The sequence below is a fragment of the Symsagittifera roscoffensis genome, chromosome 9 (assembly GCF_963678635.1).
Source record: "Symsagittifera roscoffensis chromosome 9, txSymRosc1.1, whole genome shotgun sequence".
Classification (NCBI taxonomy): Eukaryota; Metazoa; Xenacoelomorpha; order Acoela; family Convolutidae; genus Symsagittifera; species Symsagittifera roscoffensis.
The window spans coordinates 39,601,629-39,673,717 of NC_087070.1; the positions used below are offsets into that span (position 1 = coordinate 39,601,629).

General features: G+C 37.2%; 2 protein-coding genes across 2 annotated transcripts; both read left to right on the forward strand.

Moving 5' to 3' along the window:
* The first annotated feature begins 29,049 nt into the window (after nt 1-29,049).
* On the forward strand, nt 29,050-30,976 carry LOC134854061 (ESF1 homolog). Its single transcript, XM_063870133.1, has one exon. The coding sequence runs from the start codon at nt 29,054-29,056 to the stop codon at nt 30,776-30,778; it is 1,725 nt and encodes a 574-aa protein (XP_063726203.1). The 5' UTR covers nt 29,050-29,053; the 3' UTR covers nt 30,779-30,976.
* Nucleotides 30,977-51,300: 20,324 nt separating this feature from the next.
* LOC134854467 (motile sperm domain-containing protein 2-like) lies at nt 51,301-57,089 on the forward strand. The gene is made up of 4 exons (XM_063870725.1): nt 51,301-51,745; nt 55,181-55,312; nt 56,276-56,419; nt 56,836-57,089. The coding sequence occupies exons 1-4, from the start codon at nt 51,449-51,451 to the stop codon at nt 57,025-57,027; spliced, it is 765 nt and encodes a 254-aa protein (XP_063726795.1). The 5' UTR covers nt 51,301-51,448; the 3' UTR covers nt 57,028-57,089.
* Nucleotides 57,090-72,089: the final 15,000 nt, after the last annotated feature.

A 72,089-nucleotide genomic window follows, 5' to 3' on the forward strand; every position in this document is an offset into this window, starting at 1 on the left:
CTTGACATTCGCAACCGAGATACTCGATTTCAAAAATTGTTCCAGGATTTCTGGAGCACTGTTTTCTAATGGATCACGCTTCCGTGCGTTTTCAGGGTTGATAGGCCTTGCTTCCATAAAAATTTGCGGCGGCTCAGTGTTTTGGAATTTGATCTGTTTGTTTCTGATTTAGTTTTGGAGAGCAGCAGATGTGGCAGAAGCATTGCTGCTTTCCTTGCGACTTTATATTTAGGTGTTTCTTCTATTAATGACAACAGCTGCCGGTTCAGTAATTCTATGAATTGGAAATCGGGATTGTTCTTGCTTAGAACTATTAAGCGCGGTTTCCATTTGCAGACACCTTTATATATGTTGTTTCTTTTAATTTCTACTTCCTGGTCAATAAGTTTCCAGGGGTCAAAAAGGGCTGTAGTGACTGCTGGGGGCGATGGATAAGATTGTGTTGCGTTGGGCAATATGTTTGTTTCAAGTGTTGCCGATGATGTTTCTTTTTGAATTGTGATGGAGGCTGTGCTTGTTGGTCTGTTGGTGGAGTTGGGCCCTTTTGCAAAGTTCTCGGGGTTGCATTGTATGCAGGTGGACCCATCGTAATAAAATTTGCTGCTCTGTAGCCCGCTACATGAGACATGGATGTAACTTTTGCAAATGACACACTATATGCCTCCTTTCCGGAGGTGGCGCTTGCAAATATGGCAGTGCGTTTGATCGGCCATAATTTGTCAGCGAGGAGGATAAACTTATGGTTAATTTATAAAAGTTAGGTGAGCGTGCAAAAAATTGATAATTTCTTTACCATAAAAACAAAAATGAATACCATCTTTACAAAACATATCAGCATTAAAATTAACGTTTAGATTGGCGAAACAATTCGGATTCTAGCGTGGTAAAATATATTAAAAAGGCAAAACAACGAGTTATTTAGAGCACCAGGTTTTCTGTTTATGAAGTAATTATTTGCAGAGAGGATGATTTTGGGGATAATTAGCACATTTGGGTTAAAATTTTGAATTATCATATTTATTAAAAGTCTCCAATCATTAGCAAAGTCTGAAACCGTATATGAGTTATCATCAATTCCGGCTACTATAGTAACACAGTTCATTTTCTGCGTGGGGTAGCGCGAAACAGTAGCGGCAAGGTCGGCTAGCTTTGCACCTCTGTACGGAACCGTGGCTCCGACATCTTTGGGGCTGCAGTACTTGGTCTTTGAGGTTACTATCACCAGTTTCCTGCTCCATTTGGGTGGCCAATTCGGCCTGTTCTTCAGCACGGACATTCACTTAACAGCGTACAAAAGAGGCAAAACAAAAGAAAGATTACATTGTAAAAACGATTGTAGAGAAATGGTTTTTAAAAACAAATAACAAAAAAGAAACGAAAGCGATTACAACCTGGTTTTCATGGGTGGAGGTTCCAGCAGGGATGTCCGGGTAGACGGGGAGTATCGCGGCTTGACGAGCTTGTCTCTAAAATCCCGTACTGTGCCTTCTTCTTACAAGCGTACTTTATGAGCGTATCATATCAGATGAAATTTATAATAAGAATTTTAACACAGGAATAATGCGAAATTCGACTTCTGATCAGCTTTCGTTTAAATGCAACAATAACCTCACAGCTGGGCTCGGGTCTACTGACTATGTGATTACTACTAAAATCACAATTAGATATGTCTTTACTGACAGTTGGGTTCCAGAATCAGTTCCGGAGTCAAAAAATTCTGGCTAAAACGAAATTTTTTGAAATAACTTATATGTTAGCATGAAGTTAGTGACAAAACGAAATTGTAAAAACAAAAAAGGAAAACCCTCGAAAATTTGTTACAATTTGTTACTAAATCTTTAAAACTGTTACATATTAGTTGTTACATAATTTGAGTATTATTTGTAAAAATGTGATTGGTTGATTTTTTTAAATTTTGAAATAATCATGTGTATGAAACTTTTCTCTGATCATTTTGTACAGATAGTTTAGAATTTTAAAATCTAGAATTTTAGAATCTACAAGGAGACGTAATTTGATTTTTATTCCCTTTTTTTGAGCGGAAAAAACACTTCAGAGGAAAATTTTCTTTATATTTTACCAGGTTAGAATTAAAATGGTCCATATTGTAGCGGTTAGCTCCCCCTACCACCGCCTGGAACAGATTAGCAACCCGGAAAAAGAACAATTTCTGCCCAAAATTTTGGCTTATCCGGGACTTCCTTAAACCCGAATATCACGAACCCACAGAGGAATCTCGCAAGCCTACTCTGCAGGGCATCTCTAGCAGAAAAACGTCAAAGGCTGGTGTGGCACGACATCATCATTAATTCTATCAAGAGCCACCGCATAAACAATTACAGAGCTTGCGCTGCAGAAGAATTGACAAAAATCCTGAAGACCTTGACAAATATCAGCGCAATTGTATACTGTCAGAGAAACGGTACACCAGATATCAGGAACCAGCTGATCAGCTCGGGCATTCTTTTCGTTCCTATTACGAGGTGTCTCATTTCAAAGAAGAAGAGAAGAAAGAAGCGTGTCAACGAAAATCAGGCACGGCACCAGGACGTCCAGCTGGAACTAAAGTCTTAGCGGATTGTGTTCGAACACCAAGACAACCTGCCAGCTGTTTTGTCCAAGCTTCGTTCAAATACGAAAAAGAAATATCAAACGAGAAGGAGGGCGAAGAAAAGAAGACTAGTGAACAGACGCGAGGAAGAGGCTTCAACGGAGAGGGTGAGTTAGAGTTGTGTTATTTGTGTTGCTTTGTGTCACGTGAGGTTTATTCCTCGTGGCGTGCAAACCAATGAGTACAGTTGTACTTGACTTGGACTTTAATAACAAACTCATTTTGAAATTAGTCCGTGATTATGCGTCCTTTTATGCTAAATTTATCAATTATCGCCAACGTGTTCAATTTTTGAGAGTTTGTCTACAAAACGACATTATACCTGATTTTTTGAGGTTCAGGGTACCGGAAAATGGGGTGTTTTTGAACCAAGCGGTACACAGTTGTCAGAAAAAACTTCTAAGAACGGAAATTAACAAGGCAAGGACAGATGAGAAATCAAACTAGTTGAAGTCAAACTAGAAAGGGCGAGAGGCGCAGTACAGAGGGGTTTAGATGAGAATTTTGGCCTTCGGTAATGAAACACTTAAGTCTCAGGGGACAAAGACAAACAACAACAACAGTCAAAGAGACTCATCAGAAGAAGCTAATGAAAGTATCAGAAAGGCAAGACCGACCTCTAGGGAAGCAAGGTGAGGGTTCGGTAAAAGCTCTTGATGATGTTGAATTACCAAATTGGGTACAACAAGTGTTGGCATTAGTGCGGAAACGTCCCGTCAGGGATAAATTAAATGAGACACAATTTCTCGCCGATATTGACATCTTTCTATCGGATCTCAAAAATCGTAAAGTTCCTGCGGAGGCCCTTCGTGAGATAATCGAAGCTGTGGCAAAAGACTATGCTAAAAGGGTGAAACAAATACCATCTGACAAGGGCGTTGAGAAGTCCCGAAATTATCTGAAGAGTAATGGATTAGTTGCGGTACCATATGACAAGGGCGTGGGTTTTTGTGTAATGAGGAAGGACACCTAAGAGAACAGGTTGTCTGATACATTAGATTCAAATCAATTAAGCGAAAGTAAAGGAACAAGTGATGCGATTATTTGAAGATAGAAAGAGACATCAATAAGTAGTTGTTGGATATGAAGAGAAAATACGAAATAGGTGAGAATCGCTACACAAGGATGAGGTCTACGCGCAGGTGCATAAAGAAAATACCCCATTCAGACCGGTCCTTCTGTTGCCTGGTAGCTCTTATTATAACTTGAACAAGGTTCTTGCAAAATTGTTCGAGAAAATTGAGGGCGCAAACATCGAATCCTACTCACTAGATGCGAGAGAAACCTTAGAAAGCATTATTCTTGAGCCCAATGGACATTTGATATCTCTACATGTGAAGAGTTTGTATACAAATGTTCCACTCAAAGAAGCAATAGACATAGCTGTGAGAAAACTGTAAGAGCAAGATGAACCACCATCAATTGCTATGTAAACCATGAAGAGACTGTTGAACATGGCAGTTAGTCAAGTCCATTTCAAGTGCAATGAAATGTAGTACGTTCAGAAAAAGGGTTTGGCATTCGGGACATCTCTTGTCGTTATTTTAGCAAATCTTTGGCTAAAGCAGTACAAAACTGAACTATCGAGGGATATTCCTGGTAAGTTTTTGCCCCAAAAAGATCTCAATGGAATATGTCCCGAGTGCAATAAGAAGGTCACGTACAGGTCAAAAGGTGTAGAATGTGAAAGCTGTTTGAACTGGTATCAAGTAAAATGCCGTGATATATCAGTTGATGAGTATCGAAATAGAAGTGAAATTGTCCGGTACCGTAGAAAATGCATCGCGATAAGAGAGAAAAATAAGTCAGTGCAGCAAGATAAGTTTTTTTCTCCATTACGTTGACGATAGAGTGAGAACAGTGAAGGGTGGTCCTGAAAATGTTATTCGGGCTGCAAACTTAGTACCTCCAAATTTACAGCTCACAATAGAGAGACCAAACACAAACGAGAAATTGGCATTTTTGGAATTACAAATTAGTACTGACAAAAGCCGGAAAAATAACTTTGAGTGGTATCAAAAACCAACAGATACAAGTACCATAATAAAAAATAGAAGCTGCGCCCCTTTCAGTACAAGAGAAGTGTGATTGATGGAACTGCTCACCGGGTTTTCCGCGGTTAGTTACATGAGAAGAATATGATAAAGCAATGAAAATCAACCGTGAACAGTGGTTGGATAACCAATATCTGGAAAGTTAGTCGTCGCGGGTTGCTTGGCATGCCCTTGAAAAGATCATCACGGAGGGCAAAAACAAAAAGAAAATGGCTGAGAAAAAGAAGCCCAGTGATCTTGATGGTCCAATATAGGAAAATCAAAGTCAGACCTTAGCAAATAAGTGCGCGATATCACCGATGCGCAGATAATATTCACGACGACGAAAATGAAAACTTGCATGTCCTCTCTAAAATCCTCCTTTTCCAGTGTACTGAAAACAAAAGTGGTGTGCAGACTTAAATGTTGTGGGTGCAAATCCATCTATGTTGGCCAGACTGAGCGGCATCTCACCACAAGGATTGAGAACTACCGAAAAGAGGATACCCCAGTTGGACAGCATATAAGGCAGTGTGGTAGTGAGAGTGGTAGGTCGAAGTTTAGAGGGAAAACAATCGACCAGGCGTCCAGCAGCATCAAGTTACTTTTATTAGAGGCGCTGCACATTAGCAAAGAGAGACCAGCAATTAACACGTGCGACGAGTTTAGAAGTAGCGAGCTGAAGCTAAGGCTATAGTTCCAGAATCAAAAAGTTCTGGCTAAAACAAAAAATTAAGAAATAACTTAAATGTTAGCATGAAATTTGCGACAAAACGAAATTGTAAAAACAAAAAAGTGAAAACGCTCAGAAATTTGTGACTAAATATTTAAAACTATACAAAATAGTTGTTACATAATTTCAGTGATATTTGTTAAGTTGTGATTGGTTGAATTTTTTAAATTTTGAAACAATGATATGTATGACACTTTTTTTGATCTTTGATCGTTTTGCACAGATAGTTTAGAATTTTAAAACCTGAACATGCACCAAAATGTGTGAAAACGTTTGTTTGAATTTACAAGTTTAACGCATTCTCAAGACAGTTATATACTAAATCCGTTAGAGGTGAATTGACTGCTTCCTGGACTTGTGCTCTTGCGCATGCTCTTGAATACTAGATTAATATCTGATTAAATTCAATGCGTTCAGGGCATTACAGTAGTTAAAACGTGATTAAACATTTTCTAACAGTCTCTCGGCACCGGGTCTCCAATTTCACCCTCTCCTGAAAGTAGCCTAATTGTTGTGATAAACTTATTAAATAGTTTCCGGTATAATGGTTGCTGGTGGACGAAACAGGAATGGATCAACATCAAACAACGGGACTGGATCGACCTCTAACAAGACTGATCAAACCTCAAACGCCAATGCAAAGTGGAAATGTGGGTGCTGCAACGGTACTGTGCAGTCAGGTGTACAGTGTGATGAGTGCAGCTGCTGGTTTCATGGGACATGCGTAAATATCTCTGACCCGCAACTACAACTACTGCAGACACTTACTACAACTTGCTGGTATTGCACAAATTGTTACACACGGAGACAAGATCGGTCAGTTATTTTGTGTTTATCTGATTCTGTGGGAAGGTTAACCAAAAAACTCGATATCCTTGAAACAGCATAAAACACAGTTACTCTCGAAGCGACACGAACTATTGCAGTGCGGTATTGAAAAACAAAGAATAAAAATTCGGAACTTGAAACTTTATGTCGATAGCAAGGAGAGAAAGTCGGAAGCCGACGAATGACTACAACAAACGCTAAATTTATACATACAAAACGCGAGGAGTCTTTTATCGCTGAGCAAACGATTGAAGTTTATTAAAGTAGTGCATTTGATCAACCCCGATGTTGTCTGCATCACAGAAACTTTGTTAGATTGCAGCCCCTCTGATGGTTTTTTTTGTGGACACAAACTACCATATTGCAGCATTCTCGGTTCGTGATGTCGGAGAACATGGTGGCACGATGATTCTCTGCAAAAATTCAATTGCGTTTCTGAATATTCAAACAAACTGCGATTATGTATCCTGCATTTTACTTCCCGACATATCAACCCTGATTATCTGCGTCTACAACCCCCCTTCAGGCAGTCGCTTCCGTGTTTCTTCCCAAGAACTGGTGAACACTTTGAAACCCATACTATCGAACCATTCAAACTCTTCAAAAATTATTGGCGGCGACTTAAATATGCCGGATATCGACTGGGACTGTGCTCTAGCTTCCAGCGATGATTCTGCGGATACGCTCGATTGTTTATTAAATGCTGGCTACGAACAAGTTATCGAATTCGCCACGCATTCCTCAGGCAACACTCTCGATCTTTGTTTTACTGACATGTCATTGAAATCTATTCCTTGTAAAAGAGTTGTGGACTTCTCTGATCACATAGGTGTTATCGCGAACTTGAAAATAGAAAATCTCGTGACTGCCGTTAATGAAAACACCACAAACATTAGTTTGAAAGTGAAAAATTTCCATGCCTATATTACTCAAGGTACAGCTTGCGGAGCTCCGAAAAACCAGTTTTCAACGTAAATAAAACATATCGGGCATCTTACGACCAATGGTTTTTCAATAGAGTGGTCAGAAGTGCAAATAAACTCCATGAGAAGACCGACATCAGTTTATTTGATTCGCAAATTTCATTCAAGCGCCGTCTCAAACATTTCTTTCTGAACATTGACTGGTTTTAAGTTTTGTTTTTTTATTCTATCATATTGTTTTTATACAATTAAAGTCTTTTACTACTACTACTACTACTACTACTACTACTAACGTCGTTGCCTGCCAATTTCCGTTGCACGGGACGGTTCGGTGCAATCTCGAATGTCCCACTGGACATCCCGTTCCCACAATCTTCTTCTGGTAGGCACCTTATCGTGTCCTGATGTAACGTTAAGAGGCCTCGTTTATGTTTTTCTCTGTCGTTTTCCGACTATTTTCTGTCTTGTTACCGGTTGTTCTGTTTTGTATAATCGTTTGGTTTTGTATCACATTTGGTGAGAAACTCGCTTCGCCTTTGCTTGTAAAGTTATTTTTATGGGTGGTCTTGAATGTTTTCTTTTTAGGCTATTAGTAAAGACATTTTTCTTTTTAGACAAATAATGGAATCAGATAAGTTTCAAGCTTTAAAACGGGATCCTAGGTTTCGTTCAAAGACGCAAAAGAACCCAGAAGAGAAAATTGAAATCGATGAAAGGTTTTCGAAAATAGTTGATCACGAGTTATCGATTCTCATTGCACTGAAAGCAGAATTAAACGAGCGAAGTATCCTTACTTCTATTCTTCACATACAATACATTCCCTTAATAAACTTCATACTGCAGAACGTCGATTGAGAAAGTAATTCAGCAAATATGAAGACGGTAATGTTACCAGACTCCGCAAAGCAGCCTCTGAGTCTATCGAGTTAGACACAGTTATTTTCACACAAACTCTCACTGCTAGAAACGCGAAGACCTCTGACTGCTATGCACTTATCAAAGCAATTAATCAAACTAGTCATATTCCAAAGTCCGTGGTGCTGGAAGACTCCACATTTCGCTGTAACTACAGTATTGCAACAGCTTTCAATAACCATTTTAGTAACGTATTCAACAGGTCTGTTGGCATATTCACAGACTTCAGTCCCGGCGACTTCAATGATGTCGTGTTTGGTTTTGAAGAAGTTAACGCTGCTCTAAAACTTGCTTCGCTTGGTACTGGGTTAGACTCCATTCCCGGGCTGTTTCTGCGTGAGAATGCAGATAATCTCACATTCCATGTGTACAAACTCTTTGCTGGTATCGTGGACAGCTGCGAGTACCCTTCTCAGTGGAAAGACTCATATGTGACGCCTATCTTCAAATCTGGCAGTAAGATGGATATTAGCTGTTATCGCCCGATCAGTATTTTATCTAAACTTTCTCTTATTTTTGAACGCGTTCTATATAATAAACTCTATTCCTTTGTTGCTGACAGACTGACACATAGACAATTTGGCTTTACGCGTAAACGCTCTTGTCAATCACAACTTTTAATCTATCTCCATGACATCCATAAATCATTGGATGAAAACTCCGAATCGTTTGCCGTGTATTTAGACTTTTGCAAGGCATTTGATAAAGTTCCTCATCATGTACTATTACAAAAACTTCGAAACTTTGGCGTGGGAGGGAATCTCTTGCGTCTGTTGTCTTCCTATTTGAAGCACCGTCGACAATGTGTCAAAATTAATGGTGTCCTCTCTGGCTTTTTACATGTACTGAGTGGTGTGCCACAGGGGTCGATTATTGGCCCTCTATTATTCGTAATTTTTATTAATGATATGCCGTAGCAGTATTTTAATTCTATCATGTTTTTATTCGCTGATGATAGTAAGTCAAGAACTCATTCTATGAGATTACTACAAGCTGATGTTGACCGGTGTGTTGAATGGGCAGCCAAAAATGGGATGACTTTCAATACGAAGAAAACCGTATTTGCTCATTTTGCTAACAAGCACACTTTACCAACTCCCCACTTTCTGAAACTTGGAGATCATATTGTTCCGGACAGCACCACAGTCAAAGACCTGGGACTCATAGTCGACAACACATTGAATTGGAAGTCACATATCACTGCCAAAATAAAAAGCTGCTACAATATTTTCTATTCTCTTAGACGTGTTATACCTTTCAGTACGCCATTAGCCACAAAGGTTCAAGTTATTAAGGCTTATATTTTATCTTCTCTCTGCTACCTCTCCCCGATATGGTGTCCTAGTCGAACCGAGCTGAAAAGCATGGACACCTTGTTATCAAGAGTTACAAAGTGGATTACAGTCGGTTCCTACAGCGAAAGACTGCAAAAATGTTTCTTGATGCCAATAAGTCTTTATTAAGAGTACCTTAACCTTACATTTTTCAACGCTTTGTTATCAGGAAAGCAAGATATTCAAGTGTGAAATTTTGTGTCACTAAGATATTACTCAAGGTACAGCTTGCGGAGCTCCGAAAAACCAGTTTTCAACGTAAATAAAACATATCGGGCATCTTACGACCAATGGTTTTTCAATAGAGTGGTCAGAAGTGCAAATAAACTCCATGAGAAGACCGACATCAGTTTATTTGATTCGCAAATTTCATTCAAGCGCCGTCTCAAACATTTCTTTCTGAACAATGACTGGTTTTAAGTTTTGTTTTTTTATTCTATCATATTGTTTTTATACAATTAAAGTCTTTTACTACTACTACTACTACTACTACTACTACTAACGTCGTTGCCTGCCAATTTCCGTTGCACGGGATGGTTCGGTGCAATCTCGAATGTCCCACTGGACATCCTGTTCCCACAATCTTCTTCTGGTAGGCACCTTATCGTGTCCTGATGTAACGTTAAGAGGCCTCGTTTATGTTTTTCTCTGTCGTTTTCCGACTATTTTCTGTCTTGTTACCGGTTGTTCTGTTTTGTATAATCGTTTGGTTTTGTATCACATTTGGTGAGAAACTCGCTTCGCCTTTGCTTGTAAAGTTATTTTTATGGGTGGTCTGAATGTTTTCTTTTTAGGCTATAAGTAAAGACATTTTTCTTTTTAGACAAATAATGGAATCAGATAAGTTTCAAGCTTTAAAACGGGATCCTAGGTTTCGTTCAAAGACGCAAAAGAACCCAGAAGAGAAAATTGAAATCGATGAAAGGTTTTCGAAAATAGTTGATCACGAGTTATCGATTCTCATTGCACTGAAAGCAGAATTAAACGAGCGAAGTATCCTTACTTCTATTCTTCACATACAATACATTCCCTTAATAAACTTCATACTGCAGAACGTCGATTGAGAAAGTAATTCAGCAAATATGAAGACGGTAATGTTACCAGACTCCGCAAAGCAGCCTCTGAGTCTATCGAGTTAGACACAGTTATTTTCACACAAACTCTCACTGCTAGAAACGCGAAGACCTCTGACTGCTATGCACTTATCAAAGCAATTAATCAAACTAGTCATATTCCAAAGTCCATGGTGCTGGAAGACTCCACATTTCGCTGTAACTACAGTATTGCAACAGCTTTCAATAACCATTTTAGTAACGTATTCAACAGGTCTGTTGGCATATTCACAGACTTCAGTCCCGGCGACTTCAATGATGTCGTGTTTGGTTTTGAAGAAGTTAACGCTGCTCTAAAACTTGCTTCGCTTGGTACTGGGTTAGACTCCATTCCCGGGCTGTTTCTGCGTGAGAATGCAGATAATCTCACATTCCATGTGTACAAACTCTTTGCTGGTATCGTGGACAGCTGCGAGTACCCTTCTCAGTGGAAAGACTCATATGTGACGTCTATCTTCAAATCTGGCAGTAAGATGGATATTAGCTGTTATCGCCCGATCAGTATTTTATCTAAACTTTCTCTTATTTTTGAACGCGTTCTATATAATAAACTCTATTCCTTTGTTGCTGACAGACTGACACATAGACAATTTGGCTTTACGCGTAAACGCTCTTGTCAATCACAACTTTTAATCTATCTCCATGACATCCATAAATCATTGGATGAAAACTCCGAATCGTTTGCCGTGTATTTAGACTTTTGCAAGGCATTTGATAAAGTTCCTCATCATGTACTATTACAAAAACTTCGAAACTTTGGCGTGGGAGGGAATCTCTTGCGTCTGTTGTCTTCCTATTTGAAGCACCGTCGACAATGTGTCAAAATTAATGGTGTCCTCTCTGGCTTTTTACATGTACTGAGTGGTGTGCCACAGGGGTCGATTATTGGCCCTCTATTATTCGTAATTTTTATTAATGATATGCCGTAGCAGTATTTTAATTCTATCATGTTTTTGTTCGCTGATGATAGTAAGTCAAGAACTCATTCTCTGAGATTACTACAAGCTGATGTTGACCGGTGTGTTGAATGGGCAGCCAAAAATGGGATGACTTTCAATACGAAGAAAACCGTATTTGCTCATTTTGCTAACAAGCACACTTTACCAACTCCCCACTTTCTGAAACTTGGAGATCATATTGTTCCGGACAGCACCACAGTCAAAGACCTGGGACTCATAGTCGACAACACATTGAATTGGAAGTCACATATCACTGCCAAAATAAAAAGCTGCTACAATATTTTCTATTCTCTTAGACGTGTTATACCTTTCAGTACGCCATTAGCCACAAAGGTTCAAGTTATTAAGGCTTATATTTTATCTTCTCTCTGCTACCTCTCCCCGATATGGTGTCCTAGTCGAACCGAGCTGAAAAGCATGGACACCTTGTTATCAAGAATTACAAAGTGGATTACAGTCGGTTCCTACAGCGAAAGACTGCAAAAATATTTCTTGATGCCAATAATTGTCGCTCTAGAATTGTCTCTGGATACTCTGCCCACTCTTTTCCACCCCGTCGTGATCGCATTTCGATGGGTTAGCAGAGGTCTCTTGAAGGCATCTGGTCATATCTCGGCTTGGAATTGTCGATATTCCTTTTGATGTTTCCTCATGTGGTCCTTTGTCACCAGATATAACCAGGATGTTAACGTCGCACGAAACCAAGGAAAGAATCTCAGGCGGCTCTATATATGTCTGATCTCCACTGGTATGGCGAATATCTTGCATGCGGTCTCGAACAACTCAAGTCTCCTGCTGTAATCTATCGCATGAATCGACTCAGCTGTTGGCGCTCTCGATTCTCTATACTTCGCTATGTTTTCTTCCATCCATCGTAGAGCCAGCATCGTGCTCACCACCAAGATGGTCACCTTTTGTCGATGCTCCGGTAGTCCCAACAACTTAATTTCTTCTATGTCCCAGATCAGACAGAGATTGGCGCGGTCTGGGTACCACACTGTCTGCGCCAGACAGTGGCATGGACAATCCCCATGTGTGAGGTCGATGCTTCTAAGATTGCGTTCTCCCGAGGCTTCTAGGAGAGGCTCAAGTTCCATCATTTTCTCGTGTATCACGTCGACTTCTTCCGAGCTTGGAGCACCTACTGCGGGTTTCCCCACTACGTTTTGCCTTCCGTGATCACTTGTGTTTTCGCTCTCCATGCCTTGAAGTTCTTCACCCCAGATTTCACTCAAGTCGTCTCTTTGTTCCTTCGGTACTGCTCCTCGGATCTTCCTCAACAGCTTGTGTGAATGATGCGACATCCGAGCTAGTCTCACGCACTTGGGCACTGAGAAGGCTTTGTCTATCAATACCCTCTGGCTGGACACCTCCACCATCGCCATGTGTAGTGGATAGTGGCTTCCACATAGGTTAGCCAACACTGACCCCACTAAGGATTTCGCATTTAGAGGCAATCCATAGGCTTCGCTCATGGGAAATCCCATCTCCGCCTCGAGTCCAATCTTCAAACTCTTGATGTGCTTCTGGTTCACTTGCAACACTCCGGGCCATGATTCCACGCTCAACGCGGTCACCAGGTGGTGTTCTGACTCTAGCCTCTTTAGTGACTGGAGACTACATATTCTTGAGAAAAATCCCAAGGCTGTCGCTAGGTTCACGGTGGTACTCGCGTAACATTCAGCCACTATCTGTATCTCGCTCTTCTCCCTTTCGGTGATATCTTCAAACCAGGTGATGAGGTCCTCTTTCTGGAAAGACTGTATCCTGACGCATGATCGTCCATCACAAGTATGCTCGCCGTTGCCACATGTCGAATCAAGACAACTGCCCGGCTCCATCCTCTTCGCTCTCGAGAAATGTGTTTCATGAGCCTTCAACCAGTCCACGCACTGGTGTCTCCCCAAGTCTTCGTGTGATACCTGCTCAAGACCCAAAGTTCTCGCTAGCTCCAGCCTACATTCCAGATCCTCCAGATCCAGTTCCTTGACCTTCTCCTCATATTTCGACCTGCTGGTCTCCAGTGGCTTTTCTGCCCTCTTCTTCTCGGCAACCACCACTGAGGACATTATCGACCTCTGAGGAGTTGCTGATGTCGCTTCATCAGCTTCCATGGGCGCGGTGCTTGGTAACTTGGTCCGGCTGTTCCTTGAACTGTCTCTAGAATCGGCTCTCTCGCCTAAGCGACTGGACAAAGACCTCGGGTTGTAGAAGGGTGGGTTTGGAGGTGGTCCGAACGTGACCTGCGCCGTCTCCAGCAACTCTGCCTCCAGCGCACATATGTGTCTTTGGAAGACGTTGTTCAACCACTCCACCCCTCTGGGCCTATCAAAGTGAATGCCATCCGCAGATGCGTCGTCAGGGAAAGAGGATAGCTCCATTTGCTCAGCCACGTCCAGTAGCCGAAGGGGAAGGACACTCCTTTGATGTATCTTCCTGATTGTTTCGTTCAGGCTTCGCACTTTGTTGTTCATCTCCACTGCATGTTGATCCGCTCCCATGTTGTAGGGAACGGTACATACCGTGAGAATGGCCGGATCCATTTGGATCCGTATTTCCTCGAGAATGCAGCTCATCTTGTCGTGCAGCCTTGTCACCTTCCTTGCTTCCCCCCTGGACACGTCGTTCGTCCCGACCATCAGGGTGACCGTGTATGCACTTACCATCCCTAACACCTCAAGTGTCGCTAACATCTGCGGCGTTGCGGCTCCGGCGAAGCTCAAGATTCCCGTTTGCCAATGGGACTGGATCCGGGTCAGCACCCGCAGCAAGCTGTCCCCAATGATCAAGTGAACCACGCCTTCAGGCACTCGCGGATGCGTGAAGTACTCCACCCAAGTCGCGTCGTGGAAGCAATCTCTCCTCTCCCTCTGCGCCGCGTTCCAGTCTATCCGATTGTGCTTGCGATATCTCCCTTCCGTATTCTTCTTGCAGCTCGAGATCACCACACTCCTGACAGGTTGCTCCCCCCACGTCGAGGGTAAGTCCGCTTTTGCCGGACTCTCGCGACTCCTCAGCTCTAGCCGCTCCTGCAACTCTTTCAATCGTGACGAGGTCGAACTCGGTGTTTATCCAGGCAACGCGACGTCCATCAATGGTCGTATTACTTGAGTCTCCAAACCACGCAGGGAGGACGCTGATTCGGGCGGTATCCATACCTCCAGCCCCTCGTTCATATGTTCTTGAGCCGCACGGTCGAGGTTGAATCGTCCCTTCTTGAGGAGCTTCATCTACTTCCATGCGTGACTCTGGCCTTGAGCCAGTCACTACCCGTTCTTTGGGCCTAGCTCCTTTCTGCATATCGAGCTCGCGTTGTTGTCGCTGGATCCTCTCAAGTTTTGCCTGATCTCTCTCGAGAGCCTGCTTCAGCTGCTCACAATTCGCGGCATTCTCCCGCACCCTTTCTGCCTGTAGCTGTTCAGCTCTCATCATGTCCAGTTCTCTCCGCGCTTGATCCCTCTCAAGCACCGCTTGATCCCAGTCGAGGTTCGCCTAGTTCCTTTCCCGCTGGGTCCTCTCGAGTTCTCTCTTCATGGCACTGACGTCCGGATAAACTTCCCCCGTCTGCTGTGCCCGTGTCATCGATAGTACTTTACTCGTACTCTGGCTCGTGGACCTGACTGATGGTCTGACCGGCAGTGGGAATTCCCCCGCGCCATACTCCGTATTGTTGTTCAGGCCAGGGTTCCTCGCCAAATCGAACCCCCTTATCGCCCCATCCACGTTCCAGGACAGCCATCTGGTTTGTTCTTGATTGGACACTCCATCATTGGTGTAGCCTACCATCAAAACCGCTTCCGTCGCAGACTCCCGACACTCGCCCTGTTCCTCCAATTGGAGGATGGCATTCAGCATCACTGCCATTCTCTCGTCCACTTGAGTATAATCCAGGTCCCTCAGCCGCCTGTACAATCCGTCAAGTGTGGGCTTTTTCATGGACTTCCAGAATCGATCTGCCATTTCTGTGATTTCAATTGAGTCCTTGAGTATTAGCAACTTGAGTTTTACCTGAGCAACTTGAGTTTTACCTGAGCAACTTGAGTTTTACCTGAGCAACTTGAGTTATCTTTTTGAGATATCGTTTTCTTCCTTCAATTGAATATGGATGAGTAGTCAATGTGAGTTCAACAAATCAATCTGAAAATAACACCCGATTTTTTAGACCGACAAGCTGTGTCCCTAACCAGAAAACCCCATTACTTTTTTGATTAAAAACCCTCTCCTTTTCGCCCTACTAACATAGTTCAATGGAAATTTTCTAAAAACATGTAGATACATTTTATGTTTTAGCACCATCAATCATTTAAAATAATAATTGTCATGCCAATCACCCCTAAGATCCCTTACCTGTTTTGTACCCCAGTACCTAGCTCAAGACTCCTCCCTCACACCCGACTCGATAACACCGTGTACCCGACTCAGGCGATGCTCAAGTAGTACTTCTTATGAAGATACACCACTATCTCAGTTTCTGCAAAGACTACATGTAGGATAGCGTACAATTCCCTTGGGCTCAGTTTGCCCCTGTTTGGGTTATACACCGGCATTGAGACCTCTGTTCTCCCTCTTTCAATCATGAAGTCTCGTAGTCTTGTTAGTGCCAACATTACGTGATCGGGATCAATTGTGTTCCTGTCATTGACCCTCGTCACTAGGAAGCACAGGTATTTCCCCGGGACTTGTGCTACTGATGGTGGGAGCGCTGCCATCCCTCCCAGTCCTGGTCTCTGTCTGAACAGAAACTCTACGTTCTGGTATTCTCTCTTGAAGTCAGCTTCCAGTCTTGATTTGAAACTCATGTCTGCCGTGATGCAGATCGCGGTCGTTCTGTTTGACAGGATGAAGTCACTATCTGTTATCATGATGTTTTCCGAGTACTGATTGGGTATTTCAAATTTCGTTTTGAAATTCCGGCCTATGTTAGGCTCTGGCTCTTCTCTTCCAGCTCCAATTCGCTTGTTTCTCTCACTTCCTTGAGCTTCTTTATCATCAAATTTTCGGTGTGGGTAAGTCCTACCCCCACTCCCCGGACAAAAATATTTATCGACGTCCCCGTCGTTGTTGTCGGGTCTGAATTGTCCGGTGGAATGTCCAGCGGTCTGTCTGTCGCCGTCCAGCCGAATAGAGGGTCTTCTGACTTCTTGTGGTTTTCCGCTGACACGTCGACTTGCTGGATACTCTGTCCTCCATGGCCTTCGTCTTTGACGTCGCGTATCCACTCTAGTATCCTCAAGTTCGTGTTCTCCCTCCTCTCTATCTCGCTCTGTTCGAGGTCCGTCTCCATTTCTGGTGTCGAGTAATCTTCCTGCGGATAGTGTCCACCATCATCAATGACCTGCCATTCCTCTTCGGCTTCCAGTTCGCCTGCACTCAGTAATTCCTCGCCCAATTTGTCTGGCTGTATCTTGTCAATCAAGAAGTCATCCCCGTATCTGTTGTATCTCATACCCGTCCGTTTACGATTGCTAGTTCTGGTTCCCGGTGATATTGGTCGATCTGGCTCCATCCACTTCGGCACCTCATCTTGCTCCGGGTCGTTCCAGTCTTCTTCTGCAAACGATCCTGCTTCAGACTCCACCTCTATCTTTTCATTGTCGTCCAAGCTCAAGTTTTCATTGCCATCATTTTTCTCTCTGGTGCCCTTTTCATTCACTTCACACGCTGGCTCTACCACCAGGTACTCGAGACCCTCCATGTATTTCGGTAGGCACCAGTCTTCCGGGGACGGGACGTGAGGCTTCAGATTTTCGTAATGTGCTGCTCGCCCAGTACTCAAGCGGTAGAACCGTCCTTGTTGATGTACTTCCGTTATCATGAATGGTCCCCTCCACTTCTTGAGTAGTTTCTTTGTTCCCTTGGGCGGTATGACATTTTGGAAGACCCACACGTACTGGCCCACTTCATATGGTTTTGCTTGTAATATTTTTCGTCATATTTCTTGCGTTGTCTCATTTGCGCTTGCGCCGTGTTCCTCCTGCACAGCTCGTTTAGCTCTTGTTGTCTTTTGATTGCTTCCTTCATATATGCCTGAGGCGACGTCCTCCTCCCCTCGTATTCCGGGTAGAAGAATGTTAGAGGCAATGCCCTCTCCCTGCCCGTCAACATCATGAAAGGACTGATGCCCGTCGTTGAGTGCTGTGTACTGTTGTAGGCTCCTACTACCTGTGGCAGGTATTTGTCCCAGTCCGTCATGTATCTTGAGCAGTACACCCTTAAAACGTTGACCAGTTTCCTGTTCTGTCTCTCTACCAACACATTGGTCTGTGGATGATAGGTCGTCGAGTGTGCTTGAGCAATGTGCGATCTCTTCATCAATTCTTTTGTCAAGTCCCCTACAAAAGCTTTGCCGTTGTCCGACTGGAAAGTCATTGGACAACCATACCGCGATATCCAATGCGTTATCAAATGATCACATGTCTCCTCAGCCGAGGCTGTTTGGCACGGGACCGCTTCCGCCAACTTTGTGAAGTGATCTATTATAACCAGTATCTGGTTATATCCCGACTCCGTCATGCAGATTTTTTGATGGTCTATCTGCACCACTTCATTGAACTCTGAGCTCTCAACGGACTTGAGAGGAAACTTCATCTTCCTTGGGTCTTTTACCTGGAGACATGCCAGGCAGGCATTCACCCATCTCTCGCAAGCTTTTCTCATTCCTGGCCAATCAAACCTGTGAAGTATCCTTTGTTGTACTTTGTCTATCCCCTAGTGGCCCATCTGGTCGTGTGATCTGAAAAGCACCTCCTTTTGGTACAATTGTGGTAGTATGATGAGGTTGTGTTTGTGTAATATCTTTTCCTCATCTCTCCTCTTGCACGCTACCACCCCATCAGCTGTGTGATAAAATAAGTCTTTCTTCTCTTTATAGAACTGGCTCAAGATCTTGTAGCTGTCTTCCTCAAGTTCCCCCTTCTCCTTGACCCCCAACTGGATCCATTTGGAGAGGATACTTGTCATTTTGTCATTCTTCTGGGCTCTCCTTTAGCGCCATGATCTGGGCATTCATCTCACCAGGGCTGTGGATGTCGTCACTCAGTTTCACGCATATCATCCTTTTCACGATTTTCATGTCGTCTTCTGGTACCAGATTTGTTCTGACGTTTGAGTTGCACAATAGTTCCCTGAATGGCTTTCTTGAAACCGCTATTCTCTCAAGTTCTTCACCACCTCTTATCTCTTGTATGTCCAGATTGTACGTTCCTGAAGATGGGTCAGTTTGTAACTTCCTGTCGTGGTGCCTTGTCTTCTCTTCCGCTAATATCATGCACAGACTGTCTTGGCCTTCGCTGCTCTCATCCGAGTCTTCATCCCATTCTTCACGCTCCCCGGACAATTTTCCTTTTCCGGGTTCCTCTTCTTCTGTGAACCTGGACCACTCCCCGGACTCTTGATCTAGTCCCAGGTGTTCAGTTCCTTCTTTGAATGTCACTTTCATTTTCCTGACTTTTGTCTGCTCCAGAATATTTTCGGGGATTTTGTCAAATAGTAATCGCACGAAATCTTTGCTATCAGTGACGCTTCCTTTTGAGGAGTCAGTTTTGTTCGCTGTTTCTTTTCTCCGAAGTATAGTTAGTTCCGGTCCCTCCTGACCCTTCTCTTGGATCACGGGCTTATCATCTGATAGTTTCTCGAGCAACCTCATTAAGTCATCATCTATCTGTGCAGCTCCCGCTTCTACCTGGTTAAGATCATAGCCTTTTGCCTTAAGTGTTTCCCTCACGATCTTCGACTTGAGTATTACCTCTATCGGGATCCTTCTGTTCTTCTTCAAGATGGTTTTTTCAAGAGGCTCTTTTGGTAATTCGGGATGATCTTCAATCGGTTTGCCTGATTTGTCCAGCCATCTTGTGAGAGGAAGACTGTCGTACGTTTCCTTGTCCATGAAGGAGAAGCCCTCTTTGATTTCAGGTCTGTCTGCCTCTCTTTGTTCTTGTCTCTCGTAGAACTCCGTCTTCTTACTCAAGCTGTCAGCAATTTGATGTTTATCCCGTATTCTGTGCTCAATTATCATGTTGTATCCGTCCAAGCGAACTATCCACCTCCCAATGTAACTTTGGTCTATTGAGTACGTTTTCAGCCAGCTTAGTGCTCGATTGTCGACCCGCAGCTTGAAGGGCTCACTGCCTAGGTATGCCCTGTATTTCTCGACAAAGGTGACCACTGCGAACATCTCTGCTTTCGGTGCTCCGTACTTCATTTCTGTGTCACTTAGGACTTTGCTCCCGTACGCTATTGGTCTCAAGACTGTCTTCCCATTCCATTCTTGTTCCTGATGGAGAATTCCTGAAATCGCAACTACCGATGCATCCGTGTCCAGCACGTACATCCCCTTCTCAGTCGGCATCCCTAGTACTGGTGCCTCGCATAGCTCTTTCTTTATCCTCTTGAATGACTCTTCTGCTGCGTTGTTCCATGTGAACTTCTTGCCCTTGTGCCTCATCAATTGTTGCATCGGGTATACCTTGTCCGCGTAGCCTTTGATGAACTCTCTGTAGTAGTTAGCGAAGCCCAGGAAGCTCATCAATTGGTGTTCCGTCTTCGGTGACTTCCAGGTTAGGACTGCTTCCACGGCGTCTGGATCAGGTCTGATGCCGTGCTTGTCTACCATCCTGCCCAAGTATTTTATTGAGTCCTTGAGTATCTCGCACTTTGATGGTTTACACTTTAGCCCCGATCTTTTCATGCACGCGAACACCTCGTCAAGTCTCTCAATGTGGTCTTCTAGTGTTGGCGTCACTATTACCACGTCATCCACGTAGCACATTACCAGATTGCCATACTTCTTTGTCACGCCTATCAGCGCGTGTGCCATCAATCGCTGAAACGTGGCTGTGGCATTGCAAAGTCCAAACGGCATCCGTTTCCACTGAAACAGACCCAACTCGCAGGCGAACCCTGTCTTGTCCCTGTCCTGCTTCCGTAGTGGTACCTGCCAAAAGGCCGAGCCTAAATCAAGAGTCGTAAAAAAATTTTGCATCACCTAACTTCGAGAGGCTCTCATCAATCCTAGGTATGGGATAGGCATCCTTCACCGTGACGGAGTTCAGGTATCGAAAGTCACTACAAAACCTCAACTGGTCGCCTTTCTTTTTGGCCATCACTACTCCACACGCCCACGGTGACTTGGATGGTTCTATCATATCATACTCTAGTAACGTTTCGATCTCTTTTCTACACGCCTCCGATTTGTGCGGGGTCATGCGCCTCGCCCCCTCCCTGTGCGGTACCGCGTTCTCCTCAAGTTCTATTTCATGCTCAACGAAATTGCAACACCCGATATCCGCTTTGTGCTTCAAAATCCTCGTTCCGCTCTAGTACGTCCTTGATGGCTTCGAGCTGTTCATCTTTCAGTTTGCCCCTCAAATGTTCAATCTCCGGCAGAACCGGTTTATCAGTTTGCATTTCATCTAGTGTGGGTCGCTCTGGAAAGTTCGAACAGCTCGACAGCCCATCGTCCGTTTCTGACTTAAGTGATTTAATAAGACCTGAAGAATCTTTTATTTTCTGCAATCGTCTCAAGATACAAATTTTGTCCCTGTGATTGGGACAGTCAACAACTTCATTCTGTTTTGAGTTCTCAATTGTTTCATATCGAGTTTTAACCGGTAAAGCATATCCCAGTTTCCTCCCTCTCTGTATCGTGATCGGTATATCAAGGGTATTCAACAAGACACTGACGCAGAGGCCGCTCTTCGTTATCGAGAATGATCTTCCTAAAACAGCAGCACTTTGACTATTAGAATTCGGAACTATACACACTTGCTTATTGTCACTTAATTCATTGTAATTTTTCATCCGCAAGCCTACAATTGCCGCTTCATTCGCCTTTAGCCTCACCCTCAAGAACACCGGTGCTTTGCTTTCATTTGCTATTATTAAATTTACCGGTTTGATTGCGTACCTCCTATCCGGGTTCCGTATCCTGAACATTGCGTTGTTTAGATCAATCGCTACATCAAAGTTCCTGATGAAGTCTCTGCCTAAAATAAATTGGTCAGACTCATCTAGGTTTTCTACTACAAGAAAACTCATCCACAGGTTACGTTCCCCCAGATTGAGCGCTATTATCGGCGTTCTGCCCAACACGCGCAGGGCCCCTTTGTTCGCAGCCGACAACCATATTCTCGAATCTATCAAGTCATCTTTGTTGAAGCCCATTCGTTCCCAAGTTTCGATTGGTATGACACTCAAGACCGCTCCCGTATCAAGTAACCCACTTAACTGAGTCTTCTTGCCACTTATGTCTATAGCACGTGCCCTGTCACATCTGCCTCTGTCCCGATGTGCATCGCATCTTCTTCAATTATGGCACAGTGTCCAATCGATCTCACCTTTAATTCTTCCTTCCCTACGTAGATTTGCCCAATTAGGTCTTCATCACATGTTATCATTGTTTTGGTATAGGTGTTGATTTCATCTATATTTAACATCACCTCATGTGGACCATAAGCTTCTGTGTATCTGTTATCAACACGTACCGACTTGCTACCCCCTCGCGTGAGTAGTGCTCTCAATGCTCTAGATTGTGGGCTTATTAAACTCAAGTAATCTGCGTACACATCAATGTGCATTATTGTCTGGTCGCTCGGTTCGCTCAAGTTTCTGGTTACCTCGTGGCCGCCCACTGTGATTATCGACATTATTTAGCCCGATTTTTGATATGCCGAATGGTTTTCCTGTCACCATCTTTACAGTGTTACAATTTCCAGTCTTTGTCGAGCCCGATACAGCCTCTGGTGCTGGCTTCGATCCAGTTAATGCTTCGTTGAAATTCTGCTTCTCGATCTCCTGCTTTAGTCGTTGTTCTATTTCTTTCGCTGCCAGATCCTGCTTCACCTTGTTGATGGCCTCCGCTGCCGCCTTCTCGTAATCTATTTCTGGGGCTTTCTTCGCCGTGGCCTCTGCTGCACTACCACATTGTGTTACAGTTTTCATTGATTTCGTTGGTCCCTCAAGTTTCTTCGTCTCAAACTCACCTTGTCTGTTTCTCTGGTTCTGCACCGCTGCTAGCGCAAACTTGTGTTTCGGATGACTCTGATTCTTGACCGCTTCCCAAAACAACGGACAGTCCATCCTGAAGTGCCCTTCTTGGTTGCAGAAGAAGCATCTTGCTCCTATTTTGGTGATCAAGCCGCTATAGAACTCGTGTTCTTCCATCTGACTCATATCTTCCTCATCAGGTGCATATCCCAAACTCTTCATGCCCTGTTTGTATGTCGTGCAATCCGCCACATGATGATCAACTGACCCGCAGTTAGCACACGACCTGCGTTTGTCCATGTCATCTCTGGGCTTGTACCATGGCGACCTCTGTGGCTGACTTCGATGGATGCATTGATACTCTGTGGCTGGGTGTTCCTGTTGTCTGAGTACGAGTATTTCTTAGGTTTCATCAGCATGTATTCTCTTGACTTCTGCCTCATCTCTTCTGGAGTTGGCGCATTATCTTTCGACAATGTGTAATACGTTGCTAGCATCGTTCTCAAGTCATCACTCTTTACCCCATCAATGAACTTTGAGGCTATGCTGAAGTTTCTTTTATTGGTAGATTCTTCTGGGTCACTCCTTCTTCTCAAGCTCTCGAGATCATCTAGGAACCTGTCTATCGATTCGTCATCTCTCTGTCTCCTCTTTTCAAATCGCATCATTGCTTGATGACCCTTCATGCCTGAGCCGAATCTATTCAACAGTATTTCAAAGATTTTGTCCGCGGTATCGCGTTCTTCTTCTTTCTTCGCAACCACGCATTTTAATGCCGTGCCTTCTAAATTGCTGAGTATGGCAGTGCATGCTTGTCTTTCATCGTTCAAGTTGTCCTGCTCTAGGTGTAATCTCATCACTTCCACCCAAGTATCAATGCATCCATCAGAGTCATCTTTGAATTCTTTTGGCTTTTTGAATGTTTTTCTGGATTTTCCCTCTCTTCTATCATTCGAGTCAGTGTTCCTCGTGGCGAAGGCCTCTAGAGTTCTATTCATCATCTCCCAAATGCTTGCCCATGTCATAGCATCCGGACCTGCGTTGCTGTTGGCTGTTGAGTGCCCCGGACCAGTCGTTGTACTTGACGTTCCATTCTTCATGATTGTTTTAGCAGCTGTTGGTGCTATGCTCACCGTATCCCGGGTTAACTCTGGTGCCTTGCGTGCGATCCGCTGCCGGTCTTTCTTGTGAGGTAGAATTTCTCAAGATTGCATCCAATTTCGCCTGTATTGCACACGAACTTTCGGCCTGATTTTTGCTCATTGTGTCCATTCTCTTTTCCAGGCTACCTAATTGGCTGTTGATATCATCATATCGGTTTTTCAACTGTTGCATATCTTTTTTGATGTCCCTATCTCGTTCTTCATTGGTGGCTTCTACCTTATCTGACATCTCCTTGAGTCTCTCATCTGTTGCCTTAGCCAGGTTAAAATAACTATCCAGATACTCGTGTTTGTTGTATCTTAATTCTTTTCTTATCACCTCTCTGTCCTCTTCGCTGTGCTTCAGTTTTTTGTCGATCTGATTAAGTTTTGCCATCAAGTCACCTAGCTCAAGAGTAGCCTCTTCATGGTCAGCCGTCGGTCTGTCTTTGGCCGTAGCTTCTGCTTTAGTTTGTTCCTCTCTTGGATTGGCTTCTGTCGTCTTCGTGCTCACTGTCCCAAATGTTCGTGCTCTTTCAGCTTTTGGTTCTTCAGTCATGTTTTCTTTCGTTTTTATTCCGACCATCATCGCCAACTTTTCTGTAAAAGATGTCTTTTTTACTTGAGAGTCTTCTTTCACCGTTTCTTCATTGTCTATTGGTGAGAACTCTATGGGTTTCGGGTTTGGTTCTTCTGCATTGGGCATTGGAGTTGACTCCGTCGCCATTTTCCTTGTTTCATCCACACTTTGATCAGGTGTCTCTAGATCAATCTCGATGATGGGTTCTACTCGTTCCCCTTCCGTGCCCTCTTTTGCTCTGTTCTCCGTTGTACTCCTTGTGCTGACCATATTAACTGAAAAGCTCTTCTTTGTTATCTTCGGACCCATTGATGTTGTTTTGCGTAGCGACGAATTATACTTTGTCTTTGCTTCGGTAGATCTTTTTTCAGCTACCGGTACCCTGCTCCGCCTCATTATTTACAAGTATTATTATTTACAGTATTATTATCTACAAAATTTCTACTCTAAGGTTAAAACTCTAAGTAAAAAGAAATTGACAATTCGCTAAAAACAATTTTTCTTAAACTCTTGAAAAATTTTATGTGTTAGGTTAGGATAGGGAATGTGTTGTTATAATTGGTTACTTCAACCTAACTTAGTACTTTTGTAGTACCCCCTTCCTAATACTGTTCCAAGACTTTCTCTCTACCGTCCCAAGACTATTCAGTGTTGTCCCAGTACTTCTTGTTGGTTTCCTCAGACCAATGTCCCAAGACCAACGTCCCTAGACCAACGTCCCAAGACTAACGTCCCAAGACCAACGTCCCAAGACTAATGTCCCAAGACTAACGTCCCAAGACCAACGTCCCAAGACCAACGTCCCAAGACTAATGTCATGTCCCAAGACCAATGTCCCAAGACTAACGTCCCAAGACTAATGTCATGTCCCAAGACCAATGTCCCAAGACTAACGTCCCAAGACTAATGTCCCAGGACCAACGTCCCAAGACTAATGTCCCAGGACCAACGTCCCAAGACTAACGTCCCAAGACCAACGTCCCAAGACTAACGTCCCAAGACTAATGTCCCAAGACCAACGTCCCAAGACTAATGTCCCAAGACCAATGGCCCAAGACCAACGTCCCAAGACTAATGTCCCAAGACCAATGGCCCAAGACCAACGTCCCAAGACTAATGTCCCAAGACTAATGGCCCAAGACCAACGTCCCAAGACTAATGTCCCAAGACCAATGGCCCAAGACCAACGTCCCAAGACTAATGTCCCAAGACTAATGGCCCAAGACCAACGTCCCAAGACTAATGTCCCAAGACCAATGGCCCAAGACTGTTTCATACCAAGACTGCTCTGGTCCAAGACTGCCCCAAGGCTGCACTGTCCCAAGACTGTGTTGCCCCAAGACTGTCCCCAGACTGCAATGTCCCAAGACTTCTTCGGTACTGTCCCAAGACTCGTCACTGAGTGTCTGGATATCGGATCTCTTTCTTCTTCGTTGTAGGGACTTCTTGATTCACTGTACCTTGTACCACCACTCAAGCTCTTGTGAAAATTTTCCCAAAAACCCTCTCTTGATGGCCAAATGCTGACCCCTTTTTTGAATTACCTCTTTTTCTATGTTCCAAGCAACTTGAAACCAAAACCTGTGCGCAGGTATCTTGTGATCACCTGTTCGTATAAAAACCAATCGCAAATCCTCACCAAAATGCAACAATAAATAAAAAAAAAATTTTAAACAAGAAAAAAAAATTAAACAGAGAAATCAACCCACCTAAAACTCAAAGGAGACAAATGTCGACCTTCTGTCGAAAAAAAATGTCTGGTACCTAACTGCCACGCGTTTTCCTCCCCCCACTAGCGATCTAATGGGGTATCACAAAAACTGTCTATATCCGTTCCCCCCTACCAATCCAACCAGCGTACCAATCTTAACTCGAGTTAAATTTTGAATATCCACCTATTATTACCAACGCGTGTTGATGGCTAATGTAACTAAATCAACGATGTCGATTAATTAGTTACTCTAATTTCCCCCCTTTTTACAATTTACAACCGCCAACCTCTAACCTAACCAGCCCCCCTTCTAACCTCCCCCCTCTTTAGCCCCCCTCTTAAGCCGAAAAATCCCTTAAGCGCCGGGTGCTAAACCTCTCGAGAGAAAACCGTAGACCTGTTTCCAGGCCTGCTTGAGTAAAAACTGCCTCAAAACAATGGGACTCCGCTTATCCAATTTTACACTTATTTCCTATAATGTAATGTGGATTCTAACGATACCCGTTGTTCGACTTGAGAAAACCCCTGTGCGTCCTCTTGTAGTGGTCCTGTGCTGGTTGTCTCTGTTCTGCACTTGACAGCAGAACCACTTTCCCGCTCGACTGGTCACCTCTTCCAATCAAGTCTCCTAGTGGTCCGTTTCGATCCTTGTGAACCACTTTCCCACTCGACTGGTCACCCTTTCCAGTCAAGTCTCCTAGTGGTCCGGTTCGATCCTTGTGAACCACTTTCCCACTCGACTGGTCACCCTTTCCAGTCAAGTCTCCTAGTGGTCCGGTTGGGTCGCAATCTATCTGAAAACCCTTAACAACGCCCCCCACTCGGGCACCTTACTGAATTCACTGGTTTAAATTGCTAGATTGATCGAAACGATCGGTCTTATAAAACAGTATGTGTATACTATTTAATTAATACAAAGGTTTGATCCAACTAACTTGGTATCAAAGTCACTGTCTTTTTTCGTTTTATGAATTTGTTCCTTTTTGTATTCTTTTTTGCTCGTGTTTTTGTCCCCCTAGTTGCCCACTTGAGTTTGAGGAGTAATTAAAAGATAAGTAGCTCGAGGATTAAATAATATAACTAAATAAGTTTGATGCTAATTAGTTTTAACAACAGAAGTAAGTTTTGTCTCAAGAATCGAAGTTTCTGTATGAACCATCGGGACACTCGAGTTGTCCTCTCTTCCATTGAATGTTCACTCTGTTCCGTTCGAATAATCGTCCTTTCTCAAGTCTGTGTTATATTCTCCTGTTTTCGGGATAAGACAGCTCTACTCTCTTATTATTTCGTATCGAGAAATTGCGAATAGCAATTTCCTGCCTTTTTCTTGAGTAGTTTCCCGCAATTGTTAACTGTCGTTCTGATTTTTCACTTTTTGTTTTCAGTTGGTTCGAGAAAACTGAGCATGACAGGCTCCATTTGAAATTTTTAAAATTAAAACTTCACTCCAAAATTACGTGTTTCTCAAGGTCAAACCTCCAGACATGACCGACTGGCACAGATGGATATTAGCTGTTATCGCCCGATCAGTATTTTATCTTAACTTTCTCTTATTTTTGAACGCGTTCTATATAATAAACTCTATTCCTTTGTTGCTGACAGACTGACACATAGACAAATTGGCTTTACGCGTAAACGCTCTTGTCAATCACAACTTTTACTCTATCTCCATGACATCCATAAATCATTGGATGAAAACTCCGAATCGTTTGCCGTGTATTTAGACTTTTGCAAGGCATTTGATAAAGTTCCTCATCATGTACTATTACAAAAACTTCGAAACTTTGGCGTGGGAGGGAACCTCTTGCGTCTGTTGTCTTCATATTTGAAGCACCGTCGACAATGTGTCAAAATTAATGGTGTCCTCTCTGGCTTTTTACATGTACTGAGTGGTGTGCCACAGGGGTCGATTATTGGCCCTCTATTATTCGTAATTTTTATTAATGATATGCCGTAGCAGTGTTTTAATTCTATCATGTTTTTATTCGCTGATGATAGTAAGTCAAGAGCTCATTCCCTGAGATTACTACAAGCTGATGTTGACCGGTGTGTTGAATGGGCAGCCAAAAATGGGATGACTTTCAATACGAAGAAAACCGTATTTGCTCATTTTGCTAACAAGCACACTTTACTAACTCCCCACTTTCTGAAACTTGGAGATCATATTGTTCCGGACAGCACCACAGTCAAAGACCTGGGACTCATAGTCGACAACACATTGAATTGGAAGTCACATATCACTGCCAAAATAAAAAGCTGCTACAATATTTTCTATTCTCTTAGACGTGTTATACCTTTCAGTACGCCATTAGCCACAAAGGTTCAAGTTATTAAGGCTTATATTTTATCTTCTCTCTGCTACCTCTCCCCGATATGGTATCCTAGTCGAACTGAGCTGAAAAGCATGGACACCTTGTTATCAAGAGTTACAAAGTGGATTACAGTCGGTTCCTACAGCGAAAGACTGCAAAAATGTTTCTTGATGCCAATAAGTCTTTATTTAGAGTATCTTGACCTTACATTTTTCAACGCTTTGTTATCAGGAAAGCAAGATATTCAAGTGTGGAATTTTGTGTCACTAAGATATTACTCAAGGTACAGCTTGCGGAGCTCCGAAAAACCAGTTTTCAACGTAAATAAAACATATCGGGCATCTTACGACCAATGGTTTTTCAATAGAGTGGTCAGAAGTGCAAATAAACTCCATGAGAAGACCGACATCAGTTTATTTGATTCGCAAATTTCATTCAAGCGCCGTCTCAAACATTTCTTTCTGAACAATGACTGGTTTTAAGTTTTGTTTTTTTATTCTCTCATATTGTTTTTATACAATTAAAGTCTTCTACTACTACTACTACTAACGTCGTTGCCTGCCAATTTCCGTTGCACGGGACGGTTCGGTGCAATCTCGAATGTCCCACTGGACATCCCGTTCCCACAATCTTCTTCTGGTAGGCACCTTATCGTGTCCTGATGTAACGTTAAGAGGCCTCGTTTATGTTTTTCTCTGTCGTTTTCCGACTATTTTCTGTCTTGTTACCGGTTGTACTGTTTTGTATAATCGTTTGGTTTTGTATCACATTTGGTGAGAAACTCGCTTCGCCTTTGCTTGTAAAGTTATTTTTATGGGTGGTCTGAATGTTTTCTTTTTAGGCTATAAGTAAAGACATTTTTCTTTTTAGACAAATAATGGAATCAGATAAGTTTCAAGCTTTAAAACGGGATCCTAGGTTTCGTTCAAAGACGCAAAAGAACCCAGAAGAGAAAATTGAAATCGATGAAAGGTTTTCGAAAATAGTTGATCACGAGGATTTTAAAAGGCGCGATATTGTACAGCTCAAAATCGAAGATGGACATGATAGTGAGCAACAAATTCCGGCAGAGTTTCGCAGAGTGGTTCCAGGTGTCTATGATCCTGCACGGGGGATTGGATTAGAAGAATCAAGCAGTGAATCGTCTGAGTCTGAAAGCGAAAACGAGGCTGACGCGCAAAATGTAAACAACCTACTTCATAATTGGAACTTTAACGATGAAAATGTTGCTAAAGCATCTAGTTCCGATGCTTTATCATCAACCCTAGCCTTGTGTAATTTCGACGCGGATCATTTGAGTGCTCAGGATATTTTCATGATGCTTCAGTCTTTTTTATCGCTTGGTGGGAAAATTAAAAGCGTCAAAGTGTACATATCTGATTTTGGTAAAGAGAAATTAGCGGAAGAAGCAATTGAAGGACCAATATCACTTAAAGTTACCGAACCCTCTGAGCATAGTAATGAAATTTCAGATGAAAAAAACGCTGCCGAAAAGATTCGTCTTTATCAAGCGCAAAGACTTCGATATTTTTTTGCTATAATATCTTGCTCAGACTCTGATACAGCTGCACAGCTTTATGAAGCTTGCGACGGACTTGAGTTTGAGTCATCTGCGACGTTTGTTGATTTGAGATTTGTTCCTGATTCTGAAAATTTGGATGATAATAAACTGAAAGATGAGTTTTATCCAGGGGCCGATTTGGCAAAATATGCTCCTAATTTGTACACTAATAAATCAATGTCGCATCAGAAAGCCGAGATGACCTGGGATGGGGATGACAGAAAGCGTAAAGAAGTGCTTAACAAGAAAGTAATCAAAGATGAGGAACTCGATGACTACAATGCGTTTCTCGCTTCTAGTAGCAGTGAAGAGGAAACGGATGAACAAAATGCACACGGTAGTTTAGCAAAAAAGCGAGCTCTATTATTAGGCGAAGATGTAGCTGAAAACAGAGTCGAAAAGGTTGTACAAGGAAGCAAACACGAGAAGTCAGTTACAATCCAGTTGAGCGCAGAGGAAGTACAAAAGTTGAAAACAGAATCAAAGTCGAGAAGTGATCAATCGGAGTCAGAGGAAATTGAAGAAGAATCGGATGGCTTCGAAGAAGCAGCAAACTCTGATGACGATGGCGATAATGTAGTGTCAGAAAGAAGAAATACACAAAATGATTTGCAGCTTTTACTTGCTGACGTCGAAGACACAGATCACAAACATTTCGACTACAACAAAATCGTTAAAGTGGAAAAAATGTCCGAAAAAAGTAGGAAGAGAAGAAACAAAGAAGTTGACTCGTTTCGCATCGACACTGCAGATTGTAGGTTTCAAGCCTTGTTTGAAAATGCTGAGTTTGCTATTGATCCTTCAGATCCAAAATTCAAAGCTACTGCAGCCATGAAAGAGATCGTCTCTAAGCGGGCCGAATGTCGAGGAAATAAGTCTCGCGAAAACTACGAAACCGAGCGAAACAAAACTCCAATTGGAAGTGAGGCTACGACGACAGAAAATGATCAGCCTGCAAAGCATAAGCTTTCTTCCCTTATCCAGTCTTTGAAAAACAAAAGCAAAGCTCAGAAAGTTGCTACGGATAAAAGAAGAAAATGAATGCACGGAGTTAGCTGCACTGATCCAGTATCAGTTTTGAAACAATGGTCAAGAAAAGTGACCCCAGAGTTGGAAGCAAAGAAGGGTTTGATTGATGATCGGCAGACAACAGCTTACCGTTGAAAACAGAGAGAACTAAAACAATTCAATTTTGTTTTTTAAAACAGAATTTTTAAATTATAGCTCTTTGACTGCTTATGTTGCATCAGGTGTAATTGATTACACGAGCGTAGTGTAGTGCGATAGTACGATGCAATTTTTTTTTCTAACCTATATGCTGAAAAAAAAATCGATTCGAAAACCGATTTCGTCCATGAAATAACTTGAAAAATTTCAAAGCTTCATCGCTTGAATAGCTTGCATAAAAAACTTTAAGCTTTTCGCAAACTGATTCGGTTTATAGATAACTTGAATTATTTCAAATATTCTAGCTGAAAAAACTTGCTTAGAAGAATTTAATTGTTTCACGAACTGATTCAGTCTATGAACTAAGTTGAAATATTTCAAAGTTTCATAGCTTTAAAAGGTTGCTTAGAAAAACCTAAACTTTTCGCGAACTGATTCGGTCTACACAATAACTTGAAAAAGTTCAAAGTTCCATAGCTTGCTTAGAAAAGTTTAACTTTTGGTGAAACGATTCGGTCTACGAAGCGCTTGAATTTTTTCTCGCGCAGGATTAGCTCGCGCAGAAAAACTTGTTTTCGCAAAACGTTTCCTTCTAATAAATAACTTGTAAATATATCAATTTTTTTATAGCTACAATAACTTGATTAAGTGAATTTTGGTTTTTTTCGAACTGATTCGCTTTATTAGCTCGCTCCATTAGCGCGCTAGAAAAATCTAAATTTTCCTAAAATGTTTTGATCTAAACAACTCGAAATATTTCAATTGTTTATAGCTTCAATAACTTGCTTCAGTAAAACGTGCGTGTTTTTGCCAACCATTTCGCTCCATGAAATTACTTGAAATTTTGAAGTTTGATAGCTTGAACAGCTTGCTTAGAAAAACTTTTTGGACTCCGATTCGATTCACGAAATTAACTTGAATTATTTAAGGTTTCGTAGCTTGCTCAGAGTAAGTTTCATTTTTTCGAGAACTGATTCGTTCTTTGATACGTAAAGTTTTCAAACCGATTTAGGATCTGGCTCAGCTTGAGATTTCGAGGTTTTATAGCTGGATCAGAACAGCAACTATTTTTTGCGAGCTGATTGATTACTGGAGAAAAACTTGCTAGTAATAATTTAAATCCTTTTTCAAAAATTTCCAAATTGATTTACTTTGCGAGATTTTTGAAATGCATAATTTATTCGCAATTTGATTTAATACAATCTAATGTAATACATGCAACGGATATTATGCACTAAACAGCCCAAAATAAGTATTTCTGTATCTTGATCTTAAGTCAATGTGGTTCAATCTGATTGGTTAATTAGCCAATCAAATGCAAGCAACATGGTCAAGCATTTCATTTAAAATTTGAAGCAGATATCTGCTGAAGCCATATTTAAAAAAAGTTTTCTCGTTTTGAATTTTTCTCTTTTGAAAAACTTGTCTTGAAAATAATAATTTTTATTATTAGACCAAGTTTAACATTTTGGTATTTTAGGCTAATAATTTTATCTGCTGGAAGTGTTGATTGAATTGCCTGACCATGTTGGTTGAATTTGATCGGCTAATTTTAGCCAATCAGATTCGATTGCATAAATTTCTGTGCAATATATGAAAATTTTCATTTTGGGCCGTTTTGTGCATAAGACCCCATGCAACGTTAATGGGGCTGCCTCTAGCTTATTACATTCCAAATTATTACTTACAGACTGATTATAAAATACATGCAGTAATTGCAAATTATAACCAGAACTTTTGCCGCTTTCTTGCTCGTGTTTGCGAAGCTGCAGCTTTGCCTCTGTGTTGGATGTTGCCGCCAACACAAAAAGTTTTTTTGTAAAATCAGTCGAAATTCCTTTTCTACCGACATAAAAATAATGGGTTGCTGCGCCAAGAAAATTAGCATATCACGTACTTGCTTATTTGATGAAAATGCAAATACCTGATATGATGACAAATTGGCTGATATTAGAAAGTACCTTAATGTTCTATTGATTGAAAATGAGGAAGAACTTTGTAGTCGTTTTTTTGTTGTTTTAGTTTTTTTGGTTTCAAGTTTTTTTCCGCTCAAAATCAGGTACCACAAATAATTTTCAGACTTTATATCATATTACAGCCTTATAAGTCGTGATTCGAATGACATTCAACAAATTTCAAAAATTTTCCTAGTGTCAATAAAAATTGGTTTTAATGTTCTTCAGTTATAGTTCAATTTCGGGCGATTTAAGCAATCAGGTAGCGTTCGTTATTACCCTTGCGATAGGCAAGGGTATTGCAATCTAGTACAAGACATTTTCGCCCATTAATTTATTTTGTTCAGAGGACTCATCTGGACTATGGTATCTTGGTTCATACAGAATTCATTATTCTTAGTGTCTCCTATACAGTTAGCCTGGCGGTTAAGATTATGCCTGGGAAGAAAATCGAAAGTAAAATCGCAAGAAAATTGTTTCGAGTCAGCCTGAACTAATAACGTTTTCCCTAAAAAAAACATTGCGACCTATTCAAGAGTCTGAACTACTATGACAAACCAAAAAATGAAGTTTTTAAACGAATAAAGTAGATGAATAAAATCAAATAAGTAAATGAACTAAGTTTTTAAAGTATCTCTTACTAATTTTCAAAGAGTTTTAAGATCATCTATTTTTCTAGGAATTTCTGAAGTTGATTTTTTTTGCGTTCATTGACTTTTTTGCAACTGTCTGTTGGCTATGTTTTTTGACAAATTTTGTCGGTTATGTCTAATTGACTATTTTTCTAGGTATTTGTATAGTTCTGTAATTGCACCACGCACTTCGAAGAAGAAATTTTTCTTTTGAATGCTCAATATTCTGTGCTACTTGTACAGCAACCGGGCAGCTTTTTCATAATAGTAGTTTTGTTATGCTATGATTTTTATGAGCAGGATTTGTTCTTCATATTTATTAAGACTAGCGAGCGCAGTGTTATATCACAAATCCAATTTTTTTGGTTTAACTAGCAAATAAGAGCTCATTTGGTGTCTTTGCTGCATTGTTTTGCAATTTAATAGCAGATGATGATCGAACTTCTTGATGGCTAGTATTTTGACTGCTTTCAGCCGCTTTTTTTTTTAAATTATAAGTTCTTTTTTGCTCAACTAGTGTCTGCTCAAAAGTTTTCGACGTTTTTATGCTTCATAAATTTTGTTCCACTGCAGCAATACGAAAGTTTCGGTAGATGTAGTTTCCAACATTTTTCTTTTCTAACTTTGTAAGTTTCTTTTATTTATGTGTTATATCGTAAGTGACCGTGTTGAATATAACGCTTCAACTACCTGGCCAGTTGTTGATAACAATGTAATCCTCTTTTGTAGCTCAAAAATTTTTTTGAGGGTCATGGTCTCCAAAAAGTTGCGAAATTATCTAAAATTGCGTTTAAAAAAAGAAACTTAAAGTTCATGAAGTAAAAATTACTTTTTTTGGCTATAATATAAAGCTGAGAAGATAACATTCCTCCTACACTTTTTTAGGCTTTTGATGAGTAGAAAGAGCCGAAACGTTATAGTCAAGTTTTGGGTCTGAATTTGTCAAGTGTTTTGCACAATATCAATTCTGGTAAGGTTCTATGCTTGAATACTTGAATAATGTCTATCAATTTTGAAAAAAATGCAATCAAAGTTTCCATTTTTCGTGATGTCTTGATAGTTAAAATCAACACTGTTTAAGGGTTTTTATTAGAAAAAAAAGTTAAACGATAGCATGTGCTTCCCTACGGTGAAGTTTAAGCTAATATTATTCGGCTACACTGTTTTCTGTGCCTTTCGGTGCTTTCTTTTTTTCGGCACAAACAGTTTTTTTTACCATTTTTACTGCGTAAATTAAACGCAATAAGTGATGTCCGTTTGTATTATAAATATTTTAAAATTTTAATCCCTGTTTAATTTGACGAGGAATTTTGATCTGGATAAATCGGTTTTGCATTTTTAAGCGCTCTTATCTGACTTCCCTGGTGTGTTTTTCTTTAAAAGATTGCTGGCGATAAAAATTACCAGCGCGTAACGCACCTTCGGTGTTTCGAAACTTTGACTACTCATTGTATCTTAAATTTCTGAAAAAATTTAGAGTGATAAAAATGTCACATCTCGGAAATTAAAAGCACTTGAGCAATCGCATTTGGACGCAAGCACTTCTGCAATCGCATTTGGACGCTGCAGTTCCTGAGAGTACTCTAACAGTATCCTAATACAACGTTATGATTTTCAAATTTTGAGAAACAACAAATTTATACTTTCTAAAATTACCATAAAAAATGTCATATCTCAAAAACTATCAATTTTTGTGGAATCATTTTCGGACGCAAGATTCGCAATTCATGAGAATACTCTGAAATCACGCAACTAAACGGTTGGAAAACTCAAATTGTGAAATGCTTTTGATTTCAAGTTTTATGAGTATTTTTTTGAAAAAATCACAAAAACGTCATCTCGAAAACTACAATAAATTGAGCAGTCATATTTGGAGGCAAAAATTGCAACCACAATTTCAAAAAAGATATAATAAATAGTACATCCGAAAAACTTAGAGCATTTGAGCAATCGCACTTGAACGCAAGATTAGCAAGTTGAAGTTTCTGAGAGTATTCTAACATCAATTTGGGAGTTTCATTTCTGTTGATTTTCTTAAATCTAAGTTTTCTGAAAAATTAAAAAGAATTCAATAAACACTTTTCCCGACAACTGCAAGAAATTGAGCAGTTAAGTTTGATTATGAGTCGCAATCTTTGAGAGCACTCTGTCATCACGCAATTACAGGTTTGGGAAACTCAAACTTTGAGATAATTTTAAATTTAAGAATTCTAAAAATTTTTGGAAAGTCAAAGAAAGCGTGATATCTCAAAAACTATGAGCAGTCATACCTGGAGACAATTTTTGCTCCTGGAGACATTTTTAAGCGCTCTTATCTGACTTCCCTGGTGTGTTTTTCTTTAAAAGAGACATTTTTAAGCGCTCTTATCTGACTTCCCTGGTGTGTTTTTCTTTAAAAGATTGCTGGCGATAAAAATTACCAGCGCGTAACGCACCTTCGGTGTTTCGAAACTTTGACTACTCATTGTATCTTAAATTTCTGAAAAAATTTAGAGTGATAAAAATGTCACATCTCGGAAATTAAAAGCACTTGAGCAATTGCATTTGGACGCAAGCACTTCTGCAATCGCATTTGGACGCTGCAGTTCCTGAGAGTACTCTAACAGTATCCTAATACAACGTTATGATTTTCAAATTTTGAGAAACAACAAATTTATACTTTCTAAAATTACCATAAAAAATGTCATATCTCAAAAACTATCAATTTTTGTGGAATAATTTGCGGACGCAATTACAGGTTTGGGAAACTCAAACTTTGAGATAATTTTAAATTTAAGAATTCTAAAAATTTTTGGAAAGTCAAAGAAAGCGTGATATCTCAAAAACTATGAGCAGTCATACCTGGAGACAATTTTTGCAACTCTTGAAAGTACACTGAAAAAACCTCACTGTAGAGATGGGAACTTCATTTCTTGTGACATTTTTAGCCAGGTTTTTGAACAGTTAAAAAAAAGATATAAACGTTACATCTCGATAACTTAAAGCATTCGAGCAGACACCTTTGGTCGCAAGATTTGCAACTCCGGAGAGTAGTCTCACAGTACCTAACTACAGAGTTGGGAAATTCACATTGAAAAACTTTTCAAACTCTACATTTCTAAATAAGTGAAAAAAAACTCTTCTAGTTTTTTTCTACAATCTAAGATTTCTGTAAAATGAAAAGAAATCATAAAACACGTCTTATCTCGATAACTGAAAGAATTTGAGCAATTAAACATAGAGGCAAGGTTCACAATTCTTGAGAGCACTATGACAACCCCCAGCTACAAGGAGGAATTTCAACTTTTGTGTTTTAATTTTTATTTGAGTTTTTGAAAATGTTTAATAAATATCCAAAATCATCTTATCTCGTACACTGAAAGAATTTGGGCAAAAATCTTAACCATTGCAATATACGATATAACTTAAATGCAAAAAAAACTTTCGTTTAGGATGCAAAAGTGATACGTTGCAAAAAACGCAAACAAGGCGAGATAGTGAAGCCCGCATTTAAAAATTTAACTAATGTGTAACGGACATCTGGTGCTACGTACTTTTGTCAACAAATACAAATCCCATAAATTCGAAAGAAGATCTGAAACATTTAAGTGTTCTCTGACAGCACCCGGTTACGAAGTTGGTAAATTGAAATTTAAATTTTGTAAAGTATTTTTTAAATCAAGTTTTGTTACAACAAACTTTTAAAAAAACCATAATGTTTTGAAGAAACTCGAAAACTGAAAGCAATTGCGCAGTCGCATTTGAACGCAAGATTTGCAAATCCTGAGAGTTGTCTCACAGTACCCAACTACAGCGTTGAGAAATTCATATTGAAATTTTTTTCGAAATTTAAATTTGTTAAAACACGTCATGTCTCGAAATGAGCAATCATATTTGGAGGCAAGACTGGAGGCAACTCTTGAACGTACTCTGACAGTCCCTAATCAAAGGGGTAAACTTTTCAAGTTTTGAATTAAAAAAATGAATTCAAATTTCCTGAAAAAACCACAATAAACGTCTTATCTCGATAAGTACAAGGACTTGAGCAGTCATATTAGAAACACAAGTTTCGGCACCCCTAAGAGTAATCTGAGAGACAGCCCCAACTACAGAATTTTCAAAATTTAAATTTTTTTAGGTTTTCTGCAAATTTGTTGAAAAAATCAGAAAAAAATGTCATATCTCGATCACTACAAAAATTTGAGCAGCCATATTAAGAGGCCAGATTTGCAACCCCTGAGAGTACTCTAACAAAACCCATCTACAGGGTTCAAAATTTCAAATTTTGGAGAAAAATCCGGTTAAATTTTCGGAAAACTACAAAAATCTCGAAAACTACAAAGAATTGAGCAGTCATATTTGGGAGCAAGACTTACCACCCCTGAGAGTACTCTGACAGTCCCTAACTACAGGGTTAAGACTTTCAAATTTTGAAAAAAAAAATTAAATCAAAATTTTGAAAAAAATGACACAATAGCGTCAAATCTCGAAAATTAAAAAGACGCGAGCTATCATACTTAGAGGCAAAGTTCGCAACCCCTGAAATTACACTGATAGAGCCTCACTATAGAGATCGGTACTTTTTTGCAAAGATTTTCATAACTGTTCTTTGGAACAATTGTGAAATAACAAAGAAAAAACTCACAGCTCGGAAAAAATGAGCAGTTTCATTTAAACGCAAGATTTGCAACTCTTGAGAAAACTCTCATAGTACCCAACTACAGGGTTAGGATTTTCAATTTTTGAAAAAAAAAATTAAATTTTCGGATTTTTTTTTGAAAAAAAAAATCACAAAAAACGTCATGTCTCAAAAACTACAAAGTTTTGAGCAGTTATAATTAGAGGCGAAATTTTCAACCCCTGAGAGCACTCTGACAATCCCAAATTGCAGGGTTGGGACTTTCCATTTTTGTGGTGTTTTAAACCCATGTCTTATGAAACTTTTCAAAAAAACTACAAGAATCTTCGCATCTCATTAAGTAAAAAGATTCAGGTGTTCAGTAGGGTGAGCCTGACAGCATCCAAATGTTGGGTTGCTAACTTCAAATTTGGCAAAAAAAGCAATGAATTCAAGCTGCAAAAATTAAAAAATTCTGGAGCATTGCAATATACGATATAGTTTAGACGTTAAAAAATTCTTTCAGGCAAAAATTATATCGAAAAACTTTAAACTTGGCAGGATGCATTTAAATAACTAATAATAGATTGATTTTGAGAAAAAGTGTCAAAAAACTTTTTTGCGAGTATCCAACCGGGACTCAAACTCCAGATCTTAGAAAGCAGAGACAACTGCGGTTCGTCTAGGCCGACTAGGAAGGAGTCTCAAAGTTTCTAAGGTTCACAAATAAAGCAACTTAAACTTCAATTTGATTTGGAAAGTAGCTTGTGCATGAGGAAAAAGTCTAGGTACCGATTACCAAGTGTCTTGTAATCGGTACCTAGACTTTTTCCGCATACGCAAGTTACATTGTTTGTTTGAAAAGTTGCTAGTGAAGTGAAAGCTGAAAAGAAAATCCGGGAAAAACTTTGTCTGAATTTTGTTTGACTACTTTCGTTTTGTCGGCTTAGTTGCTACCTTAAGGGTTTTTTGTGACGAGCGATTTCATCGTAGATCCAAGTGTTTTTGACATATTCTTGTTATTTATCACACTTCCGATAAACAAGCGTATTGCAATCGGGTACCACACTTTTAATTACTTCAAAAAAAACCTGTTTCACAGGACTCATCTGTGATTCTGGTGGTACCTTGGTTCATAATCAATTTCAAATTTTTTAAAACTCGGTAAACACACTTTTTCCATGCTGTTTGTTGGGTTTCTTGACAGCTTTTCTGATTTTTGTTATTTTTTACCTTCTAGCTGGCAATGCTGCGCTTGCTTTTTTAACGAATTCTGTTCAAATTTCAACTTAAAAAATGAAACGAAGAATTTTAAACTTTTTTGCAAATTTTCAAAAGTTGTTTATATAAACTCACTCCGATCCCTATGTGTTGCTTTGTTCGCATTCCAATTCAACATCTGTAAATCTAAATTTTGCCTTAAAATTAAGTAACATTAGTTTTAAAAATAAGCGCGTTCTCGGCTGCTTTGTATTTTCTATTCGATGATGTGGCAAAATCTAATATTCATGAGTTCTCCGTGAAATATGTCGAAAAAAATTAAGTAAATATGTTCATTTTGCGTGAGAGGGAGCAGCTGCTCAGAAAGCTTCTTCCCCAATAAAAAGACTTAATGTTGCCCAAATTTATGCGCTGAAAGCGTCTACTTCTACAGTTCAACGAGGAACTGAAATTTTACACCTTGAGTAATATATGACGAGCTGTGCAAAGTTCTCGTTACAGGAACTGTTTCTTGAATTTAGCATTTCATGTATACTTGATTTGCCAACTGACTTTTGAAGACGTTTTTGATAAACTGAGCATGTCTGCAATGAGCTGGTTGCTTTTCAAAGTGCTATTTTTAACAAGTGTGCTTTACTTGCTTGTTATTTTACGAAGAATAAAAAACCCATTTTTGTCCTCCAGGCCACCTTAGAATAATTATACCACAAAAACACCGCCGAAGAGAGTGACCGATGCCAGCTACGTCAGTAAAAAGAGTTTATAACAATTCTGTGCAGTAATTTCGAGTTGCTCGAAAATAAATCTTGAAGCTGTCGCTGGTTTTAATTTTCATCCTTGCGATTAGCAAGGGTACTACAATTGGGTACTAGTTTTTCTTCCGGTGAAAATTTTTGTTCTTTGGATGACTGAAGTTTGAACAATTGCATTTTCGCTAAAGTTTTCTGTAGAAAAATTAAAAGTTTTATGGATTTTTCTATTAGACATTTTTTTGCATTAGTTTTTTATGTTTGATTTCTGATTTTTTATATCTCAAAGTGAGTAGAAGTAATTTATATTTCAAAACGTTCCAAATCAATGGCTAAGCTTGTTCTTTTTATATGTCATAATGTTTTGAAGAAACTCGAAAACTAAAAGCAATTGCGCAGTCGCATTTGAACGCAAGATTTGCAAATCCTGAGAGTTGTCTCACAGTACCCAACTACAGCGTTGAGAAATTCATATTGAAAATTTTTTCGAAATTTAAATTTGTTAAAACACGTCATGTCTCGAAATGAGCAATAATATTTGGAGGCAAGACTGGAGGCAACTCTTGAACGTACTCTGACAGTCCCTAATCAAAGGGGTAAACTTTTCAAGTTTTGAAGAAAAAAAAATGAATTCAAATTTCCTGAAAAAAACCACAATAAACGTCTTATCTCAATAAGTACAAGGACTTGAGCAGTCATATTAGAAACACAAGTTTCGGCACCCCTAAGAGTAATCTGAGAGACAGCCCCAACTACAGAATTTTCAAAATTTAAATTTTTTTAGGTTTTCTGCAAATTTGTTGAAAAAAAATCAGAAAAAAATGTCATATCTCGATCACTGCAAAAATTTGAGCAGCCATATTAAGAGGCCAGATTTGCAACCCCTGAGAGTACTCTAACAAAACCCATCTACAGGGTTCAAAATTTCAAATTTTGGAGAAAAATCCGGTTAAATTTTCGGAAAACTACAAAAATCTCGAAAACTACAAAGAATTGAGCAGTCATATTTGGGAGCAAGACTTACCACCCCTGAGAGTACTCTGACAGTCCCTAACTACAGGGTTAAGACTTTCAAATTTTGAAAAAAAAAATTAAATCAAAATTTTGAAAAAAATGACACAATAGCGTCAAATCTCGAAAATTAAAAAGACGCGAGCTATCATACTTAGAGGCAAAGTTCGCAACCCCTGAAATTACACTGATAGAGCCTCACTATAGAGATCGGTACTTTTTTGCAAAGATTTTCATAACTGTTCTTTGGAACAATTGTGAAATAACAAAGAAAAAACTCACAGCTCGGAAAAAATGAGCAGTTTCATTTAAACGCAAGATTTGCAACTCTTGAGAAAACTCTCATAGTACCCAACTACAGGGTTAGGATTTTCAATTTTTGAAAAAAAAATTAAATTTTCGGATTTTTTTTTGAAAAAAAAAATCACAAAAAACGTCATGTCTCAAAAACTACAAAGTTTTGAGCAGTTATAATTAGAGGCGAAATTTTCAACCCCTGAGAGCACTCTGACAATCCCAAATTGCAGGGTTGGGACTTTCCATTTTTGTGGTGTTTTAAACCCATGTCTTATGAAACTTTTCAAAAAAACTACAAGAATCTTCGCATCTCATTAAGTAAAAAGATTCAGGTGTTCAGTAGGGTGAGCCTGACAGCATCCAAATGTTGGGTTGCTAACTTCAAATTTGGCAAAAAAAGCAATGAATTCAAGCTGCAAAAATTAAAAAATTCTGGAGCATTGCAATATACGATATAGTTTAGACGTTAAAAAATTCTTTCAGGCAAAAATTATATCGAAAAACTTTAAACTTGGCAGGATGCATTTAAATAACTAATAATAATTTTTATTTGTAATAAATTGTTTTTCGGTTTTCGAAGCTCTTTTTTTTGTATCGCAAATAGTGCGAAGTTCAATATCACTTCTGTGTTCAAAATAAATTTTTTGACTTCTCTCAATTTTTTTCTGTATTTGATTTGAACTGATCCAAAGTAGCACCGAAAAAACCTACTTTAAATTAGTGCTCAATTAGTGTATTGGGAAGTCCTATGACGGTCCTGCTTGTGATTCGGCAAGCAGCTCTGACTGCTTTGTAATTAAGCAACCAATAGGTCAGAGCAGGCGTCCCTCAAAACGACTTTTGGGTGCGATTTTTCTGTGGAAACTCATCAATTATTTGACAGAATTTTAACAGCTCTGAGATTACGGAGAGTAAATTTTGATCAAATAATGTTTTTTTTTCAATTTAATAAATTAAATAAACACCGGTGAACAATTACTGTATATCAACGAGGAAACAGCAAAAAACTAGTGTTTGTTTCATAATAATTATTATTTTCTGTAAATGTGAAAAGCCGGTAGAAAGCAGAAAAATCATTAGTCACTCAGCTTAGTTATATTTTTGTAGTTTCTACAAGCTTAGTTATATTTTTTATTCCCGTAGAAATAGGAAAATTTATCGGCCGGTGTTCTGAATTAATTATCAGAAAGGATTAAAAAAGACTCTTAAGGGGCAAGGAAGTATATATTTAAGCAGCTAGTTTTTTCTCCAGAAAGTAAAATCACTTCCGAAATATCTGCAACCACAATTCAATGCCAAATGCGACATGTATTATTGAAACTTGATCGAAGGAAAATAATTTAATAAGCCTATTAAGTTTAATCTACTTCAGTCAACCTTGAGATGAATATTCGAGAAAAAAGAAAGATGAGTTGGAGTAGACATGTATGTCAGAGAAAAAATCAACTTTAAAGTACTCAAAAAGTTGAATGAAATTATTCTTCAAATACTGAGCAATCGAACTTTACAAAACTTTTACATAAACCTCATATTTTGGTTTGTCTATATCACCCAGCGCAGCTAGCTCGCAAACTTTAGAAAGCTTCATAAACAATTAATTAGTTTGAGTTTTGACCCCAAGTCAAAACCTGTAGTTTGTGTTTTCAATTTTATTACAATGAACGAAAACAGGAGAAAAAAGAACTCATGAAAGTGTTAGTTACTTTTGAATAAAACGTTGCCAACAGCCAGCAAGCTACCAGAGAAAGTTGTAAAAAGGAATCAAGTTTCAATCTCATTTTCTGCAATCAAACAGTCAAAATGAATTACTTCGAAAATCAGTAAGGGATTATCACCCTGTGACACTATATCTGAACAATAATACAGAATCAAAAAATCTCATTCAAAAGCATATCACAAAACCATGGTATTAATTGGAATCCAAAAAGTAGTTGAAGATCTGAGGGACAGATTAGGACGTTTCATCGATAAATCTAACAATCATATATCTCTTCATTAAACACGAAATCTCCTGAAGAAGCTTTTTACGGGAACAAAAGTCTATTTCCCGATTGCAAAATCCTTGCTAGCCGTAGGAGAAGCAAAAATTTTAGCAGTCATGAAACGGTATCTGAGCAGAGAACACTTGGGCAGAGACAAATGACTCAAAAAAATTGCTGTAAAAACCTTTTAGTGAGCCTAATTAATTACGATGAACTTAAAAAAAAACTAAATTACAAAAGGGGCCCTTCCGTTTAGTTACGGTAAGTGCACAAGCTGGATAGGCCATACCAGCGATATAAAAATGCATATATATCAGCAATGAAGTCATAAATCAGCATTAAATGCATCGTCGTAATGTTAATTTATCTCAGTATCTAAGAAATTTTGTATTGACGAAACAAAAAACGCGGCCAAAAAAATCTCGCTGGCTGCATCCGATATGCGCAAAAAATATCAAATGCAATCAAAATACCAAATGCAGCGAAAAAAGAAAGCTAACATTCACAGTGAAAAATTGTTCAAAAACTGCAAATAATTTACAGCCTAAGATGAAAAAAGGATGACCCAAAGAAAGACGTTAATATAAAAATAAACCATTTTAATGAGTATGTTTTCAATATTGGCAAAAACCTCGTTGTAAAAAATTTTGCGGCCAAGCGAAGGAAAGTTTCGCACTCAATCAAGTTTTTTATTCGAAACCCAAAAACACAAGAAAAAAATCAAAACTGATTTGAGAATTTGAAACCGAGAAGTAGTTTTGACTAACACGGAATTTTTTTTCTGAAAATGTACTTCTGCATGTACTTTCTGATTTGTTGACAACGCTTGTGCAAAATTGTTTTGATCGCATAGTTTTCGAATAACCTAAAAAGGTAAAAGTAATTCCAATGCACAAAGAAAAAAAACACAAGATCTTACTAATTTTGAACTATTGTGTGCATTACCATTATGGCAAGTTTTTTTTTGAGAATCTGATCTTCAAAAAGCTGAACGACTGTTTCAAAGAATGTATTGTACTCAATCGAAATCATTTAAAGTTTCAAAACGTGGCGCTATTGAAGTTATTGCATCGCTGATAGAGGAATTGAAGTTTAACTGGAATAATCACTCTATTTTAATCCAGTGCAAATTCATAGACCTCAAATTTGTTTTTGGCAGAGTTGACTTTTTTTGCTGAAAAAAGGCTAGTCATAAAAGCTTAGGGTTCCTGTTTTCAAATTTTTGAACCGTAGTCAGCAAAGAGAAAAATTTAATTGTATTTTTTTTGGAGAAAGATCAAAAAACGAGGAAATAAATTTTGGTGTCCCAATGGGATCCTTATTGGGCCCACTTCTATTGATCTTACATATGAATGATATAGAAAAAAAACAGTTTACAGCAAAGTAGTAACTTTGACCCTGTATTGATGATGCACTCAAAAAAACAATCTCTTCAAAAATTAGTCTAAAATCAGACTATTAAAAAGTTGTGAGCAAAAGTAACTGTGTTTAGCAAAAAAAACCAACACTTTACACACAAAAAACTCAAACTGTGGCTTAGATAAAAACTCAGCTGTTAAACTTTCTACTGATTTAAGAATAAAAGGCGAAAAAAGTTGAAAAATTAAAACTGTCGAATATTTTGGAAGAGTTGTAGGTTTAAAAAATTGAACTTCAAAAACCAGATAACTCCTCCAGAAAAAAAGCCAGTGGTCTTTTCGTAAACTGCAAAAACTTTTACCAAAATCAGCTTCTTTCGGCCCATAAAATTTTTGTTCAGCCATTTTTGCAATTTAACAAAACTGATTTTCAAAGTTCAAACACCTAGAAATGCTGCTGAAACGTCTTATAAAAACTGTAAGTTACAAAATGAGATTTGAATCAATCAAACACATAAGACAACAACATAAATTGTTTTTCCTATAATAAAGAAATACATACTTACGAACTGCTGAAATTTTTGCGCAAAGTTATACGGGTTGAATGCCAACCCAAAAACTTACAAAAGTCATTTCTAATGAAAAGCAACAAAAGATTTCAACTAAAAGATTTTTTGATTTTTTGTTTTTTTGCTTTTTTGTTCCCTGAATTTACAGAAATGATGAAAAAACTTAATAAACGATAACTAAAAAGCTCCAACTTGCAATTGTTAGATAAGTATATTCAAGCTGTTTGTAGTTCATTCACAATTGACCTAAATTTGCCTCCTTCCGTGTTTTGGACGACAACATTCATTTGGAAGTTTTTGGCTCTGGTAAACCCTTGAAAACTATAACTCCGAAACGTTAAGACTTTTTTTCTTCTTTTTTGGGCTAGTTGAGGTCTCATTTCAAGTATTTTCCCTATCTACATGGGTATCCAAAAACCGTTTCTGATTCCCGCTGTTAGACGCCTAAAACTGGCTCAATCTAGTCTCATGGCGCTCTCTCAATTGTCGTTTTTGTAACAAAATTCTTAATTTGTCATTCCGTTCTTATAATTACTTCACTTGGAAACAAATCATAATGATAAAAAAGTATTGTGAAAATGTATCGGATTGAGTTTTTTTGATGTTTGGCAAAATTTTCTCATTGTTTTTCTCTCGTAAGTCAGCCTGCCAGTGTTGACCATAGTGGTAATAATGAATAATTCAGCTTCTCCCTTGTGTGCTTCCCCTGCTCCTTGTACTTTACCCCCCCCCCCCCCCGCTTTCCGGCCTTTTGGAAGTTTCTATTCGCCTTCTATTTTCTCCCAGGTGAACCTGCCAATTTTTAAAATACGGATGAATCGAAGGAACTGAATGTATGATCTTCCCTAAATTTTGTATAAAAACTGCCGCGGACTTAAAAGTTTTCGAATTTTAACCTTTTTAACCATTTACTTATTCTCTCTGAAGTATGAGACTAGGAGTTCAATTGAAATGACAGATTGATCCCCGAATTGGCAGAGTCGTTTTCAATGACAAAGACAAAAAATAGGTCAACAGTGTCTGGGAGTAGAACTTTTCCAAGGCCGTACGGAGTGGGAAGACAAAAAGCGGGCAGAGACTATTGACCTATTTTCCTCGGGCAGACAAAAAAATCAGATTTTTCCATTGATAAACCATTTTCAACCCTGCCGCCTTTCACGAAAGTGTTACTAATGGAACAACCAGCTTCATTTCACATTATTCAGTTTCGAATCAGATTATCAATTGTTCTCATAGATTATTGTAGATTCTATAAGAAAATTACCTGTGTTTTAAAATATTTTTATAGTTGCGAGTTCACTCTGAGAATCTCAGGTACCCAAAAATTTAGGCTTCTAGTTTTACAAAAAAAATCCAAATTTTCATCAAGTTTCAGTCAATGTTGTGAAGATCCTTATTTAGGTCGCGTTGATTTCTTTAGGGAAAGAGACCTTAAGTTTGTTCCAAAAGAAGGCATATTTCATCTTTTAACTGTTTTTATTCCACTCTCCAGTGAACATACAGACTCGCAAATGTTTTTCATTACGAGATAGGAAAATTTTGATGAAAAGTGCCACAACTTGTGTTTCTTAATCCCACTATTGCAAAGAATCTTCCTCAAATTGACTATCTACACGACTTTAGTCCCATTCCTTCCGCCACTATGGCATTATCACGCCTTGAACTTTTTAACAACGTTTTAACAACCGCCTACAAAACTGTACTGGCTACGTTGTTTTTATCATTAGCCTTGGATATGGTCTGCCATCGCATTTTACTGAACATCACCCCTGGCACCACTGTACCATATAGTTTGACTAAATGGCCTGAAAACCTTGAATGGTAGAAAAAGAAAACTGCAATATAAGGGCCCTTTGTCTTCATACAGGATCGTAGGTACATGCGTTTCCCAAGGTTCTGTCCTCTCGCCCATTCTTTTTAAAATCTGCTTGAGGCACCCAACTCTCCTCTTGAAGTCAAACTTCAGTCCTATGCCAATGTTTTTCACCCCTTTGACTAATCGCGCGCCATACATTATGCATTGTTGCTTTGGTTAACTATATAAGATAATTAGTCGACTTTTTCTACTAGTAGATCGCTCGAATTTTCATCTACAAGGAGCTCAGTAAGTCTTTTTACGTCGCATAGTAGAGAATGTCATTTGGACCTCAAGGTTACAATGTGTGAAATACCATTGACGGGCTAATAATAACAAAAACACTAGATAAAAACAGGAAAGCTTTAGCTGCTCTTTAAAGATACATTGGAACACACCCACAAAAATCATCAAGCACCTTATTAAGAACATACCCGAACCTCTGATTAAAAATCAATCGCTAAAACCATTATATCACAGCTGCATTTGTGAGCACTCATGCGTGCTCATTAAAAACAGGCAAACTTGAAAGCGCAATTTCTCAGACGAATTATCCTATAGTGTACCAACACCTACACTTAGCATGTGTAACAGGAAGACCGACTTAAAAGGAGAAAAAATTGATGGAAACATTTTTTTTGACTGGAAGTAAATTAAAAGGAAAAGTGTTCTTTTTTCCCTTAAAATTGTTATTCTCAAAAAGCCTACAATTGAAGGAAATTTGAAAAGCAAGCCTGAAAATATCAAATTTAGATCACACATCCAAAAACCTTAGCGTTATCAAACTTAAAGGCGTTTAGGGGAATAAATAGGCAACCTAGAGAAACTATCAATGAAGAAAAAGTGGTCTTAGAGCAGCCAGCACAGCTACTGAAAACTGAGTCAACTGATGCTACCATATCTTCAAAATTTGGCTCGGCAGCTCGAGAAAGAATGACACTTAAATGTTGCTTAAAAGTTCAAGAGTTGATAGTGCCATAGGTATGAAAGGAGTGGGACGAAAGCCGTGTTGATAGTCAAATTTATGGGGATTCTTTGTAGATGTGAGAGGTTTAAAATTTCTAAAATTTTCACTCCCGCGCTCAAAAAAACGAAACAAGGCGCCAAGAGTTCGACAACTTTACGTTTTGGATTCAATTTGGTGAAGGATTAACTTTTGATTTCTTCTGTATTGTGGTAATTTGTTTAATTCAAACGACAGGTTAAAAACTTATGTTGTGACATTGACGGTAAATGGTCCCAGTTGTTTGAGGTGTACCAAGCAAAACACGTCTAGTCCGAATGCTTTCGATAGTTTAGCTGCAATGATAGCTTTTTGCCATTAAAAGTGATAAAATTGTATCCTGCCAGAAATTTGGTTCCATTTAAGAAGCGAAACGCTTTCCAGCGCTTACTGGACTATGTGTGGTGACTAAATGCCAGGAAGAGTTCTTGCCGTTTTTTGCTTTCAGTTTTTTCAAAGCTTAGATTTTTGAATCAGGGTTTGGGGGTTTTCTAGTCTGATTTTGTCGCGCTCTTGATCTTGTTTTTTGTTTATGTTTAAGTATGGTGTCGAGTCGCCCAAGAATGGTTTTTCCTAAAAAGTTTTTGGCGGGTCTTACGACTTTCATAGAAGCAATTTTAGATAGATTATTCTCAGTTTGTTCAGTTAACTGGTTTCAGTTTGCTTCGATAAATTTATGAATACCATGTGTTAGAGGGAGACTTAATAAAACAAGTAGATGGCCTGACTCTACGGATATAAGTAATTTGCAACATAAAGATATTAAAACAGACGATGATGCTAGGGATAAGTCTGTGGACGAATAAATTGAGTTGCTGTATGGTAAATGAGTTTGCTTGTCTTTGAGTTTTTTTGCTTGTCTATACAATCATGTTCTGTGCGTTTTCGACTGTTTCCGAACTTTTTCCTAGAAGTTAAACAGTTTTATGACGATTAGTCCTTGCTCAAAAAAATCTGAGAGTTTATAAATTAAATAATTTTCTGAAATGTTCTGAAAGTTTCTGAATCAAAAACAAGTACGTTTTTGCGGCAGATTTTCATTTAATTTTTTTTAAATTCGCAAATAGTACAACTTGCTGGTTTGATAATTTTCAAGTTTTGAAACTTTTGGAGAGGCTTTCGGAATGAATTTGCTGAATGAAATCAAAAAATCAATCAAGGATAGCCAGTTGCTATGTAACCAGCCCCGGCGGTACCAACCACAACCATAATTTCATTTTTTTTCTTTTTTTTTCCGAATTTTGAAAATGCGGAGGAACTTTGTATTCGATGTGTTTTAGTTTTTTTTGCTTTTCGTTTCCCATGCAAAATCAGCTACCACAAATAATGATCGGACTGGGTTGAGACGTGTCCAGTGTGTAGAAAAACCGTTATGAAACTTTTGTTTTTGTGTCCTAATTCGAGCGAATGAAGCTCGCTAGCAGGCTATTAACAGCTGAATTATGCTTAATCTGATACTCTAAAACTTAAATTGAAGCAAGTAAAAACTTTGAAGGGAATCAAAAACTTTTTAAAATCAAAAAAGTTTTCGCAAAAAATTTTGCAAAAAAAGTTAAATATTTTTCCAGTTTTTTTCAGTCGTTGCAACAATTAGGCTATCCGGTTGCTGCGCTGCGCAAGTAGTGCACAATTATCTAACCTCAGTAATTTAATTGAAAAGTTCCAAAAATAACAAAAATTAACAATCAAGAATGAAAAATAATCAGAAAGAAATTCAAGATTTTTTTTAAAAAAATGTGTTTTGTTTTGTTCCGACCATTGAAAATGTGGACGAGCTTTGTATTTAGGTCTAGTTCAGTGTTTTTTCCCCACACAAAATTAGCCTTCACAAATAATCGTCGGAATGGTCCGAGTGATATATCATATTGAAGATCTTTCAGCCGTGATTCAAACAACCTTTAAAATGTTCAAAAGTTGTCCTAGTGTCGAGAAAAACCGGTCAGACAAATTTCAGTTTTTTTTTCGAGCGAGTAAGTTGATCGAGTACGTTCGTTATATGAAAATTGTCCAGTTGAAAAAATTGATTTTACTAGAAGGAAAGCTAGTTTTCAGAAGAAAAGAAATTTTTATGCAGGAACTGTTTTCCAATGGGTCTCTCTGAGTATGACTGTTGCATTTGCCTAATTGTTATGGTCAGAAAAAATTACAATTTTTTGAATATTTTGTTGTTCCGACTATTTGAAAAATGAGAAGATTTTTTGTAATCTGGCGTTTTTGTTTTGTTTTTGCTTTCAACGCAAAATCAGTACCACAATTATTATGAGAATGGGTCGAGGGGTGTACCATATTGAAGCCTTTAGATACGAGGCTTTAGGTCTATCCAACCACTTCGTGATGTGCTCGGAACAACAAAAAGTTTTGCACTCCGGAAAAGAATTAAACATTTGCTGCATCCAATTTTAAAAAGCAAAGAAATCGAACATTTTTCGAAGAGATTTTCTTCCTTGTTAGTAACCCAAATTAACTTATCAATTATTCACTCAGTAAGTGTTTTAGCCCAAATTACTTCGTTTTTTGCACTCGTTTTTTTGCACTTGTCTTTGTACACTTGTCAGAGTGAATTTGCAGCAGCCATTTTACATACCTTTCGTCTATTTCTCCTGAATTGCATTTTTCAATAAAATATGAACTAATTGACAAGTTCATATTTGTGTTGTTCATGTTGATATTAAGTTTACTTTTCAAGCGAAATATTTTCTTCATTCTGATTGGAACAAATAACCAAGTTAGGCCTTTGGGTTGCTAAACCCAACAAAAAAATGTTTTTCAATGCGAGTCTAAAAATTTTCTGAATTCTTTTTGCAGTTTTTAGCTACAGTCCTCTAAAAAATTATGTTAATATTGTCCGTGTATTTAATATGATTGCCCATGTAAGTATTTCTCCCATGCGATGTAGGTCTAGACTTGAATTATTAGAAAACAGATAGTACTTATATGGATTAAAATCTAAACACTATTTTAAGCGTACTATAGCTCTTTTTTGTTATGGCGTTTGACGGTAAAATTCTCATCCGTATGTGTCACCACTATCCAACACATGGTATAAAAAGGCCTTGTCTGAATAGAATGTATATTAACTTCAGGACGTGAGAATAAATATATACAAGCAACACGAAAACGTGCATTCATTTGTTTTGTCTTATTTTCTTATTGTGACTAAGTTTGCGTGGTCTCGTTATACTGACCTTTCGCTCGTGTGTTTCCACAGACAAATGAAAGATAAACTAATTGTTAAGTTTTGGTGCAGTAAAATCGACGTGTAAAAACTGATACTTCGTGCTGCAAATATTGTTATGCTTTTTGTTCATTGCAAAAATGGCTTCTGAAAATAGTGTTGGTATTGCTGAGCAAATACGGAACGAGTTTGCCCGCCAATTTGGCGATAAAACGGATAATTATATTTGCGGCGAATCAGAAAAATTTCTGCAAAATGACGGGCTTTTGTTGCGCTTTTACAACCACCAGGAGGAAAAAGTGAGCGAAGCTGTTCAAATGCTGGACAGGTTTCTGAAATGGCGGAAGTCGTTTGGAGTTGACTCTATTTGTGAAAGTTCAATTGCCACTGAATTTCTGGAACGAGGAGTAATGTACACCAAAGGTCTCACCAAACAGGTAAAGCAATTCTAAAATAACTGGTATAAGTGTTTAGCCAGTACTATTTATCCACGAGAGAATAAAACAAAGTTCAGCTCTTCTTGGAGAACCGCAGTTGGGGCCCTCGTTTGAGAACTAAAATCAGTTTTTGGCATTTTTCTGGGCTATTAATATGTTGCCTCACCCACAAGCAACGAGAACTGCAAACCTCGATCACCCGACCTTTTGATTGGGAGGCGGTTGCGGAACCACTCCTCAAACCCACCGCGGAGACGGTTTTCGACAACTTAGCTGTATTTTTTTTCAAATGTTTGTTACAAAGTGTGAAGAAATTTATATGCTTGCGGTGTTTTCCCCCAATATCTTTATCTAAAATTATAAGCGATTGGGGATTTGATTCTGGAATCTACGTGTTCCCAAGCCGGTGAACTACACATCATTCTAAATGCGCATGGAGCCTACGTACAGTACCCGTGAAATAGTTTAGGACTTCATCTATGGTATGAACGTGTAAAACGAATTGTAATACCAGCACACAGTTTCAAATCTAATATAAAAAACTTGCCAAAAAATATAAAAGACCAGTTAAGGAGCGATTGGAAAATTCAAGGCTTCGCTTTGATATGCGAGCAGTCTTGCGGTACTACTGATGCAGTGGTACTAGTTAAAGAGATGAACATATGCTTCTCTGAATCGAAAATTAATTTACCCGGGTTGACTAAAAATGCTTATCATACAATTCTCATAAATGGGAAATTTATTGTCATGCGATTTCATACAATTCCATACGTACTGAAAAATGTATGAAAACTCTATGATGAGCATTTTCCCATAAATGGAAATTGTATGATAGGTATTTTCTCCATCAGCCAAAAAGTTGTTTTTTGTTCGTAAATTTGTTTTCTGAAAAATTTTGGGTTGTGTTTGCAACCAAACCAAGTGAAAAAGAGCTTGGTTACTCAAAGCACCAAAGGTTGGACGGTCTTAGATTTACTATGCATAAAAAACGACCTGAATTGTCTTCCTGATGTCTCTCACAAATGATATAACAAACTTTTACTTTTAACCAAAATTTTTCAGTGATAATTATTTTAAATTTTTGAATTATCAAATAATCAGACATTAATCAAGGCATACATAAACACGCCATTCAAAAGAAATAGGAATTTTCAGCGTTTTTGAAAAAAAAGTTAAGTGAAAAGAAAAAAGCCACTATTATTGTATCCAGGACTACGTTATGCACACACAAAATTAAGTTTTGCATGCAAAAAAAAATATACGGAAAATGTATGGAAAGCATTTTTTTTTTCAAAAAAAAATTTAAAATCAGTTTTTTTTGTCACCAGTCTGTTCAACTGTTCTCAAAAAGCCGCAGAAATGGTTTAACTTTTTTCTATTGTTTTTCGAAAATGTATGAAAATTGTATGACAAGCATTTTACTTGATGCATGCATTTGTATGGTAATGATTTTTGTTGTATGGAATTGTATGATAAGCATTTTCTTTGTATGGAGGTCAACCCGGGTAGTGATTACCTCTGCGATTAGCCAGCATTATCAAATCGGGATATAGTCTTTATCAGGTACAGATTGTGCGTAACAAATCAATTGATAGCTTGCTCTAAATTGAATTCAATTTTTAGCTCTTGCGACATTACTGGTATAGCGGTATTGACTACGCCTGGGACCGCAAAGTTCCTTGGTTACAATTTGTCCAGCAACTGTTTTTTTTTTTAAACGGAAATTATTTTGTTTCAGAAAATTGCCGGCTTATTTTTTGTTGGGCTATGTACCGTTGGCTTAATTTTCACATCGAGAGTTTTTCGTGCTCTGAGCGATTTTGATAATAATTGAAATTGTTTTTGATTTATTCCTCTAATTAGTAAGTACAAAATTTGATTGTTATGCAATATCTTTTTGGCCAAACAGTGTATTATGTGAATTGTAAATTGATTCCGTAAGAAGGACGCTCCCTTTGTTCATCTTTTGTTATTTCGTTCTCTTTGATCGTTGCGAGAAAAATTTAACATGTTTGAAGACTTGTTACTGGAATCCAGGAACGTAAAGACACAAAATTTTGCGCCTATCAGTGCACAATTTGGTTGGGTAATGTTGATTTCGCTTCAAAACTTTGATTGGCCTCAATGGTTTCGGCCAATGTTTTATCGGCTTTTTGATCTAATTGTGCGTCGTTGAAGGAAACAATTTTCGGGGGTAATCATGGCACCATCTATGTTTTCTGTATCCCGGGTTGACCTTCATAAACCGAAAATACTTATCATACATTTCCATTAAACAAATGTATGGAAAAATGCTTGTCATACAAGTATCATACAATTTTGAAAAATAGTTGAAAAAGATCTAAACTAGTTTCTGCGGCTGTTTGATTCTATTAAAATAGTCTAGTGATGCAAAACCGAGCTTTTTGTTTTATGAAAAAATGCTTATCATACAATTCCCAAGTATGGAAATTGTATGACTAGCGTTTTTTTGTTGGCGACACAAAAATTTTCCAAGTAATTTTGAAACTGCCCCAAAATTTTGTTTTGTTATTTTTCAACCGCAAGTCAAACTTTGTACTCAAACAAACGTTTTCTAAATTTTTTTTTGCATGAAAAACTCATTTTTTTTGTGTGCATAACGTAGTCGTGGATACAATAATGTTGCATTTTGTTTTATTTTTTACCTAAGTAAAAATCAAAACTCCAATTTTTTTGTATGGCATTTTTATGTTTGTCTTGATTAAAGTCTGGTAATTTTAAAATTCATTTTTTAAAATAATCATCGATGAAAATTTTGCTTAAATTTAAGAGTTTGTTACATTCGTTATATCATTTGCGAAAGTCGGGTCTAAAACAATTCAGGTCGTTTTCTATGCATTGTAAATACAAGACCGTCCAACTTTTGGTGATTTGAGTAAACCAAGGTCTTTGTCAGTTGCGTTCGGTTATGAAGACAACCCAAAATTTTTTAGAAACTTTTTGGTTTATTGAAAAATACTTGTCATACAGTTTTCATATATGAAAAAATGCTTATCACAGAGATTTCATGCAACTTTCTGTACGTATGGAATTGTACGGAACTGTATGACAAGGAATTTTTCATATATGGAAATTGTATGATAAGAAGTTTTGGTCAACACGGGTTAACAGGAGTTAACTATTCAACTTTTGTCCGCTTACTTGGCACTCGATGAGTGTTTCTGGATACTTACTTAATGCCGGTGATTTGGCTTCTGGACGGTTTTTGTTCAAATTGAACAAAATTTCACGCAATTTTTCAAATCTTCAGTTATCACTTATTACTAATACTTATATTACTAATAAAATTTTTTTTTCCAAAGTATTTGCTTTCCTTTCGTTTTCTGTATGCTTGCTTGCAATGCAATGTTTGTGTTGTACCGCCAGAGCTGCGAAACTCCGCTGTTCCTCTGTGTTATAAGATGACTTTATCAGGGCAATGAGATTCTGTGGATCCACTCTAGAATGTGGCTGAGCAGAGGACGCGATGTGAAACAAGGCACAGTGCTGCTCACTCTCATTCTAGAGAGAATTCTGTGGGATCGGAAGCGTCCCAATCAAGCACAGGTGAGCACTCAAAAGCTGTATATCAAAACGCACGTCGCTTGGGGTTTTTAGGTGTAGTCGAGAGAAAAGGATAATCAATGATATACCTTTAAACAGATTTGTTTTTATAAAATGACTAATAACTACAGGGTTTTGACTTGATTCTGAGTTGCTTTTTGATGTCAAATAAATTTGTACTCGCCCATAGCTTTCAAGCATTTTTCATCTGAGCTCAGCAACAATGAGGAATATTTTGGTTTGGTGTTTTGTGGCGTCCTTGGCAAGAAGTAGTCGTTTACTTTCTTCTGGAAAAATAAGGGTTTTACTTCTTCATCTTATCGGATTAACTAAACCAGCTCAAAAATTTGTCGAGACAGACTGTCAAATGGATCCACTGGTGCAGGATGCTTTTGAAGGCGATTTAAATTTAAAACATGATTTTTATTGGGACAAAAATACCGTTTTTGAGAAATTATTGGCGTAAAAATTGTATTTTTCGGAGCGCTGCGCCCTCTAAATTAATCTATGCTGTCAAAGGCGTCTTTAGAAATTTTTAGACTTAGTCAGACCCTTTGAAAAAATTTGGAAACCAGAATTCCCCCTCCTATCATGCAATTGAATGGCTGAGCATTGGAGAATGTCCCCGACCTGTCTTTGATTTTAAAACGAATTAAAGATAAAGTAATTTGTAAGGCTTTGAAATAATGGGTAGATGCGAACTATTATCTTAAGATTTAAACTTGTTTTCTCTCAGTTTTACTTCCTTCGTGTAAACGAACGAAGTGACGATACTTAAAAATGTTGTCAGTTGATTTTTTTTGGATAAAAACTATGACTTAAAACTTCGCAGTATGACTTTTGAACTCTTGTTAAATTCTCAAATTAATTTGCTTAATGGAAGATAAATTACGCCCTCCAATTACAAAAAAATAAAATGGCGCAAAAAAAAACACTGGATCGAATTTTGAAAATTGTTTTTTATAGGTGTGTGTAGTGATGGACATGACTAGTGCTGCAGTGTCCAACATTGACATGGAGATGATGAAGTTCGCCGTCAACTCCGTCCAGAACATGTATCCCCTCATAGCACAGTGCATCATCAATTTCCAAATGCCATGGGTGTTCAAGGCACGCATTCTCTTTTGTCATTCAATTGCCCCCCCCCCCCACCCCACCCCCCTCTCTATCTCTCTCTATCTCCGGCCTACTCATCAAATTAGTCATCATTTCATCAGGGCGTATTTTTTTCTTAAACTGAAAAACTGGACCGAAATGGTGTACTGCTTCCAAAACCTCTCATGCAAGCTTTCATTCCAAAGCCTGCTACAGCATTTGTCTAAATTGAAGTAACGGCTACAAGCAAGCAAGAGATCAAATAAGAAGCCTAATCAGCAAAATTTCTGGCTGAAAATTACACGGTTGTAGGGCTATGATATGTTTTCTTTCAAAGTAGAAAGAACAATTATGTGAATGTGCTGTCTTCTATATAAGTTTTCAGTCCCAACCTTGAACGGAGCATATATAATCAAAAGAAGTTTTTTAAGGCCGCTTGGAAAATTGTCAAATCGTGGCTCAACCAGCGCTCTGTGGAAAAAGTGCTGTTTTGTGGAGCAGAAGACATTGGAAACTACATAGACTTGAAATATGTCCCAATTCACATGGGCGGGACTAGTGCGTATGTTTATGACAATAAAGTGACAGGAATTGGCAACCCAGATGTGATGGAGGAAAAATAAATTAAAATTTTGTTTGTACATTTTTTGTAACGAATTGATGAATATTAATCTTTTTAAATTGTTTTCATTTACGAAATTTTTCAATAGACATTTGTTAATTTACACAATTCTGATATGAAAGGACATCAAAAGGTCCGATAGCCCTCATCAAGTGATGATTTAATTACCCAGTACAGTTTTTAGGAATTACTAAGAATTTTAAAATGTGAACTACTATCAGTTGTCCAAACCCTACAACACCTCTTAAAAAAAGATCTATCGTTTTTTTTTGTGATGTATAAAGCGCGAAAATCATGGAAAAAGTGTTCAATTGACTATCATTAGGATTGCTGAAAGTATCAGCAAAATCTACAAAGAAAACTTGATTAAAACTGAATAATTTTCTTATACTTACACCTATTCTTTTAAAATTTTTACCGGTGAAATATTCGTTGGTTTGATTTTAAATTTTTTTAAATTCCACTATCTCAATCTCCGAGTTTTTTTGGGAATTCAGTTCTTAAGCCCTTCCGTTGAAGCTTAACTAAATATTTGAATTCCTCGTATGTGTGCAATTCTTTCACTGAGCATATCTTGTAGCTTTGTCTCAAATATGTCACTGACTGACATCTCAGAATTTGGTTAAGTTTCATTTCAAGTTTTGTGGTGATGTTTATTTAGCCGAGCCGTAAACTATAACCCCATATTTTAGTATTGACTGAAAATGACTGGAATAGATTTTAATAAGTTGTGCTGTGTCATTTGTTTGTCATGTAATCGATAGAGCAATCCGCAAAAAACACTCATTTTTTGACGAGAAAGTCAATCTGAAACTTGAAATCCAATTTTGAGTCCATGTGATTGCCCAAGTAATCAATTTAGAGGTATTTATTAAGATTGTCGGTTCCTATTTTTATATTGTCTATTCTTGTGGTTATATTCCGATAAATTTTACGTTATTTTTGTTTAGTTTCAGAGTAAGTTTATTGATTTTCAACCAATTTTTTATTTTTGATAAATTCTCATTGTATTAGTGTAAATTTTGTTCTTTTGCTTCACTGCTGTATCATCAGTGTATGAATATCTGTTCACTGAGTTTGTAGTCGTTGGTGTAAACAGTTTATCATTAAAATGAACAGTAGCGGGCCGAGAATTGATCCCCGTCGAACTCCACTGTAAATACTTTACAGTTTGGACTATTTGGAGCCTATTCTGACTACTTGCGATTTATTTGTTAAATATAATTTCAACAAGGCCTGCATGGGACCTCGTAGTCCGCAGTTTCAGGTTTTTGTAGAAGTTTATCATGTAAAACTGTTTCAAACGCTTTTTTGAGATTTTTGAAAACTGCATGTGTTACATTGTGGTTTAATTCCCAATGATTTTGAATGTCTTATTTAAAGCTTACCAATGCATCTATTCTAGACATTTTAGGTCTGAACCCAAATTGGTTGTTAGTCAAAACACCATGTTTATCTAAGAAATCAAAAATGCGTTTGTGGCGTAACTTTTCAAAAACTTTGCTAAAGATTGGTAAAAGAGATAATGGCCTGTTCAACTTTTATTGTTTAGGGTCTTTTTTGTTCCATTTTGAATTGGTATTACTATGCTACTTTAAAACAGACCGGTAAAACATTTGTATTTTAATTTGTCAGTGTTTTAATTATTGCCGTTTCAATTTTTTTAATGACGAAAATAATAAACCCAAAAAAAATTACAACTGTATCTTCTTCGTTGGTTTTCATAAGAGAAAAACTATTAAGGAATCGCTTCTGATGAAGTTTTTGAGATGATTTATTTTTTTCAGCCAACTGATGTTCTCTTATAGCAAAAAATTGATTCAAATTTTTGGTTTTTTCTTGTCTTAGAGTAACAGATTATTTGCTTTCACCCGATAATTCTCTCAAAGATCTAAAAAGGTTCTTGAATTTTGTTTAGTATCTTTTTCTAACTTGATTTGGCAAATTTTTTTTTGCCTATCAGTTTTTTTGATGCTTTTTTAATTTTGGCATTTTTCGCTTTAGGATTGTCTCTTCGTGAGCTTATGTTAGTTGCCTAATCTTTTCATTTTTTTGTCAGCCATATTTTTGATTTTCTTATCTATCCAGGTTTTTTAGCCTTCTTTTGTCTCTGTTTTAATTGGAACGAAATGTTTTTTTTTCGCAATTATCTGATGAAAGAATTGAATTGACTTAATGCAATCATAATATCCTTTTTCGTCGTCGTGCTTTTGTAATTCATGAAGAATTTAAGTTCATTTTTTTTGCAAATTTTGCTGTCTTCCAAGATATTCCAAATTTTGTATACTTCCGCTTGGGAAACTTCATCAAGAGACTCACTTTTTGTTTCTTTCGGGTATGTAATTACCGTTGAATGATCTGTAATCAATGTATCCGACATCTGAGCAACTGTAGAAAAAATTGAGTACACCAGGTGTATGCAACTTTCGGAACAAATTGTTTTGTGCGTTAATTCTAAATTGGTTTGACATTTTAATTTAAAAGCATTTAGACAATCCGCGCATGCATTTTGTTTTGAGGTTTTAAATGATCAAGACTGAAGTTTCTACAAGAAACAAGTTTATCATTGGGTCCTTTATGCATCCCTGTAGTTGATGCTGGTCTGAGGTAGAAGCATTAATGCGCTGAAAAATGGTTTCATAACGGACAAAAAGCCAGCTCCCTCACCTCTCCTCTCTCTTCCTTGATTTTCTACTTGTTGGTACTTTGGTAAGATGATGCATTTTTTGTTTGAATTCGTTTTAAACCATGTTTCTTTTAGCGCAAAAAACATTGGCTCACAATCATTAAACTCAGATAAAGTTGAAGCTGGTCGATGTTTTTCATCGGTGATCTTGTGTTTTATAAAATTAAAAAATTTTCCATCATATTCTGTACGAACAAGAATACGCGCCAGTGACCGAGTATGATGTGTTGCTAAAGCCTAGTTCAATTGAGATATTTTACAATTCATATCATATGAGGCTTAAGAATCATCAATCTGTTTCAAATAAACTGTTTAAAAAGTTTTTATTCTTTATCACTTCTTATTTTTGATTTTTCCTTGGCTTGATTTTTTTTTTCAATTTTTTTAAAAATCCAATATCTCAATATCCGAGAGTGAAATTAAGTTTTTCAGAAATTCAGTTTTTAAATCCTTCCATAAAAGCCTAACTGAAGATTTGAATACCTCGTATGTATGCAACTCTTTCACTGAGCAAGTTCTGTAGGTTTCTCTAAAATATGTTACCGACTGATATCTCAGATATTGGTTTTGTTTCATTTCAAGATTTTTTTTTGAAGTTTCATTTGCTGTGCCGTACACTATAACCACATATTGCAGTAATGGCTGAGTTTGACTGAAGTAGATTTTATTTAGTTGTGCTGTCGTTAGTACGTCATGTAATCGATAGAGATATCCACAAAAATTATGGTTTTTTTTGACGAAAAAGTCAAAATGAAGTTTGAAATCTATTTTGAGTCCATGTGAGTGCCAAATTTTGGTATAGAGGTTTTTCTTAACATCGTCGGTTCTCATGTTTTTATTGTCTTTTTCTACGATAATATTCCTATAAATTATTATGTTTTTTTTCTTGGTTCAGAGTTAGCTTATTGATTTTCAATCAAATTCCTATTTTGATAAGCCCTCATTGTATTGGTGTAAGTTTTGTTGTTTTTGCTTCACTGCAGTAACAAAAGCGTGAAAATATCTGTTCAGTGAGTTTGTAATAGTTGATAGACAATTGATCATTAAATTTCTTAGTAGTGGCCCAAGGACTGATTCCTGAGAAACTCCACTATCAACAGTTTACAATTTCGACACTTCGGAGCCTATTCTGATTACATGCGATTTATTTGTCAAATATGATTTCAACAAGGCCTGTTTGGGACCTTGTAGTCCGCAATTTTCAGCGTTTTGTAGAAGTGTAACATGTGAAACTGCATCACACGTTTTTGAGATCTATGAAAACTGCATGTGTTACATTATGGTTTAATTCTAATCATTTCGGATGTGTTCCATTAAGTTTAACAAAGATTCTTTTGTAGACAATTTATGTCTGAGTTCAAAAATGTTGTTAGTCAAAACACCATGTTTATCTAAGAAATCAAAAACGGGTTTATCTGGTAACTTTTCAAAAGTTTTGTTAAAAAAAACTGCTCGAAAGATTTTGGCCTTTAATTATCAAGAGCCTTGTTTGTTACTTTTTTATTAATTGGTTTTACTATGGCTACTTTAGTATAGATAGGAAAAAAAACCTTTTCCTATTTAATACTGGCAACCTATTAAACAGGAAAATCATTTGTTTAATAGGTTTCTAGTGTTTGAATTATAGCCATTTCAATCATTTTTATGACAAAATCGTTTAACCCAAAAAAATCACAAGTGTAATTTCACAACGAAAAACTAAACATAGTTCTTTTTGGCTTGTTTTTAAGAGACAAAACTGTTGAGAAATCGTTTCTGATGAAAAGTTTTCAGCTGATTTAATTTTATCAGCCAATTGATGTCGTCTATTATCAAAAAATGGATTAAACTTTTTGATTTCTGCTTTGCTTTGAAGAACAGACTTTTTGTTTTACCCCAATGATTCTCTCAAAGTAATAAGAAAAAACTCTTGAGTTTTTTTTTAGCCTTGTTTTAGTTCTGGCATTAATGTTTATCATTGTTTCAATGTTTTGGTATATTTGTTTTGTTTTCTTGCCTATCAATTTTTGTGATGCATTTTTTTTTGCAATTTTTGCTTTATGATTGTCATTTAGTGAGCTAATGTAAATTGCCTATTTTCATAGTTTTTCGCTAGCCATTTTTTGATTTTGTTGTCTATCCAGGTTTACTACTAATCATATTAATAAATTGTTTTTATATCAGAGATCATTCAACAGACATTTGTCAATTTACATAATTCTGAGGTGCAAGGACATCAAAAGGCCCGATAGGTCCACTCAAGTGATGCCTTAAGAGTCTCTTTCTTTTGGCTCTTGTCTAGTTGGAACAAAATGATTCATAATATTGTATTTATTTGATGAAAGAATTTAATTGACTTATCGCAACCTAAATTTACAATTTCGTCGTCGTGCTTTGTAATTCATGCTGAATTTTAAATTTCATTTTCTTGCAATTTTCCCTGTTATCTAACGTGTTCCAAATTTTGTAATGTTCTGATCGAGAACTTTCATCAAGAGACTCACTCTTTGTTTTCTTTTAGGCTATGTAATTACCGTTGAATGATCTGTAATCTTTGTATCCGATATATCTGAACAACTGTAGAAAAGTTTGAGTACACCACATGTATGCAATTTATGGGAGAATTTTTTTTGTGAGTTGATTCTAAAATGTTTTGACATTTTTAGTTAAAAGCTTTTAGTCAATCCTCGTATGCATTTTGAGGTTTTAAATGATCAAGATTGAAGTTTCATCTTTATCATCGGGTCCTCCATCCCATCCAAGTAACTTTCAAAAGTCTTCAATGATTCAACCATTTTTATACGAGCACTTAAGTAAACTACAGTTCAAAATAAACTGTTTCTTAAATTTAATTTTGATAATCAAGAGTTGATACCGATTGAAGTAAAACCACTAATGCTCTGAAAATTGTTGTCATTATGGACAAAAAGACAGCTTCGCGATTTCTCACCTCTCTTCTTTGGTTTTCTACTTGTTAGTATTTCGGTAACGTGAGACACTTTTTCTTTCAAACATTTTTTAGTCATGTTTTTGTTATTGCAGTAATTATTGGCTCAAAATCTATCAAACTCAGGTGAAGCTGAAGTTGGTCGATGATTTTCATTTTATATTTCGCAAAGCTAAAAAAATTTCCATCAGTTTCCGTATGAACAAGAATACGCGCCAAAGACCGGGTATAATGTGTTGCTAAAGCATAGCATGTTCGAAAAATTAATATAATTAATATCATTTGAGGCTAATTAACCCTCAATCTGTTTCCAATAAAACTATTCAAAATTTGTATTCTTAATCATTTTTCAATTTTTCAATTTCGCTCTGTGGAAAAAGTGCTGTTTTGTGGAGCAGAAGACATTGGAAACTACATAGACTTGAAATATGTCCCAATTCACATGGGCGGGACTAGTGCGTATGTTTATGACAATAAAGTGACAGGAATTGGCAACCCAGATGTGATGGAGGAAAAATAAATTAAAATTTTGTTTGTACATTTTTTGTAACGAATTGATGAATATTAATCTTTTTAAATTGTTTTCATTTACGAAATTTTTCAATAGACATTTGTTAATTTACACAATTCTGATATGAAAGGACATCAAAAGGTCCGATAGCCCTCATCAAGTGATGATTTAATTACCCAGTACAGTTTTTAGGAATTACTAAGAATTTTAAAATGTGAACTACTATCAGTTGTCCAAACCCTACAACACCTCTTAAAAAAAGATCTATCGTTTTTTTTTGTGATGTATAAAGCGCGAAAATCATGGAAAAAGTGTTCAATTGACTATCATTAGGATTGCTGAAAGTATCAGCAAAATCTACAAAGAAAACTTGATTAAAACTGAATAATTTTCTTATACTTACACCTATTCTTTTAAAATTTTTACCGGTGAAATATTCGTTGGTTTGATTTTAAATTTTTTTAAATTCCACTATCTCAATCTCCGAGTTTTTTTGGGAATTCAGTTCTTAAGCCCTTCCGTTGAAGCTTAACTAAATATTTGAATTCCTCGTATGTGTGCAATTCTTTCACTGAGCATATCTTGTAGCTTTGTCTCAAATATGTCACTGACTGACATCTCAGAATTTGGTTAAGTTTCATTTCAAGTTTTGTGGTGATGTTTATTTAGCCGAGCCGTAAACTATAACCCCATATTTTAGTATTGACTGAAAATGACTGGAATAGATTTTAATAAGTTGTGCTGTGTCATTTGTTTGTCATGTAATCGATAGAGCAATCCGCAAAAAACACTCATTTTTTGACGAGAAAGTCAATCTGAAACTTGAAATCCAATTTTGAGTCCATGTGATTGCCCAAGTAATCAATTTAGAGGTATTTATTAAGATTGTCGGTTCCTATTTTTATATTGTCTATTCTTGTGGTTATATTCCGATAAATTTTACGTTATTTTTGTTTAGTTTCAGAGTAAGTTTATTGATTTTCAACCAATTTTTTATTTTTGATAAATTCTCATTGTATTAGTGTAAATTTTGTTCTTTTGCTTCACTGCTGTATCATCAGTGTATGAATATCTGTTCACTGAGTTTGTAGTCGTTGGTGTAAACAGTTTATCATTAAAATGAACAGTAGCGGGCCGAGAATTGATCCCCGTCGAACTCCACTGTAAATACTTTACAGTTTGGACTATTTGGAGCCTATTCTGACTACTTGCGATTTATTTGTTAAATATAATTTCAACAAGGCCTGCATGGGACCTCGTAGTCCGCAGTTTCAGGTTTTTGTAGAAGTTTATCATGTAAAACTGTTTCAAACGCTTTTTTGAGATTTTTGAAAACTGCATGTGTTACATTGTGGTTTAATTCCCAATGATTTTGAATGTCTTATTTAAAGCTTACCAATGCATCTATTCTAGACATTTTAGGTCTGAACCCAAATTGGTTGTTAGTCAAAACACCATGTTTATCTAAGAAATCAAAAATGCGTTTGTGGCGTAACTTTTCAAAAACTTTGCTAAAGATTGGTAAAAGAGATAATGGCCTGTTCAACTTTTATTGTTTAGGGTCTTTTTTGTTCCATTTTGAATTGGTATTACTATGCTACTTTAAAACAGACCGGTAAAACATTTGTATTTTAATTTGTCAGTGTTTTAATTATTGCCGTTTCAATTTTTTTAATGACGAAAATAATAAACCCAAAAAAAATTACAACTGTATCTTCTTCGTTGGTTTTCATAAGAGAAAAACTATTAAGGAATCGCTTCTGATGAAGTTTTTGAGATGATTTATTTTTTTCAGCCAACTGATGTTCTCTTATAGCAAAAAATTGATTCAAATTTTTGGTTTTTTCTTGTCTTAGAGTAACAGATTATTTGCTTTCACCCGATAATTCTCTCAAAGATCTAAAAAGGTTCTTGAATTTTGTTTAGTATCTTTTTCTAACTTGATTTGGCAAATTTTTTTTTGCCTATCAGTTTTTTTGATGCTTTTTTAATTTTGGCATTTTTCGCTTTAGGATTGTCTCTTCGTGAGCTTATGTTAGTTGCCTAATCTTTTCATTTTTTTGTCAGCCATATTTTTGATTTTCTTATCTATCCAGGTTTTTTAGCCTTCTTTTGTCTCTGTTTTAATTGGAACGAAATGTTTTTTTTCGCAATTATCTGATGAAAGAATTGAATTGACTTAATGCAATCATAATATCCTTTTTCGTCGTCGTGCTTTTGTAATTCATGAAGAATTTAAGTTCATTTTTTTTGCAAATTTTGCTGTCTTCCAAGATATTCCAAATTTTGTATACTTCCGCTTGGGAAACTTCATCAAGAGACTCACTTTTTGTTTCTTTCGGGTATGTAATTACCGTTGAATGATCTGTAATCAATGTATCCGACATCTGAGCAACTGTAGAAAAAATTGAGTACACCAGGTGTATGCAACTTTCGGAACAAATTGTTTTGTGCGTTAATTCTAAATTGGTTTGACATTTTAATTTAAAAGCATTTAGACAATCCGCGCATGCATTTTGTTTTGAGGTTTTAAATGATCAAGACTGAAGTTTCTACAAGAAACAAGTTTATCATTGGGTCCTTTATGCATCCCTGTAGTTGATGCTGGTCTGAGGTAGAAGCATTAATGCGCTGAAAAATGGTTTCATAACGGACAAAAAGCCAGCTCCCTCACCTCTCCTCTCTCTTCCTTGATTTTCTACTTGTTGGTACTTTGGTAAGATGATGCATTTTTTGTTTGAATTCGTTTTAAACCATGTTTCTTTTAGCGCAAAAAACATTGGCTCACAATCATTAAACTCAGATAAAGTTGAAGCTGGTCGATGTTTTTCATCGGTGATCTTGTGTTTTATAAAATTAAAAAATTTTCCATCATATTCTGTACGAACAAGAATACGCGCCAGTGACCGAGTATGATGTGTTGCTAAAGCCTAGTTCAATTGAGATATTTTACAATTCATATCATATGAGGCTTAAGAATCATCAATCTGTTTCAAATAAACTGTTTAAAAAGTTTTTATTCTTTATCACTTCTTATTTTTGATTTTTCCTTGGCTTGATTTTTTTTTTCAATTTTTTTAAAAATCCAATATCTCAATATCCGAGAGTGAAATTAAGTTTTTCAGAAATTCAGTTTTTAAATCCTTCCATAAAAGCCTAACTGAAGATTTGAATACCTCGTATGTATGCAACTCTTTCACTGAGCAAGTTCTGTAGGTTTCTCTAAAATATGTTACCGACTGATATCTCAGATATTGGTTTTGTTTCATTTCAAGATTTTTTTTTGAAGTTTCATTTGCTGTGCCGTACACTATAACCACATATTGCAGTAATGGCTGAGTTTGACTGAAGTAGATTTTATTTAGTTGTGCTGTCGTTAGTACGTCATGTAATCGATAGAGATATCCACAAAAATTATGGTTTTTTTTGACGAAAAAGTCAAAATGAAGTTTGAAATCTATTTTGAGTCCATGTGAGTGCCAAATTTTGGTATAGAGGTTTTTCTTAACATCGTCGGTTCTCATGTTTTTATTGTCTTTTTCTACGATAATATTCCTATAAATTATTATGTTTTTTTTCTTGGTTCAGAGTTAGCTTATTGATTTTCAATCAAATTCCTATTTTGATAAGCCCTCATTGTATTGGTGTAAGTTTTGTTGTTTTTGCTTCACTGCAGTAACAAAAGCGTGAAAATATCTGTTCAGTGAGTTTGTAATAGTTGATAGACAATTGATCATTAAATTTCTTAGTAGTGGCCCAAGGACTGATTCCTGAGAAACTCCACTATCAACAGTTTACAATTTCGACACTTCGGAGCCTATTCTGATTACATGCGATTTATTTGTCAAATATGATTTCAACAAGGCCTGTTTGGGACCTTGTAGTCCGCAATTTTCAGCGTTTTGTAGAAGTGTAACATGTGAAACTGCATCACACGTTTTTGAGATCTATGAAAACTGCATGTGTTACATTATGGTTTAATTCTAATCATTTCGGATGTGTTCCATTAAGTTTAACAAAGATTCTTTTGTAGACAATTTATGTCTGAGTTCAAAAATGTTGTTAGTCAAAACACCATGTTTATCTAAGAAATCAAAAACGGGTTTATCTGGTAACTTTTCAAAAGTTTTGTTAAAAAAAACTGCTCGAAAGATTTTGGCCTTTAATTATCAAGAGCCTTGTTTGTTACTTTTTTATTAATTGGTTTTACTATGGCTACTTTAGTATAGATAGGAAAAAAAACCTTTTCCTATTTAATACTGGCAACCTATTAAACAGGAAAATCATTTGTTTAATAGGTTTCTAGTGTTTGAATTATAGCCATTTCAATCATTTTTATGACAAAATCGTTTAACCCAAAAAAATCACAAGTGTAATTTCACAACGAAAAACTAAACATAGTTCTTTTTGGCTTGTTTTTAAGAGACAAAACTGTTGAGAAATCGTTTCTGATGAAAAGTTTTCAGCTGATTTAATTTTATCAGCCAATTGATGTCGTCTATTATCAAAAAATGGATTAAACTTTTTGATTTCTGCTTTGCTTTGAAGAACAGACTTTTTGTTTTACCCCAATGATTCTCTCAAAGTAATAAGAAAAAACTCTTGAGTTTTTTTTTAGCCTTGTTTTAGTTCTGGCATTAATGTTTATCATTGTTTCAATGTTTTGGTATATTTGTTTTGTTTTCTTGCCTATCAATTTTTGTGATGCATTTTTTTTTGCAATTTTTGCTTTATGATTGTCATTTAGTGAGCTAATGTAAATTGCCTATTTTCATAGTTTTTCGCTAGCCATTTTTTGATTTTGTTGTCTATCCAGGTTTACTACTAATCATATTAATAAATTGTTTTTATATCAGAGATCATTCAACAGACATTTGTCAATTTACATAATTCTGAGGTGCAAGGACATCAAAAGGCCCGATAGGTCCACTCAAGTGATGCCTTAAGAGTCTCTTTCTTTTGGCTCTTGTCTAGTTGGAACAAAATGATTCATAATATTGTATTTATTTGATGAAAGAATTTAATTGACTTATCGCAACCTAAATTTACAATTTCGTCGTCGTGCTTTGTAATTCATGCTGAATTTTAAATTTCATTTTCTTGCAATTTTCCCTGTTATCTAACGTGTTCCAAATTTTGTAATGTTCTGATCGAGAACTTTCATCAAGAGACTCACTCTTTGTTTTCTTTTAGGCTATGTAATTACCGTTGAATGATCTGTAATCTTTGTATCCGATATATCTGAACAACTGTAGAAAAGTTTGAGTACACCACATGTATGCAATTTATGGGAGAATTTTTTTTGTGAGTTGATTCTAAAATGTTTTGACATTTTTAGTTAAAAGCTTTTAGTCAATCCTCGTATGCATTTTGAGGTTTTAAATGATCAAGATTGAAGTTTCATCTTTATCATCGGGTCCTCCATCCCATCCAAGTAACTTTCAAAAGTCTTCAATGATTCAACCATTTTTATACGAGCACTTAAGTAAACTACAGTTCAAAATAAACTGTTTCTTAAATTTAATTTTGATAATCAAGAGTTGATACCGATTGAAGTAAAACCACTAATGCTCTGAAAATTGTTGTCATTATGGACAAAAAGACAGCTTCGCGATTTCTCACCTCTCTTCTTTGGTTTTCTACTTGTTAGTATTTCGGTAACGTGAGACACTTTTTCTTTCAAACATTTTTTAGTCATGTTTTTGTTATTGCAGTAATTATTGGCTCAAAATCTATCAAACTCAGGTGAAGCTGAAGTTGGTCGATGATTTTCATTTTATATTTCGCAAAGCTAAAAAAATTTCCATCAGTTTCCGTATGAACAAGAATACGCGCCAAAGACCGGGTATAATGTGTTGCTAAAGCATAGCATGTTCGAAAAATTAATATAATTAATATCATTTGAGGCTAATTAACCCTCAATCTGTTTCCAATAAAACTATTCAAAATTTGTATTCTTAATCATTTTTCAATTTTTGTTATCATTCCGCTTTGACAATGATTTGTTTCAACGGAACAAGAAATGAAGAAAAACAGGTGCTTTGGCCGCCTGATATCTTTTTTTTATTTCAAATTTTCTTTCTAATAATTTTCCTTGGACATCGCAGAAAAGATCATTAATCTTTAAATACATGATTTTCAGATTTTTCATTTCTCTTCTCATTTGTTGTTTCAGCGTATCAACATTGTTTTTCAGTGAAATGAAATCTGGTGCAATATAAACTACCCCGCTGATATCGCAAGGTACTCATACACCTTTCATTAGTACGCAAGCATCTTGAATTTTGTTTTTGATTTTATTGATATTGCAAAGAATATAATTTTTTTAAAGAGTTTTTTTTTTCAAACAAGTTTCGAAAACTGAGTAAAAGACATTTGGAGATTTTGCGAGTATCGCCAAATATCCAGCTTTGTTTTTTTTGAGTTTTTGTATTTTTAGGTTTTCCGTGATTATCACAATTTTTTTTCTAAAATATTGCTCTATACCTTCTGATAAGACAACACAACAGGCAAATTTGAGCCACCCCACAAATATCGCAAGGTACACAAACACTTTTACCTTTCGAACAAAAATTAATCAATTTTAACAAGCAACTGTTTAGCTGAGCCAACTCGTAGAGATCGCAAGTTTACCCAGTGTATGGTGGTTTTTCAAAGTTTTTTCAAGTGATAACTCCGCTGATATCGCAAAGTTGTCAACAATGTAATTTTTCTTAAGTTGGGTAAAAACAAAATCTTCAGCGCTGAAAAGCTGAAAATGGTCGACCAAAAAAATGCTAATAAATTTTGAAAAAACTCTGAAAAAAAAAACATTGGGAATGCTGTATTGCTGGTTCTAATCACAAACGTTTTTATCTAATAACTTGTTTCATACGGGTTTGCGGAATTTTTCGTATGTTTTTTTGCGCATGGTCGTTCAAAAAACAGAATTAAAATATGCAGTGAAGTTATAATCCAAATTTATTGCACCTTAGTTTGTGTTAATTGTTTATGGATTTGATTCTTTTATTATTTTTTCTCCTTCTTCCTCAGTGTTTGTTCTGCTTTTTTGCTTCAGGTGAGCTATTAGTTTTTTTTAAAGATTTGTTAACCCTCTAATGCTTTCGTTTCATGTCTTATCTCTTTTTATTGGATTGCGAACACTCGATTATTCAACAATACTGTTCTTTGCAAGAAATCCGGTAGTTTGTTGCTTTTTGTGACGAGAACAGATACCGAACAATTCTTTAAGGACGTTATGAATTCTTTTTTGGCCTCCGTTTTAATTTCTGCCTCGTTTTTAGGTAACTTTTTATTTGTATAAATATAATAACCAATCAACTCGTTTCCGTTTTTCGCAAGTTTCCAACGAGCTGAGAAAACAGTCTCCTTCTTGTCGAAGTACAAGAAGTTGACTATACTGCTAGATATAAAACATCAATGCCAGTCCCCGGTAAAAAATGGCCGGCCTTATATCGATCAGCTGAATAATCGATACTCATTAACCCTTGAAGAACTGCAATGTGTCGCGTAGTACGTTTTGACTCTTAGATTCGTCAAAAGTGGGAATGTAGATCACTAAGCAATCTTCTCGGCTATATCTTCCTGTGCCCGTAATCGCTCATTCATTTTTTTGCACGCGTTCCAAATTTTCAGTTTTCCTTTTACAATTTTTACTTTCCAACTTTGCTTTCTCTACTTGTTTTTTAATATTCTCTTTTTGTGATTTCAATAGGCTCACCTCTGACTCCTCTGTACAAACCTCTTTTACCGCTTGTAGGTGTTGGCTCAGCTCCGAGTATTGTTCCATGATATCATTAAAAATAAATTTCTGCTAAAAAATAAGTGTTAATTACTGTTTTAAGTTACGGTCTTTTGGCGCAAAACATCTCACACGTTCATAGAAAATAAGGGTAAAGTGTCCAAGGGTCTACCGTTTTTTGCTTAGAAAAATTTTGCTCTGAATATCTGTTTAACACAGATTTTTGTTTTAAAAAAATGTTCCAACACTTTTTCAAAAAGCTTTGCTGTTTTCAATCGTAAACATTAAACTTCTCTTGGACAATTAGGGGAATTAAGCCAATTCATAAACTTCAGCGCTCAGTAAATCAACGAATTTCTTTTAAACCAGCCGAATACAATAATTGTAAATCTTTAACTTTAGAAATTTTGATTTGAAAAATAAACTTTTCCGGCTATCTGTTTTATTTTGAAATTTCCAATGAATTAAAATAAACTTCAATGTGAATGTTGAACTAATACCAAATAGTGCTATAATGTGAATCAAAATATCATTCTTAAATTATCTGTAGAGAAATAACATTTTCAAATTTCAGTTTTGTGCACTGCTGATTTAAGCGGACAAAATGAACAAACAATTCTTTTCTATGAACAAACAAGTCAAGCTGATTAAGACAAGAATTTTAACTGAGTTAAGGTAAATGTAGTGAGTTGTGTAACGATTTTTTTTTGTTTTCGGACTCGATTAGTGTTACGATTTTTTTTTGATTTCATATTGTTTGCTATTAACGCTAATGTTAAGTTAATACTGAGTAAGCTTTTCACTCCTTGATTCAGTAAACCTGATTCAATTTTTTCTTTATGCGTCTAATTTTAAAGTATGTTGTTTTGTATCCCCCTAAGGATTGTTTTGTATGCCCCTAAAAAATTCAGAAAAAGAATTTTTTTTCCTTAAAACGTCAAAGCTTTAAACAAAGTTCATTGGTTTGTCTGCGTAATGTCCACAATTCTTTGATGAAGCGTCTCGTCTAAATTAAACTATTTCTAGCTAGAAATAATCTATTGGACTGCGGCGCGAGCTCCCGACCTCCCAGTTCAAAGGTGGTTCTTATAACCGCTATGCCACATGAACCGAAACTGAACGATAGTCTTAGCAATCTAAAGCAAAGCGACATATGTTGTAACAAGTGTTAATTTGAATTGTATATTGCTACGGCTATT

Excerpts from the sequence above, each read along its gene's own strand:
- LOC134854061 (XM_063870133.1), top strand. The coding sequence starts at position 29,054 with ATGGAATCAGATAAGTTTCAAGCTTTAAAACGGGATCCTAGGTTTCGT.
- LOC134854467 (XM_063870725.1), top strand. The coding sequence starts at position 51,449 with ATGGCTTCTGAAAATAGTGTTGGTATTGCTGAGCAAATACGGAACGAG. Across the intron at positions 51,746-55,180 it reads CCAAAGGTCTCACCAAACAG|GGCAATGAGATTCTGTGGAT; the intron begins GTAAAGCAATTC and ends TGACTTTATCAG. Across the intron at positions 55,313-56,275 it reads AGCGTCCCAATCAAGCACAG|GTGTGTGTAGTGATGGACAT; the intron begins GTGAGCACTCAA and ends TGTTTTTTATAG.